The sequence below is a fragment of the Galendromus occidentalis genome, unplaced genomic scaffold (assembly GCF_000255335.2).
Source record: "Galendromus occidentalis unplaced genomic scaffold, Mocc_1.1 scf7180000077471, whole genome shotgun sequence".
Lineage (NCBI taxonomy): Eukaryota > Metazoa > Arthropoda > Arachnida > Mesostigmata > Phytoseiidae > Galendromus > Galendromus occidentalis.
The window spans coordinates 622,749-691,270 of NW_003805459.1; the positions used below are offsets into that span (position 1 = coordinate 622,749).

The following is a 68,522-nucleotide window of genomic DNA, read 5'->3' on the forward strand; positions in this document are numbered from 1 at the left end:
GAACCTTAAATGAGGACCGTGAAATCTCTATTGGCTCGAGCGATGCGATTCTACAAACGTTTTGAAATAGACGACTGATTCAAGAGAGGATGCACACAAGTACACCGCTGGGCGGCGTGGGGTCCTCAGCTCAACGAGCAGCGGGCGGAACTGAAAACGACCTCCTGTCCGGAATTGATCTGAGTGCAGCGCTGGATCGACCACATTCCGCAGCGTATGAATGAGGCGGTCGGTGCTAATAAACTTCCGTCCGTCAAGGAGCTTGCCTCGGAGTCGGAATCCCGCGATCTCCGGGATCGAGGAAGCGATCCGGAGTCGACGTCCGGAATCGGTACAGCAACGATCGTACCCGAAGCGTTCCAAAGAGTGGAATCCCCCAGATTTTCCTCCCGAAATCTTCGATCGTAACTGTGCAGTCGCGCCGCAATGATAAATAGCTGATAAAGATTCGCTGCGAACACCTTTCGACACTCAATCAGACGCACTCTGAAATTGTGGCTAGTTTTCGGTTACGGCGACGAAGAGAAAAGAGGCATTATTTGTGACCGCAGTCTAACCAATGACTAGTGGCTGAAGTTTCGGTCTCGTTTCTAGGCTTTCTTATTATTTTTTTTGTTGGTGCTCAGCTCGAGAGCTCTCCCTTTCGACGTGAGGCCCGAGAGTAAAAGAGTGAGGTGGCCAACCGACCAAGAAGCCATTCAGACCGGGTGAACCTCAAATTACGGCTTCTGGTTTCCTATGGTTAGCGACATTTGATTTATTCGACTCCGGTATCGAATCTTTCCCAAGAAGCTACCGGGGCCGTGAGATAGGAGGCATCGGGCCGGAAACCATTTCATTGATCGCCTTCTTTGTGCGCTTGCGCGTCGAGGAGACGAGCCGGTCCCGTCTCCCGTCAGACGATGAACTCGAAAGACCGCATCCGAATGATGACGTCTCCGAAGTCATGTCCCATACTGGACCGGAGCTTTTCGGTCGTTCCTGATATCGAGTCGAATTTGACGATTTTACACCGGGCAACAGAGAAACTCGTGAGCTGCTGCTACTACTACAGCTTCAACTACTCGTGAGCGGAGTGCCATCCCGAGAGCAATCCTCGCCAGGGACAAGTTCAGCGATGTACCCGAGTATAGGGCAACAAAGTAGCCATCGAATCGAGTCAAGAATTAACTCAGTCGCCGAGTCTGGTCGGACGAGTGTTTCACTGACAAAGTCCAAGTTAGCACCCACGTCTTATCCCGCTAAGTCGATCTTAGTGCTGTAGTGACCGCTATCTCTTTCAGTACCGGCGGAGTTGAGCGGCCGCTCGGCCCACTGGCTTGGATGCCGAGCAAGCAGGCAGGCAGGAACGATGTTTAATTCATGAGGGTTAAGTGTCTCCTTAGCGGAGCAAACAGCTCTGAGTGGGCGCGGGACGCGGATATCGAGGATCAGCATCACAAACAATACACGCTCACATATACACTTATCTCTTAGTTGAGGGGTTACAGTACATCTTGCCGCCCTCGCGACTAGGTAGTCTCTGGCTGCACCCACCTTGTATCCTCCGACACTCATCATCGCCATCATAAACTGGTGGTAGGTAATTGCTATCGACCCACCGCCAGCGTCCGGAACAGAGAATAATAGGGATAAAAACGATACGAGGATGACATCCGCTCGTATTTCAAAACTTTGGTTTCCTAGGAGGGAATCGTCTCGAACAAACCGAATGGGCGCTCCGATCAATGTCCGAACGCATTGTTTGAACGCTCGGGACGCTTTTCTCCAACCTTGGCTCGCTCCCGTCGACGGGGCAGCGGCTCCTTCCGAAAATTGAGATCAGTTGGTTCGATTTACGAGATTATCCCCTGAATATCTAATGGAGCCAAAGCGAGACTTCGTTAATCGGCCAAGAGACGGCAGGCTGCGTCAGCGGCGGACCTTTTGCTCTCGAACAGTTGCGGTTTTTCGTTGGAGCTCTAAAACTTCATCTAGTATATGCTCTGGTACGTCGCTATGTGCAATCGTTAGATTGCGTCGAAAAGCGAGTCATCCATTAATGAGCCAGACTATGACTCAGGAACTAAACTAAATGATCGCATCGATGAGCGACGAACCGCACCGGCATCGACCAGAGGGCGTTCCGAGCTTCCGACTGTCTTGATGAATTTCCGGAACTTTCGGACGAGTTTCATCCAGATCCATCTTATCCGCAGCCTGAGGAAGTTCGAGACGGATATTCAGCGAGAAGTCGGAGCCTGAGCTGGCGCAATCGTTAAAGACACTGTTTGAGAATTAGCTCGGTTTCGGGGCCAGATCCCATTGAAGGGCGTCAGCGAAGGCTTTGAATTTACCTTCGAGCAAACACTTGCTCCCCTTCTCTCCTTTCTCCACCTCCCGGCCCTACGCGAAGGGTTCCGCATAAATCACAGAATTGAATGGCGCGGAGGAAAAATAGCGGGACGGAGCCAACAAGACGGGGACTGGTGAATATTCATGGGGACTCGGCAAAAAAAATCGCGGAGGCCTCCAGCTTCTGCTCAGCACTCGGAACAAGCGTTTTTTCTCCTCACAAGACTCGAGAGAGAGAGAATCAAATTCGCGTACTTGGGAATCAACAATGATGAACCTACAAGCGTCCGACTTGTGTGTACGTACGACGTTCCCATACGTCGTTAGATAGATGATCGAGCCCGAGTCGAGAACGGAATCCTTCCTCTCCGTTTCATCGTGCACCGAGCCCTCCACGGCTCTCGTTCCCGACGATCGAGCAGGTCGCGAGAGCGCCTACCGGACCGGTGTTTTTTTAAGCAAGCGAGCAGCGATCCTGCAGATCATTCCGCTCCTAACGAAGCTCTGTGGTTTTTCGACAAACTTCAGCCGTCTCACGATTCCCTGCAATACCATCGAGCATCGAAATATAACAAGGATGATTGAGGACAGAAACAAAAGGAGAGGAACGATCGTACGCGGGACCAGAGGGCGAAACTCTTGCCTCTTCGCGCCCGCAGCCGTTCCGCTGTCTTTTCTTCATCATAAGGAGGGGAACCCGATCGGCCCTTTCTCGGCGATTTCGAAAAAGCTCCTCGTGTAAAACATTTCCAGTGCCTTAATTGGTATCTGTTGACGCGGCCAGAGGGAATTTCCTGCCGCTGTCGACGTCTTCGTTCACATTGTCTGTTCTCTCTAGTGGTCTTCGATTGTCATAGAGGGAACATCGGTCGAACTCGACGACGACGTTCGGGAGATCAGAGGGAACGCAAACTGTCTCGAGTCGACTCGTCGGAGCAAGCGCGCAGAGGGCTTGTGGGTTTTGGACGCGAGAGGAAGGAGACGAGCCGCGCGAAATTCTACCAGGTCTCCCGGTCTTGCTGGCTCCCATGATGAAATCATCTTCTGAGGTTCCTCCTCGACCGTCCAGCGGTATCGAATCCCACGGAGGATTGTTCCGCAAGATTACCGCTGCTTCCTGATCCGAACGATGCTTATCGTGCGAGTCTCGATTCGGAATTAGAAAACAGCGTGACGTTCTTCTGCTCGAGCGCCACTAGTCGACTCGCGGGGGAGCGAAAACATGTACCGAGATTCGGCCGAATTATGACACGCGAGAAGTATGCGACGAATCGGCAGAATCCAAGGCGTCGCCGTTGTCATCGACATCATCGGTAGAGACTCGTTTTGCGAGGGAAATTTTCACGGTGGCGTCAATCTGCCAACGCTCTCATCGGACTCTGCCGTACGATTAAGTAAGTACTGGCAAGCCTATGCGTGGGTCCTGTCAGCGGCTCCTCCATCGGCCGAGATCTGGGCAGTGGGCTGCCTCGGCTCACTGGAGGCCATTAGACTAGTGAAGTGAGCATCAGGCTGTTAACCGGGCCAAACCGAATCCTCAAGCATCCCGACTGGAGCGCTGCCTGGGCCGAGGCGCGTAATTCGACGCTGCATGGGAACCCTAGGGAAAACCCTATAACTTGTCCCCGCGGAATTTCGTAGCCTCCCGCAGAAATCGCAAAAAAAACTCGACCGTGGTAGAGCACGATACTTTCCAATCGCACATTGCGACGCGCACGACAAGCGTAACGAGGGATCGTTCCATCGATATTCCTCGCGGAATAGAGTTGGCTAGAATCATTTAATTTAATCGCATAATTTTGTGCGACCACCAGGGATCAAGAATGAGAATTCCGTTTCTTTCCCTGCATGAGATCCTCCGGAGTGCAGTGGAGGAATATTTGAGGATTGATGAATCCTTGAATCTCGGGCTCTAAGAGAGTTGATCTCAAGACACCAGAATCGGAAGTGATGCACAGGGTTCTAGCAATCGGCCTAGAGAATCCTCTATCGGCTGCCGGCTCGCTGCCCACAAAGGTACCGCAAAGGTTCCGAGGAAGCGTGCGAGCGCTGGAAGGCCGCAACCCAGACCACAATGAAGACCGAGCTAGCGGTTTGCCGTCAATGGAAGGAAGATAACCGAACGAATGACTTACCCGCATAGCAACCAAGAACAGAATTAGACAGCCAGGATGTCAATTGGAGGCGAAAGCTCAGAGTTCGAGGAGCATGTTTACGCTTTCACTCGAAACACGCGAAGTGTCCTTTCGCGGCTCTGGCATTTATGTCCTCTCGGCCGGAGTCCCTAAGGCTATAGGACATTTACGAGCTGTCGGCCCGGGTAAACATACATGATATTTGCCCGCGAACGACCTCCCAAACAGCTCCCAGATGCATTTTTCGTCGGGCTGCTGATCTTCAGTTCCATCAGAGGAAATCTTGAACTTTCGACCGATTGGAATAGCAATTTCCAACCCGGATCTCCAAAAGACGCTCTATAAAAGGAAACTCACTGGTGAACTCCACGAGTTAGTCCCGGAGAGGATTCGAGTCACCTTCTCTTATTGCGGACTGTACCCCCGGAAAAACTTTCGTCCCCGGAATAATACACGGGACCTGGGTACTCGGTGTCGTGGCGGTCGGGACTCCCGCGGTTCGTTGCTCCGATGGACACGGTCGAGGGCAAGCCTGTTTGCTCAAGTATTAGGCAGAGGCGGAAATACCACAGGCCCTTTGCTTATCGTAAACGTGTCAGGAGGAGCTGAACGGAGAGTTTTTCAGCCAGAATTTTTTATCGTCCGGCGTGCTTCAACCATCTGGACCCAAATCCCTCGGTAGCGTCGGAGAAATCAGACAACGAGACTCAAAGGACCTGTCGACTGAAGTTCCCGATAGCCGTTCGGAAGGCTACTCTTCATAAGAGTCGCACTCCGGCAATCGCAAACTCCGATCAAACATGAAAGAGTTATCGCGCGCGACGATGTGGGAGGTGAAGCCACCAGACATCGATCGGTGCACCGAGCGACTCGGGGGCGACGACAGCACAGTTCGCCTTGAGATCAAACATCTCTCAGAGCCCCTTTTCACCCACGGCTTTAATTGGCCGTTTGACGGCTATTTATTCCCTTTCGCGAACAATGTCCGACAAGAGAACGACTTTTTTGATGTTCACCGCCTATCTACAACCCCTCTAGGTGGAAATTCGGGTGAAGCCCAGACTGCCGCATATGCAGATCGTCGCTGAGGAAGAGTTACTGTAGCTCTCTAGAAGCTCCTCTGCCGCTTCGATTGCTTTGACTGGCGTGGAATACAGGAGGCCTCTGGCGGTGTCGGTGTTTGCGCTTCGATCACCTTCTACCTCCGTCCGAAGGATCCGAGTTTCATCCCGACCTGATTGAGCGGCGGCGCGGGCGCGGCGTCGGGTTCCGGCTCCGGCACAGTGACGCTGGTGGAGGAGTGGTCAGCGCGCCTTTTGCTCCTCGTCCCAATGACCGTTCAACGTCGTGACTTCGCTCCCGAAGACGAGCATGGCCGCCGATAGAGTCGAATTTCCGGAGGAAGAATGCAGCGTTCGAGCCGACCCCCTCTAGCCGATGAGGTAATCCGCGATTCGTCTGAGGTTCAGAAATCTCACGTATCCACTCTCTTCGGCAGGTACTGCGTGTTGCATGAGCCGGAAGAGGATGAGTACATTCCTTGTTTCCCGTGGGAGGCTCTCACAGATTACTCAGTTTTTCTCTCTTGATTCCAGTTCCAGCTCTAGGACTCGTCTCCTGTGCTTCGCACCGAAATCCTAAGGATATAGTAGATTGAGTTTAACGAGAGATGTCCGCTTTCTCTGATTGCGCCTCCAATGAGGAAGAAACTCGCGACAATCGCAGCATCTGATCCCATGCTCGGTTCCGATGAGATTTTACGAGCGGATATGACATTTCGCAGGTGGACTTCCGCTTCCGCTTCGGAGACAGTGGCTCACGGGATTAGGCCCCAGAACCAGTTCCGCACCCAACGAGAGCGAATGGGCAGTGACTAGGTGGCCGCATGGATTAGCTTCAAAATCCAGTTCTCGGACGATTGCATAACAAAGTCATCAATCGGGATTAGCAGCCTACAAGGGGCGTTGCAACGTCCGTTGGCTTCGATGTTCAACAACAGAAACTGCGATCGATAGATTCAGTAATTACGACACGAATGATGATCGAGCTGTTTTTGCCCGGACACGACACGCTCTCACCGGCTCCGACCAGGCTGGAGCGCATGGTTCTTCAACGAGAAACATCCCGATCGGTCGAGCGGGTCTTCGCTAGCATTCATCAGCAGACCGTCCTCAAACTAGACCCGTGCCTTCGCCACGAGGCGAAATTGAGTTGAACGCGTTTCGGCGTCAGGTGGCCATGGAGTGAAGGCGGCTAGAGAGCGATTCCCGGGCTTTAACATCTCCAAATTGGACGTGCAGAATCACGACCGCAGGACCTACCTTTTTTTGCGGTCACGCAGAGCCCGAGAAAACGAAGACCGTTTTCACGAATGAATTCTTTTGCTTTTGGCCATAGTTTTTTTTCAGATTCGTTTCTGTGAGATTCAAAAACCTCCCATCTGACTTCGAGCTTTCTTCGAACCACGCTGAGAAGATGTGAGTGAGAGAGAAAAGCAAATGAACGACCGTGGAATGAGACATTGCACTAAAAAGACTGTATGCCGAGACTAACCACTGGCGGAGCAGAAAATGACTATTCATATGAATCCACAGTTCTTTCTCGATGTTTCGAACCCGATGAGGCAGCGAGAGTAATGAGTTCGAGACTCGAAGAAGTCCGCGTAAGCCTGCGATTTCTCTGCAGAAAATTCCGTGAGGGTCGCGATTTACGATGCTCGAAACGAATATCTTCCAAGCGACGCCTCACTACGATGAAATCGTCCTCGACGATCCATTGCGCAATGCGAGTATGGCGATGCTCGCTCCGAAAATAGTTTTTTGAGCCGAATTCGATGAGGCTCCTCGCGTCGAGCTAGAGTCTCTCGCTGATGTTGTACCTGTACAGTGAGACGCACCACGCCGATCGACCGCGAGGACCTACGGAACGACTCACAATGAACCATGGAGAAACGAGTTTACAGCAGTTTTTGGAATCGCTGGTCCTCGCGTCCCGAGAGACTTCGATTAAATTCCCACATCGATTACGAGCTCACGACGAGTCTCAATTATCGTTTCAGCGACTTCATCATTCCGATCGATTCAGCGGTCCCAGGGGTCCAAACACACCATGGGAGGATACCCCCTTGAAATCCGATTTTTCGGTCACAATCGAAGATTGTGCGTACTTATGCTGCGAGGGGCAATCTCCTGCATTCAATACGTCGCATATGATTCGGAGGTTGGCAGGGCTTCGGGCTTCGTTCACAGAACGATAGATGTGACGAATGTTTCGAAGTGTCCAAATTGTAACTTGTTTCTCCATTCCTCGGGCATAGTTGTATCCCCCTCTCCACCGAGGCTCTTGTCCTCAATTTTTGGGGAAAGTGTCGCGTGAAATGGACATTTGCGAAGACGATGTTGCCGCTGAAGCCACTCAGGCCAACCGCTTGTTTAACGCTTCCCGGTTTTCTCGCTGACTGATTCGCTGGCGCTTCCGCCGGGTCTTGTTCCTCTCGAGCTGTCGAACGCAATATATGCATATGTCGCTAGCTGTAGCAACGGGAAAAACCCCATAAAAATGCTCAGGCGGACTTTACCACCACCGATGGAACAAGTGTTGAACCTCGAAAGCTCCGCCTGTCCACAGAGCCAGGCGAAGCTCGCGAAGGGAGTCACGTGACTCAAGCTCACTCTCTCCGATTCAATGTCCCGTGCTGTGACGACCGATCGGAGTCGCGGATGCGTCGCGACGCAAGTTCCTGGTGGCATCTGATATCCTGATAGGTAGGGTAGCTAAGTCACTTCAGAGACGATTCTCTGTCCTAGAATTCCAACGTTGGGCCCATGCCCTGATCTAAGGCTCCGATGCCAGGGGTCTATGCCGATCGGAAATCAAGATCTCCAGTTCTCGAACGCAGTCTCAATATTAATCCAATGAGGAGCGCTTGAATTCCAGTGGGAGTCATCCTACATCACACCTAGCTCGACTGTCGGCGCGAGCGGCGCTAAGGAGGAAGCGTACTCGATGTTTAATTCATGGACTCGAGTGCTGCGCCTGTTCTTCCTGCCGTTGCCACTGCTGCTGCGTCTGCTCCTCGGTGTCGCCGATGCTCGCCGGCTATCTCTAAAGTGGAGCGTACACAAGTTCGAGCGTCACAAAAGGAAGACACAGCCTCAGGAGATGGAGAACCGAAAAATACCTCGATGCGAGATAGGTAGAGAGACGTGCTGCCACTAGAATCAGCGTGGCCACTGACGTGTCCTCCCGTGTCTCGCTCGAGAAAGGCTAACGAATCGTTGCATGGTAGAATTCGACCATGAGATGAATTTCCATGCTGATTGTTAGTCCATTTCTGACCGAATCGACTCTGAATCCGACTGAGGTAAACCTTCATCTTAAGGGAGTAGTCGTTTCAGTATCCTGGTCCTTGAGTCAATTCTTCTCTCGCCTGTATCCGTCGAACGAACTGTGATGCGAATTTAATAAGCGCCAGCCAGTCAGACAAGCGGTTCGAAGTGGTTCGAAACATTTTGACAACTTTTCCATGAAGGGTGTAGCACTTTCCTCGTCACCCCAGTGCACTTAAACGGTCCGCAAGAAACTGCGATTTCATATGGGCAGCTCGCCCTACCGCTCAGGACAATGTCGCAACTAGCGGCTTGGGATTGCCGGGAAGGATGAAGCCGTCCTCCGAAATTCCGAGACGAGAGCATGAATCGCATTGGAACCGTCAGGCTTGCGAGACGGGTAATTGAGACTACCGTTGCAAGATCATTTCTTTGCGTTCGGTCGACAGAACGCCACGAATTGTGGAGCGAGAGCGAGTGGGCTCCGGGCGGCGAAATTCGCTGGCGCCATATGTTAAGATATTTTCAATACCGAGCAAAGCAATGGCAAGTCTAGCCAACCCCTTGCTTAGTTAGTTCATATCCCCGATGCCGCAGTACCGATATTAGTAGCCGTAATAAACGCATTAATTGGGCTCTGGGCTCGCTGGTCGGTTGACCAGTTGGCCAAGTCGCCGAGTCCCTGCGAGCCAAAAGGCGACATCTGGGACGGGGATAAACTCGTTCGAGTCGACAGAAATTCTACCGGGAATCGGAAGCTTGCACCGAATATAGTGGCATCCGATCCGAGCGGAGTTCCGCTGTGATCTGAAGATTCGCTCCCCGTTTGACGAGACAATTTGCTCAATCGATCGATTCCGAACCAGCTTTCGGGCAAGTAGCAGCTCTCGCAGCTGCCATGCGGCAACAATGCAAGGGAGAATCGTTTTTTTTCTCGAGTGCCCCCATAGCAGCTCGTTGAAGATTTTCACGCCATTAGATTCAAAGGCTGCTCCGGGTTCGGCGGTGGTGGAAGGGGTTGCGGGGAGCGATGCCATTCTTCAGTGCAAGGTTGACACGTTGACAACAAGAATTTATTTCAGGGTGATAGAGGGAAAGCCCTCGATGTAAACAGACAGTATCAATAGCCGCGACTCGCACCGGCCACCCGACGCTGAAGGGATCGGGGATTTTCCTCGAGCTGAGAATTCCAAAGGAGAAATCGCCGCGAAGGAAAATTCTCCAGTTTTTCCTCATGAGCAAGCAGGAGCCTCATTGCGAGTGATCCTCGATCTTTTCGACCTCACGGTATAGAATCATCGCATCAGAACCAGATCCGCTCATTATGAATGCATCATGCGGGAATCTAGCGTTTCCAGTCGATATCGAACGCGAGAACGAATTCACGTGGGCGAATTTGAGCGGATACTAATGTCTTCGTTCATGAGCGCGCTTCGAGGACCTACTACCTGTCAGAGAAAATCTGTCGAGAAGACCGTCGAGAGCGGCATCTGCACAAATTAAGCGTTCCATCCTGTCGCCGACGGGAGCAGGAAGAGGCTTCGATGCTGAATGCGTTACCTGACTGAGAGCGAGCCCGTGGTTTGTCTCCGAGCGGTGGGAGTGGTCGTGGTGGTGGAGTCGGTGGTCGTGGTGTAGGTGAAAAGGCGACAATGATGGTGGCGATGATAGTGGTGTTCGCGTCCTCGGTATAGGTGTGATGTAATTCATTGGCTTCTGGTGTTTGGTATGCGTTCACCATTAATTGCCTATGGCTATGGATGCGTGTAATCCGTCGTCTCCCGGTGTAGGTTGTTCTCCGTGTGGCGGCGCCTTCCCGCCTTCCCACGATTCCCCCTGTCTCCACCCGATCCCTCGCTCGCATTGCAATGGTCGCTTCTGCGAGTTTCCGCTTGGTCTGCTCGACACCCTACGCCGCCCTTGTGGTTCGATTTGTCTGCCTGCGATGTGGCCCTTCGATATCCCTTATCCCTGTGCCACTCCAACCCTTTGCCTCTGACGACGAGAGGTTCAGACGGCTCTCGCTTTCGTCCGAGCTGCCGAGTCCAGGACCCGGACTTCAGCGATCTATCGACTGGGGTTCCGGACTCTTCCACGAAAAACATCCAACATTCATATTGTACGTCTCCTCCGGATAAAAATCTATGGAAGAATCTCGAATTCTCGCTTCTCTCGGAAGAGCCTCTTGCAAGTCGGACTCGAGCTTTGACCCTTCGATAGCATTAGGAGTAAGACAGGACTGGCAATGATTTTTGTCCTCGAACCCGCGCGCATCGCGACCGCGTCACAATTGATCTCTCGTCTCCTGAGACTCCCGAACGACGCACGAATCGTTCTCCAGAACACAAAAAAAATCCCTCATGCGAACGACATGCAATGCGAGCGATTGTGACACGGATACACAAAAGAGAGAGAAGGAGAACACGGGTCGGCGAGGAGATCGGCTCCGACGGTTCGCGATTTTTATGTGATTCAGCTGAGGACCACGAACATCCGCGGCAACCAACAAGGGCGGCCTCGGCGCCGCCAACAACGACACTGTAGCCAGGCAAGAGGAAATCCTTAATGGCACGCTGGTCAAACTCGACTTGGCCCGTCAAAGGAATGCGGCTCCAGCCACTCCCCGGCCGGGTGGGCGGGCGGCGTTCTGACCAGTTTCCTCCTCCGTTCAACGGGCCGATGGTCTTTGAGCAAACTTTTGCCATTGGCTAAATTTGCTCTGGATCACGTTTCGCCTTTTTCTCTCTTGTTAGGCTACACAGGCACACGACGTCCGTGGCGATAGCAGCCGCGGCGGTGACGACGACGACGACCAGACTCTCTGCCGACTCACTTCACAGTCGATTTCTCCACGAGGTTCTCGGCCGCAGCAGGTACGACGGTCGCCAGCTGACAAACGTGAGTTGCCATACGATGTATGAATAGTCTCGCCACTGCAGAGGAACATCGGGGTGGCTGGCCGAGGTAGTTAGACAATGTGTTGAAGCCGCGCTGATTGAGCGATCCCTCGCTCCGACGATGAGCGATTCCTCGTTATATGTAGAAGCAATCGCACCGCTCCTCATCACCGAGAGGTAGACGTTGTCCGATTCGATCACAGTGTTCGGTCCCGCAACTCCAAGCTCCGACTCCTTAGCTCGATTCCGTCATTCCAGCCGAGAAGAGTAGGTATCCATCGATTCTCATTTGTATTTTCGATGCCCGAATGTGCGACGACTGCGAACGAGAAACAGAGAGACAGGGAGTCCAAGAAACTCCTTCTAATGAGACCAAACTGCAACAGCTGGCTCCCTCCTCATGGTCGGCTATCGGCAGATCGGCAATTTTTCGATGAAGGATAAGAATGATAACTGCTGTGCAGGGCTGAATTATTTATAGACGACACTTAGTGTATATCGACTACAGATCGACTGCTTTCCAAGGAAATCCTCCATTCGCTAAGACAGCTCTCGTGAGGAGGTCGTGGTCTCTACTTATTCCCCCGACTTTTCCGAGGAACGGACGCAAGACGTAAGAAGCATGTGCCTATGTTGGGTGAACTGAGGTCGGCTTGTGGGTTTGTTCGTGAACTTTGGCGCCCCCCCGCGTCCGGAGATTTGCTTCCGTTCCCCATCGGATCAATAAGCCTTGCACCCGACAAAGCTCGCTATGATCCTTTCGCCCAGTTGAGAGAGGGATGGGGAATCGCATATTGACCACATTCCCGCGGAGTTGAGGGCTCTATATCATCATGATGGATACGAAAGGATCATTGGAACTTGCCTGTCCCAACAATAACGCGTCCCGACTAGATGGAACACTGATTCGATTAAAATAGCTTGTTCGGCTTCGGGGACGATAGTCGAGCTAGTCATTCTATCGGAATCACGGGGCACTCGGAGGCGTTTGACCGGTAATCAGCTCATGTGTCACTCAGATACCGTCTAGTTCGAGCCTCAGCTCAGACTCCGGAAACGCGACGGTCAAAGGGAATCCAACAAGAAGAAGGCCTATTCTGGACCAATATTCGTGGAAGCTCGAAGAGCTCAATTTGTTTGATTTCGGTCCGATGCGATGCCTACTCCCAAGGGTCGGAGGGATTCACCCCGGTCGACTGTGATGTGGAAACGCACACGATGAGACGGGACAGCGACGGCGAGATTCCCAGACGGAGGTTCGGCGTGTCGTCCTTTAGTGGATACAGCGAAACAGCATCAATAATAACTTGTGTCTTGAGCTTCTGAAAGTGTTCTGAATCGTACAGCTTGGCCCTATCCAACATACGACGGTCAACGTCACTTCCTCGACATCGTAATCGGAGGTCGCTGCCTTGTAGCTTGATAACTCGAGGTTCTTGCTCCTCTCCTGCTCGATTTGAGCGCTGTTTCACCGAGATACCGATTTTGGATCGATTGGGAAGTCTGCGTGAAAGAGCGATCGATCATCGCCGCACTTGCGCGGCGCCTTCTGAAATGCGTTCATCCACGGCGGGCAACGAAGACAATGTTCGATTCACGAGTTGGGGTTGGGGGAATAGTATCCGAGTTGTACTATGGAGTATTCGTGGGTGACCACTCGTAACGAGACTCGGGCGACGAATGAGAAAAGTCCATCTCTCCCTGGTTCGATATCGAACATCTCTCAGGCAAGCCAGGAAGCTCCTCACACGGGTAAACGGTTAAAAGCTCCGCTCGATGTTGTCCAGGTTAGTCGACTCATTCATCGACTCATTCCTTCCTCTCTGAGGCTCTCAGGGAGTCCGGAGATGGTGATGCTCTTTCCCTGAGATTCTATTAGAGTTCCTCGCATGCGACTACCGAGAAAAGAATGAATCACCTGTGCGGGGATCGAGCCAAATAATGTTCCTGATCAATGGAGTGCCTAACGAGGAACGTATTCACTTTAAGTTGATCAAAGCGAACTATGGAATCAGCCTGACGAAGCAATGCGAAACGCGTCTCCGGGAAGCAGTGTTCATGACAAATGAAGATTTCGAAGCAGAGATGCAGCAGCTGCGAAACCGCGACAATCTCAAACGAGGTGATTCAACCTCTTTCCTCCATGGAAAGGCCACGGAAATTGGAACTAGATACTATGAAAAGGCGACCTTTAGAAAGGACGGGGTCGAAAGAATAAAATATCTTCCCGCCGCAGGAGAGGGGGACGTGCAGCTCGATGCGGATGTTGTCGAACAACTATACCATCTGACGAAGTTCCGGCATGAATTGACTCTAGATGTCAAGCCTACTCCCCAATGGACCGAGGAACAATTTGTAGAAGCGTCTGAAATATTCAGGAGGGTATCGGAGAAATCGTCCCGGGCTAATCATACTTTGAACACTGTCACTGAGCTAGCCGAGGATCTCGCCCTCGTTGATCCGAGCCGTGTCAATGTGTGAGGCGATGGGATGAGACTCCCAATCAAATAGGATCTTCAACCGGAATACGGAGGCCCTCCGCTCTCGCGGAATCAGCGAACCTCCCAATGGTCTGGAGCTCCTGGAAACTGGGCGCCGAATCGAACCAGTACCTAAATCTCGCCAGGACCCAGGATAAGCCGAACGGGCCCGAGGGGAGGGGGGGGGTGGCGCTAGACAGCGGCTGAGTGATATTGGTCGACAGACAGCTCAATTCGGTCAAGAGCCCCGAGTAGTTTTGATAGTTTGTCTGTTCGCACTCGTCGTGATTTGCGGAACGCTTCTCAACTTGACAACCTTCATGCATAATAAATACAATCGAGGTAGGAATATCGTCCCCGTGAGGATAAATCATTCTCCGCTCTATGTCCAGCGTTCGTGGATCGATTCCTCTTACGTCCCAGGGGACGTCGATCCCGATAATCTCCGCGGGACGCGAAACTATTGGTATGCCAGAATCGTCGTACTCCATGAGGAAACCGCATGATGAAGAACAGGAGGAGCTCCGCCTCCACGAGAATCGTCAAAGGAAATATGAATTGAAAATAATCCTAGAATAAGAGGGGGTTTCTATCCTAAAAAAATACTAGCAGAGCGTGGTTTCGATCCACGGACCTCTGGGTTATGGGCCCAGCACGCTTCCACTGCGCCACTCTGCTTCGAGTGCTAAGAGGTTAGCCGGGTAGCCTGACCTTGAGCGTGAGACGTCGAGAGGGCTTTCCTCACCAAGTTTTGGATTTCAGCTATCATTTACGCATCAGACATATCCCCGGTCCGACTATCGTCGATTCCCGCCCACATCGACAGTATTGCATCTTCATGCAATCGCGAGTCGAAGTACGCTTCGAGTTTGACTGATTTTGAGGGATTTTTCCCGGGGGGACGGATTCGCTGATGATCGCTCCTATGCAGTGAATGAATCCACAATTCGCACAATTATATCTTTCATTATTCCGATTGTTTAGCGAATCGAGTCCGGAGAGCAATCGAGTCCCCCCGAACACGCTGGAGAGCAAATTCAAAATGTCGGTTGGCGGTGAGCGCCAAAACTTGCGAGAAACCGGTCCCTGAACTTCCTGAATATTCAGAGAGCGGGGCCGGTTCCGAGTTTAAATAGGCATCTCGCTCGAGCAGGAAGTGCGACGATTCGTTGATTTTTTTTCCCCATTCGGAGATGTCGAAAGTGTCGCTCGCGCTTTCAGTCGACCAGAAAACCCAGCATGTGCCGGAGCCGACTCTCGTCCGGCTTTTTGCAAAGTGGGAGTTCCTTGACGCACAAGTGCGACTGACTCGCTAGCGTCGCCGTCTTCGAAAACGTGTAGTTCAACCCTTTCTCGCAACCTTGTCTGGGGCGGCGAATGACCGACCGCGCGTCTGAAGCGACGTCTGGCGAGACAGGATCCATCGATACGTACACTGGACGCCGGTGTTGAACCAGAGTGCGTGTGTGCACCAATTCAGCGTGTTCCCCCCAATACGCTCGTGCTCTGAGTTCGTTGAGGGTCGGATGCTCGTCCGGTTTCCCGGCGCTCGAGACAGAAAATGACCAACGCTCTAAAACGGCTAACAACCAACAAAACTACGACTGGTGAGTGATGGCCCCCCATCGAACCCCTCCGGGTTCGCTGACGCCTCGTGGTATGCCCAATTCCAGCTCAACGCGGGGACGAGTTGCTCTCGACTCAAGGGGGCTCGCAATGGTCCAAAGATATAGGGAGTCCGCATATCTCCTCGAGAAAAAGCGAAGCGCGTCTGTGTTCTCCTGTGTTCTCCGGGGACAAAAAAAGCCGCCAAAGGTCGTAAACGGTATATCTGATCGATTTCCAGCCCGTTGCGATGATCACCGCAGGCTGGAGCAACTGCACTCCATGTTCCTACAGACTGGACAACTGGCTTTCTACTTAGGCCTCAGTCAGCTCATGTGCAACGACCCTGGACCTGCGAGGCATCTCCAGAACGTGCTCGACAACTGCCATCTGCTCATGAACAACATTCGGTTATCAATGAGCGTCACCGAAGAAATTATCGCCTGTCGGACTTCGAAAACGGGAGCGCTCTCTTGTGAGCTCCTCTGAACTTTCTCATCAGTGATGAGCTCCGGATGCGGAGCCGGTGGCTCTTTGGTCGCGGAAGAATTTTCATCTAGGGCATTACTGAAATGTGCGGACACCTCGGTCACCATCACAAGTGCGGGAATCATGAGAGTGCCGAAAATCCACCTCGCCGCGGTCGTATCAGAAGAGAATACGGTGCATAAGGCAGCGGCATGACGGAACGTACTGATTATATTGGAGTGACATTGAACGAGCTTTAGGTCCCCCACCGCCAACATTGAAGAGGAACGATCTCTTGGAGAGCTGAGAGCTCCAATAGGATTTAATAAAGATTTTCGTCTGAAACCGATGCTTGTCCTTGTCATGTATTCCAATTCCTTCCGCCACCCATGAACTTCTGTGCGGAGCCGCAGACATTCACCGAAAAAGCCGCGCAGTGTTTTCGGTACGTTCGTAGCGGGCATCGACAGGTCGAGTCGCTCGTTAACCATAGGGCATGAAAGCTTTTTCGTTGAATCCATGGGAAGGATCCAGGAAGGCAATACTTATTCATGGCAGAACAACATGGAGAAAAACCGAGACGCTGCCTGATGTGTTCAGCGAAGAATCTGTCGGTGGCAGACACTCCGCAGACGTCCGTTGACCTTGGAGCGGAATACTGACGCCAGTGAATGGAAGGGTTGACGACGGTACTGCTGCGCGGTCTCTCCGTGCCCCACAAATCAAGCTTGAAGCCAACGCACCAAAGCCAAGAGACGGCAGAAGTCTCGGGGCAGTTTTTTTCTGCGTCTAACCAATGGAAGATTCGTCATGGAGCGTCATTGGTGCCTACGGCTCAAGACTCGGCTGCCGACTGGAGACGCAGGATTGAACACTCTTGTCTTGTCGGTTTTCTTCTCGCTTCGAATAATTATAATTATTATGAGCTCCGAAAAATCGTCATCGTATGATCCCCTTCTGTGTTTAATGATGAAATTTACCGTCCGCGATCATCGAATCGGAGCAGGAGACGCTCGCGCAAGTTTTTCCTGCATCGTGACTCGTGATTTCTAACTCAGATGCTGGAAGTCAAAGCTCCCGATCGACTTCGCTGTGAAGTTCCCGCCATAGTCCGTCGCTCCAAACGACAGCGAAAAGCCACCATCTCCTCAAATTATTATTCATCAGGCCAGAGTGATAACGATATTTTCCCGCCTGTAGTCTCCGGGATTCGTCGAAGTACATATCCGACTCGAAGATGGATCCGATTCAACAAATTTGGCCTGCACTGAACACGTGCGACGCGGACATTCCTTCCTACACGGTCACACAAGCTAGGATGATCCCGATCTATCAACTTGTACGATCGGCGCCGCCGCCAGAGAATCCCGTCCATATTGTATTCCACCAAGACCCAGCCCCGGAGCCCTCCAGAGGGGGAGCAGCGCCCGAGGAAACGAATGGACATATGGAGCCCCAGATAATGTGCCAGTATAAATTCTACCTGCCGCCTTCCAGCACTGGATGGTGTGTTCTGGCTTTGCCCGCATCATCCGATCCCCAAGATGTGCTTGGCGAAACATTTGGAACGGCCGCATCCGTAGACCAATCGACTTACGACGAACCTGTGGTACCCGTCCCGCTCGCGATACCCAGAGCCGAACTTGGAGCGCCAGGTCAGGCACCGGGAGCTCCGGGGAGCAAGGATGCTCGGGCTCCGGGCGCTGTGGCCCCGAAAGCAAGCGAAGTCAAATCCGAGGATTATGACTCGGAGGACGATGATTCCATTGACTCTGAACTGGCCATCGATGCCTCGTCTTGGTGATTGATGCTCAGATGAGAAATAAAGACTGGATTGCTCCTTTTCTCTCGAGAGCCCGTGCATGCTCGCTTTCCTTCCTCATTCCTCAAATCCAATCAGGCCGGCAAAAAGGATCGAACCTCGAGATGGGGGCATCTCCGACGGAGCTCGGGTCTGGCTCTTGCCACGGAGTTTCCAATGAGGAGATCTTTTTGGTCGAAATACATCATTTATTCCCGGCAACCGCTCCACAGCTTTTACTTGAAAGGCGTTATGAAACTCTGTTGTGGAAAATTAATTTAACTACATTATCATTCGTTGGTTTTCCTAGGGGCAAGGGAAATGGCGTCGAGAGCTTAACTGCAGGACAAATGGACTCTCCTCACCAACTGCTTCTACATCAGGGCTCATCAGCGCGGCCCCGAGGCAACCGCCCCTGTGCGGCGTGGCAGATGATCGACGACAAGGCACTGGTAATCAGATGATGATACACTCATTTCGATCGATCCTTGAGAACTTTCTCCTTGCCGAGCAGCTGGCCTGCAGACTCTCCGTGAGCATTCTCCGTCCACCAATCACGCGTCCATTTGCAAAAATTCATACTCGTGCGACATTCTTCCCTGTCCGGAATTATACACACTAGTTCTCGCTAAAAAATTGTATTTTTTCCTAATATATCTCATAGATGTGTTCATGCGAACGTATTAACTACGATAAATCCGTCCATCCATTCTCTCTTTGATCCGAAAACAGTTCGCATGAGCCCCACGCGCGATTCCTCCCTGTCGGTCAAGCACAGTCACGCTTATGTTCATGATTCATATACTAGGCTCGTTGAGGAGCTTTCTCCTCCTATATTCTTTGCACAAAAACAACATTAACGACGGTAGATCATCGTTTACACCTTCGAAATCATAGGTAATATCATCCTCATCATTTTTTCCACCGCGTTCCGTAGTCGAAACGCTTTTAGGGTCTCCGAAAATTGGGCCTATATTCTCCAAGCTTTGTACCGCTTATCTTCTCCGACAAAGTTCCGTCCGACGATCGCTCGATATGATCCCGCGAATAAGAGGAAACGAATCGTCGCTCAAAGTTCCAGCTGAAAATTCCGAGAGCGATGTCTTCGGCTCCCGGACTCCCCTTTGACTACACATGCGCGTCGTTACTTCTCCGGAGATGGAGGCGAGGTCGGCCTTCAAGTGAAAGATTCAATTGCCAACAAAGTTGCCAAGTTTCCATGAGAGTTGATAACTGCTTCGCCGGGACCTCCGACAGGGCCTCAATATATGTTTTCTACAGTCGAGATGGCAAGGAAAGCCCCGCTCAATGTCCCTGGTGAATATTTTCGCCAGGAAAGCTTTTTGGTGTAAAATAAAAGAGGCCAACCTCTATAGTCTAATCCCGTATTCCCCGCCCACTAGCGCATAATCCGAGCATGGTTTGGGTCCGCGGCGTGGCGGGACCTTCGAAGTTTTTGGGACGCAGCCGACGCGAGTTGACTCCTTCAGTTCTTCCGCCTTGTGTACAGTGAAACGGTCATGTCTTGAGTAGCTGTAGCTAGACTCATCTGAAAGAATTCAGAAACTTCAGTTCCTTTCTCGCGTGTCGTCGGCTCAACATGCATCTCCCTCGACGAGGTTCCTATTCCCTACCGACTGCAAAGATCTAACGAACCTTGTATGGATGGAACGCGATCGCGTTCACCGACGCCAGTCTTTGGCCTGAGAACCAGTCTTGATGCGGCTTCACTACTTGAGGGGCGGCGTCTTCCTCTATAACCACGATATTCTGGCTCTGAGTTCCACAAGCGATCGCTCCGGGGAAGAAGGGATGGACCGCCATACAAGTGAGATCCTGTTGGGAGAGCTGTGTCATACGCTTCTCCGAGTGATTGCTGCCCGCGGCCAGGTGTCGGTATCGGATATCGCCTGCGACCGATGCCGAAGTCAACATTTGCTTGTTGGCATCGAGATGAACTCCGACCACCTGACCGTGATGGTCGCGCGCATTCAGGACCGGCCGGCAACCTTTCGAGGGCATTCTCCTATCGAAGAGCTTCACCGAACCGTCGCGCATTCCGACCGCGAGCAAGAAGCCGCCGACATTCCTATCGACCGACACGCAGCGCACCGACTCATCGGCGTCGACGGACATGTCCAAAATGCGACGTTCCTGGTTCATGTCCCAGAGACGGACCACCCGCATGTCTCCGCAGGTGATCAGCTGACACTGGGTCTGGTCCCAGTCGAGGAGTACGCCGCTGCACTTCAAGGACGTCTGGATTTCCGGAGCGTCTAACATGCAGTTGAAGGCCGTCACGAGCTCTACCGGTTCGGGCTTTCGAGGATTGTAAAACGACGAGTAGGTGTTCGCCCACGCGCGTACGGCACCGTCTGTCGTCGCCGTCAACAGCAGACATCGATCGTGGTGAGCATTGACGAGCACGGTCGACGATATTCGAGGATAATTTCTGATTGGGGACCGACTCGAGAAGCGCATATTGTGCTTATCGAGAACGTCTAGTTCGACCATTCGTTCCGTGTCGAACACAACAACCTGCTGAGAGTCGGATACAAAGAGTAGCGGTTCAAAAGGATGAAACACCGCACTGCTTGGCGATGAAGACAATCTCTTCACGAACTGCTGCTCCTCAAGTTTGGCGAGTACTTTGTAGGATTCGGTTCGTAAAGCTTGAGCGGCCTGTCTTCGAACGGTAGCGTTGCGCATGAACCGAAATTCAGCTTTTGAATAAGAGAGCGCATCGCGATCTTCGGGCTCTTCGTCCGCCTTCTGGAAAGGAACGATTCCCTCTTAAGTTCGTGAACCTGATCCCACCAACGAACCTTTCCGAGCGGGTCGGAAACCATTGTACCGAGAAGATACGATGCGTTCCTTCATAGATACAATCCCGCTGCAGTCTCCGTCGGAGCAGAGATGCATTTCAATGGGGTAACGATTCGGCACTTACATCGTTCAGACTTGGTCTCTGGATCTGTCTTGTAAGAATATCCAGGAAATTCGTCCTGACCACAGGATTAGCCACTAGCTGGTAACTGGATTCTTGAACTTCCCCGTTCGCTTGAGGGGCGTTGTGCTCTTGAAGGGTGACTGAGGGCCGATTTTCTTTGACGAGCGGTAGAGTATTGTCGAAATTCCGTCTGGGCCTAATTCATCGGATAATTGTTTAGAACAATCAACCCAGCTGCATTCTCGAATAAGGTACATTGACTGCTCCGGCTCGATACATAAACTCTGTTGGGTCTGTCACTCGATGTTCTCCTCCAAGGACACGACCATCGGTATCAGAATGGTCACAGAAGCGAGCATCCAAACAAAGCAATGTCAGAATGTCTTTCCCTTTCCGCGGGACCCTTCGTCGTGGATTCGATCGTTATCCAGAATTAGGCGGTACCAAAAACTCAGGGGAAAGCAGAGATGCACAGCGAGCACATTCGTGGAGGAGACGGAAATTACGCAATTATAGGCAAAGAGAAGAATGGAAGAATAGCGAAGGAGCCCTGATGCATACCTCACCACCCTTGAATGAGAAAACGCTGGACTAAGACTCCGCAAAGAGTCACTCATCCTCACTCCGTGGTACATGCTTGAAGACCTTGAAAGAGCGGTTGGAAGAGCCCTGTCTACCTCGTCTTGACCATTTGCACTGCAACCAAGCATTCCGCAGACTGAGTCAATGGCCTCGAGACAGCATTCGACAGCTCTATGATTAATTTCCATTTCAGCTATGGAGAAACTTCAAAGCCGCATTCGCCGTGTTAACACTCTGGAGCCAAATTAGTTACAGACGAACCATTCAATCACTCGGTAAGCTTTTCTATCTTTCATCGGTCGGTCACTCGATAGATCACCTCATCGAGTTGATTATTATCGAGCGCCCGAACGTGACCTATCGATGCATCATCCGACCTATCGAGATACCTAGGTATATCCAGCTAACGGCTCAATGTTGGATTAGAGGATGGAAAGGTAGCCAAATCATCAGCTCATGATCGTGCATCTTGCCGCCACCATCTAGAATCTAGAGAAAGATTGTTCCTCGTCACATTCGAGGTCTGCGCTGGAATCGCGATCCGAATACTCACAGATACGAGTTAGCTCCCGATGGGGACGATGGTTCCGAATGGGATGTGTTCGTCGAGTTTGCTATCGTCGTCGCACCCGACGTCGAGGGATTATTGCGTAGATGATCTCGGGAAGGTCGCCGGAACGCGATCATCGTCTCAGCTTTATCTCTATACATCCGAACCAGCGTGTTCGTCATATCGCTCACCTGTATAGGGAATATATCGCTGACCGAGTGTTCGCTGTCATATAGAGGTCGAGTTCTTTTCCAAAAATGAGAGTTCGGCGATTGGCTGACCCGAAAGCGATATCCCTCATGGGCACTAACTTTTTCATGGGGGTCCGCAGTCGCTAGAGAGTTCAGGAACTTCCATGTCTTCGCATGCTGCGGATGGACCGTATTCTGGAGGAGAACCGACCCACTCGACTGCGACGGTAGGGAATTTCCGGAAGATATTCTCCGCATCCTCGTTTGTTCGATCGCCATGACACCCGTACACGGAGCCGTGCTCGGCGGAGTCCGCACCCCGTCGACAATGGTGGGGACGACTGGAACGAGCAGGATAGGTAGGATGAAGATTGGTTCGCTCGCTGGGAATCCTGTGTAGCTCTCCGCATCACCGACCGGATAGCGTTCAGGAGTCGATAAGCGTTAGGAGGATACTCACAGAAGTTTGATGCGCTCTTTACTCGGACCTGCTTCGAAGCCGCTGGACTGGTGGGCGCATCCGAACAGGTCGAGCAACCTTTTCGCTCATCCTGTAGCGTTTGGTAAGCCGCCGTCACGTATTGCGTGTCGAAAACGCAGAGGAGCCATTGCAGGGCCACCACGAGCTCTTGACGGACCAGAGGACTCGCATCCCACTGCATATTCGTAACGAGGATATTCCCTAGTTGACTATCGGTGTTATCCGCATGGGACGTCCGCTCCGTTTGAGAATTCAGCATGGTGCCCAAGGCGAAAACAGCGGCGGCGCGGACCTCAGCTGAGGGATCTTGAAGTAGAGGCACGAGTCGCTCGTGGGTCGATGAGCGGATACCGAGCCATTTCGCTTCGCAGTAACCGTCCCACAGACGACCGAGTAAGATGCAGAGCCATTTTTTCAGACCTTCCGGAAGGTTGTCCGATAGCAGCTCGGTGCATGCCGCGACGACCGGCCGCTGCAGACAGACTTTCTGACCCTTGTGGTGACCATCAGCACAAAGACACGATAGGATAAATGCCGCCATGGTGCGATACTTCATTGGCAGTGTGGCGTCCTGGAGCGAATCCAGGAAGTACTTGTGAGAGTTCTCGCGTACTAAATCCACTTGGTAGGTGCAATCTACTGCGAGAATCTTCGCCCAGATGAATACGAGCAGCGGGCGGAGTTCACGGGCTTGACTTAGCAACAACTTGAGGATGTACGGGAAGATTCCGACTGATAGGGCTAGAGACACTGCCCACGGTCCGAGGTCTAGAAATTTTCCTAACAGCTCGAGGGCCCGAGTTCTGTGAACCTGACTCAACAACACCTGAAGGAAATATTCAGCCCTCAGATATCGGTCCCATCTTGATGCTCGATCCTATTCCTAATGCATATATGATCATTAATCACAACATTATATTGTTTATATTGTTGTCATATTTACACCGGAGGTGCGAAAAATTTTCGAAATCGACGCGGAGCGAGACCACATTACCTGCAGAACTATGGGGAGTTGCTCCGGCGGCGACGGCTGCGCATCCAAGGAACTAAACCTCAACCAGACCTCGAAGGCCGTCAACTGATCGGCGAAAAATTGTGAATGAGAGAACGGGGTGTCGTTCTTCAACATGCCCGGTAGTTGACGTAAACAGCTGTCTAGAGCCAGATCCCAGGCCTGCCACATAGGGTGTTGGAACGTTTTTGGCAGAGCAGGACTCGATTGTGGATTGCAATCGTAGACTCTCATCACTCTCTCGGCCAACAGAAAATTTCGAAATAGTGAGGCGACAAGCAAATCCTGTCGGAATAACTTTTGAAATAGTGTCTTTGGGAGAACGTTCCACGCGATTGTATCAGTGATTGCGGTAAATATCCAATTCAATTCTCCGAGCATTGTCTTCCGGTCTGTCAGTAGGCCGGGAATGCTGAAATGATTTTTGAATATCTTCAACTCGTCTATTTCGGACAGGGTTCAGGTTCGACATCCTGACTCCAGATGATCCGTTGGACTCGAATCGGGGGGAACGTGAGGGAACTCACTTGTCGATGTCCTCTGGCGTGAGATCGGGAACAAGTTTAAATGAATTATTCAACACGTAACATTTCAAAGCCATTTGGATAGGTGTGGTCAGACACGCCGTGAACATGTCCGCGGGTAGCGAGGGATCCATGGGCAGGATTTCGTCCTGACGACATGCTGCGAGCTGGATGCAGTTCCTGCAGAGAAGAGATCGTCAAGTCCAGATCGGAGCACCGAGCACAGAGCGGCAATCATGTGAGAGGAGTAACCCAAGACGGGAGTACTTACTCGTACGAGGCCGTACACGTCTGACCGTTTTGTAGAGTACTCGTCATACAAGCCGTATGCTGGTCGTTCCGTTGACCCTCTATCGTCCAAGTTTGTAATTTCGAGAGCAGGATTCCCGCCGCTGAACAATCGTACACGTAAATGGACGGTGATCCCATCCATTGGTGAAGATCGTATAAGGACAGCGGTATGTATTGAGTATATTGCTGAAAGGCGAAAAATAGTCGACTGAGTTTTTCTGCCCTCTCCGATTCCGTACGATGCCACGGATCTGTCTCCGACAGAGACGAACACAACCAGCGTCGCTGACCGGTCATGGTTGATTGGCGGTTGGTATTGAACGAGACCAGATATCTCAATCATGAACCTACCCTATTGAAAACCCAAATTTCTCCATTGTGCGTAGGTTTGGGCACTCCGTGTCCATTGTAATGAAACAGAACTCGTTCATCCTTGGCGCTTTTTCTCAGACTTGTGCAGAGCTTCTTGACGTCATCGAACGTAGGATCGAGCGCCTGCTTGTATCTCGCTCTCGTTTGCCATCTGATAAGCATAATTAGTATACACGAATTAATATCGAAGGAGTATTTTCAGTAATACGAATTAGCGGGATCGTTTTCTCGTTAGCAACCCGAGTCTCATCTCCCGGTGGAAGAGAGACCGCGGTTGACATTCTGAGGATTCCGGGACCAGCAGGCCTTCGCCTGAACTGATAGGGACTCCGGTGCCGATCCGACTTACTTCTCGTATTGCTTTTGGAGAGCTTGACCGATCTGATCCAGCACCTTGGTTGAAGGTGTTTTCGCCATATTGGCAATCGGATCGATCCAGCATTCCATTCTGGCGCAGGGATTGATCTTGACGACGTCGGGCGGATCCACCCCGATATTTAGACACATTACCAACGCCACGCTGTTGGTCCGCATCTGGAAGGATCCAATGGAGCTCCTTCAGGCTCGCTCCAACAGCCTACAGGACATCGAAAACACTGTAACGACGGCGCGGGACTCACCCGCTCTTTTGGTCGGAACGTCTGAGGTAGCAGGGCAGGGTCTTCTGCAGGGTAATGCTTGCCCTTCTTCGGCTGATAGATGGGCAGCTCACGCTCTTCGCAGAGCTTCTTGAGTTCTTGCTTCGAAAGCTGTTCGAAGCGCAGCAGTCCCTTCGGGGAGATGACGGCCAAGGAGGGAGAACCCCGGCCCCCCATGGCCACCCCGACTGGCATGTGATAGCGAGGAGACTGATTTCTCACGACTGGAAACGAATTCAGACTTTATTGTTTCGGCCGCTTCTATCGAGGACGATTGGTCCCTGTACAGTGCTTTTCCTCTCGGAGGGCTTTCCTCGGCACTCTAGCTCTACCTGGCCGTTCCGAAAATTCAATGTGTGGAGATCTTAAAGTCGAAATCGTAGCGTTCCCAGACAACCGTAAAGCTTTGGCGGCGATAAGCGCTAATTCCCCCGCTGACCGATCGAGTACCGAAACGCAGACAAATATCGCTTACATCTGACCGACCAAATCTGCCTTTCTGTGCACTGGGATAGCGAGTTCGCCCACGAGCAGTATCTATCTCCGAGAAACTCGAGAAAGGAATGCGGAAAATCATAACGTCTCACCACCTACATCAGTGACGTCTGAACGATGTCGAAGACTCAGGCTCCCGAGGACATTAGACCGGCACTCGATTCGGAAGCTTGTATCAAAGGGCTCGGAACCTGACAAGGATCGTTATACCGGTTTAGCGAAACTCTGGATCGCAAGGGGTTCTCAGAATGAGACTATCCTTCGTCAGTTCCCTTAATTCTCGCGCGGAAGACTGGAGCATCCGTTCGATCGAAGTGTGGTTGCTCACGGATATGGAATGGATATGGCACGGAGCAACTGAGGTCCCACGCACAAGCACGAAGGGGTGAGCGGGTAGGTGACATCGAACTTGACAACACCGGGAGCGTCGAATAGACTTTGGACCTACTGCAGGAGAGCAAGGTCACACACCGGCAGATCAAGGTAGAGGAGCGCGACCAACATGTAGTAAAACGTGAAGACGTCTTCTCGACGGCGAACACTTGTTAGCCATTGACCCATAGTAATCATCGATTCCGACAGTTGAGACTGGAAGCCATGTGGACGGACGACCAAATAGACTAGCGCGCCGTTGGGCAGACACGCGGAACTGGCCAAACGACTGAAACGAGAAAAGTCGGCGACGTTTCTCGTTGCGTTCGTCGTACGAAACGGTGGGCGACCTGACTTCGTCGCTTGCTTGAAAGCATTGCGGAACGGTGCGCGCCGAGCGGATCGAGCGCTAATCGGCATCTCAACGGACTTCCGGCATTTACTTAACGCCGAGAGATCCAGATTGAAGATCAGTGCATGATTTTTCGCAGACGATTTGATCGGGAGTTTCAGGAATCGGTCTTCGCATGACATCGAGATATACAAACAAACGAACAAACAAACGAACGGTACACAAAAGTATTAAACACAAACGACGAGGACCTGTTGATCTTCCTCCAGCATAGATGAATGTAGGAATTGGATGGGAGTACATGGCTGGGAGAGTCGCTTCGGTCTACTGACCTGGCTGAAAATTCCATAACCACATGCCCCGTTTTATCAGGAGACTGTTCAGAGTTCGGAGCAGCTCACGCGATGTGAATCTGCGCCCATGAGCGACATGCGCGTCATCTCGTGACGTTGCACTTGTGCCGCTGTGGCTCGGAGCGCGACCTATTCGTCGCATGTGACGTACGGGACTCCTTCACGTCACGTAATGTCTGACTGACGTCCGTTGTCAGCAGCATTCCGGTCGCAGGAGGGACAGCAGACGCGACGGCGAGAATACTCAAGATTACATCCGAAGAGGCAATATCAATAACGATACAGAACGCTACGATCATTTGATCTGATCGGACCGGAAGCGATGATGCACTCAGCTGGTCCACACTTCATTTAGGCCTCACGTCAGTCGATGCCTCCACGCGTCTACGTAGCATGTACAAAGGGCTGTCAGCTAGAGAGAGGGAACGGAACTGAACAACGGCCCGTCTTGGAGCGACGAGCAAGGCAGTGACGTAGGTTCGAGTCGCCCGATATGGTTCTGATGGCTACCTATCAGAGCACTACGCGACGCGATTCGAGTAGATGACATCCACGAGAAAAAAACGACGGACGTGGCTTCGGTGACGCGATTCGATCCCGGAACTCATGAATAGAGTTGGCGGAGACGCGCAGAGCGAGAAAAGCGCGAAAACAGCGCGTCGACTGCCGAATCGGGAATTCCCGACAGATAAACCTCTGAGAGAGAAAGACAAGTCACATCGTGGGGAGGAGAAGAGACTTCGACGAGCACCGGGAGCTATTCAGCGACCTGAAGCCGACCGGATGATTCTCGCATCCATAAGGGGCGAAGCCTACGAAATTCGGGAGAAGGCGAACAACGTGTGGCCCGAGTATTCCCGATCGTCGGAAGGCGCTAGCACCCACCCGCGCTACCATCCCGCGTGGTCCGTCAATCAGCCTAACCCAACGACCCTTTCGCGGAGTTTCCAGAGAAGCACGCACGCGAGGGCTTTCGCTCAAATGAGAGAAATCCTTGTTTCACCCTACTACGACTCTCGCCGCTCTCGTACCGAGCAGTCAATTTTTTCATCAATTATCCGAGCAGTCGACTTGCGTTAGCCAACCCGGCAATAACCGCTGACCACGACAGCCGTCTGCCCGATTGAGATCGCGGCAGCGAGCTTTGGAAGCATTCGAAGAGATGATTTCCGAGGCAATTCGCAGCGATTTCTAGATCCGTGACAACGCGACGAACACCCGCTATGGTCACAAGGCGTGATCGTCCAAAGCATCACCTAACGACGCAAAATGCCACTCATCGCCGTCGCTGCCTCCCTCAATGGATGAAGGCGATAGTGAAGAACTTCACGATCTCTAAAAGCGATTTGGACATGGTCAACCCGCCCTACAGGAACCGAAACGGGGCTCTCATGCTGCCATTTATTGACACTGCTCTCGCCGAATGCGCGACCGATATCTTCACGCTAGGGGTAGTAAAGGTAGTAGTAGTTCACGACGCGCGACGCACGAGGTGTCGATTCGGGAGAATCGATCCGATACGCATTCGAGGGGAGTTTATGGGTCGGCAACAATAAATCTGACGCGATGCACCTTGATTGTTTTTATTCCGATCGTGTTGTGCCGGGGCGTGCGTGTGTTTGTGTGTGAATGAGTGAGTGTTGAAACATCATCACAGAGCACCACATGGGCGGCTAGTGGCGGTCACCAGTAACGGAACTCATTAATGCGCAATTGCTCGAGGCTGCCACCCCGAGATCCGCATCAGGGCGACCAGGGCTGGCTAGTTTCTCCGTTTCGCAGAGGAACTTGGTCTCTCTGGCGGAAAAAAACTTACCAAAACAAACAAGAGTCCGAACTCAGCTGAAAACCATGTGTCGTTGATGGAATACCGTCGCACGGTCGAATTCGCGGTCGAGGTTTGCGAATGATCCCGCAGGCGCGAATGTTCTCTCATCGGAACTCCGTCGACAGAAGCCGACGTAACAGTTTGCACAGTTTGCTTATTACAGGAGATGATCACAAGGTCCGAAATCCTTAACGGACTTGGTCTGTGTACATTTTCTGCTACTACGCAAAATGCTCGTTAGTAGACTTCAAAATGCGCAGGGAAGCAGCGACACCCGAACGTTGTTCCTCTAGAACGCTGGAACGATATATCCGATCAAGAGTCCATCCAGAACACGAAGAAACGCAGTAGGAATGATCGCTATAAGGTGTCCTAAAGCGAAGTTGGGACGTCTACGATCGCAGACGACTCGACGGTGATCGATGATGATGATGATCGCTGCCTGGGGGTCTCCAAACCAAGACAGCCGTGTTCTCCTCCTCCACCTCCTCCGGGTCTTCCGTCGTAGCAGAGGGGTGATATTCACGAACAAATGCTGAGCATTCTAGAACGGCGCGCTTGTTCGGAGGAATATTCCCTTGAGCTTCCCCCGCAGGGCGTGAAAACCAGGTAAAGGCCACAGCCACGGTCCGTCGCGCTCGACATCCTGCCGACTGAAATCCTTTCTCTGACTATCATCTTTCGAGCCGAGAGCGGAGAACGCTCTGGGATGACATATTTCTACGCGGGCGTGATCGCGAGATCGCATATGACTTCATGACAGGGACTAGAGACATTTGCGCAGGACAATCGACAAGTCCGATCCGGGAGGTCGAGAATCTTCACTTGATATACAAAAATATTCGATGTAGGGAAAGATGGCAGCGTAACGGGACGCCGTCCCCGGAACAGTCTGACGCATTAGCCGGAGCGAATGATGCTGAGAGACAGCGAACAAGAACTCGCAGAGCGCAGCGCGACATACTAGAACGTTGTGCTGACGATGATCTTTGCTCGCAGGCGAGAATGCTCTTCTACATAGAATGGCCCGAGCTTCGACCGCCTCGCACCGGAATGAAGTAGAGTAAGGGCCGAAATCGAGCGGAAAATCCGTTTCGTTTTCTATCCGTCCAAGGGAACCTATGGCAGCGTGCAAAAAGTCAGAGCCAAGCTCTCAGCGGTGAAGGTATCGCTCATCAGGTGTCGCGCCATACGCCGGGGCCGCGCCGCGGCGGCCGTCACTCCACGCATGCGGACCGTGGAAGACTTATCGAGAATACGAGCACAGGTCCGTAGAAGTTATTAGCTCCTCGACGATGAACCGAGTTCACAGGAGCTACTCCCAACGTTCCAGTTCCATCGCCCGAGCGCAAGAGCCACCACACGCTCCCTTCCGCATTTACCGGTTATCGCGCTCACGGCGTCTGATCGCTTGACGTCGATAAGCATGACTCCGGAGTGTTTGCCTTACAACTCGAGGTCCGATTCGCTCCCTATGAAATCCCATCGCTTCGCCTCTCAGTCTTACGTGATCATGGAGGATGAGCGAAGCGAGGCGATCCTATGATCCTGAATACAACGTACAGCTGAACTTTTCGACACCGAAGATGAATCGTCCACACGAGTTCCATCTCATTTCTTCTTGGCTTAGCTCTCCTCGTTCGATATCGATGAGGGGTGTCCCATCGCAAGTTTTCTATTCCGAGACCCACTGCAAGTTTTCTATTCCGAGACCCACTGCAAGTTCTCGGAAAAATCACAGATCCGATACGCATCACAGCTTATCGCGCTCTTCGTCACGAGAAACTGATCCTTATTACCAATCTAGCCACCTTATCGGTCACTGAGCGGAGCCAGCCTCTGATTGCGGGCCCCCGGAGAGCAGAGACTTGTCGGAGTGATTCGGCGATTCACCCGTTTCTCTAGTCTCACCCCGACCCAATCAAGATTCGACTCCCCGGGAAAATCAATAATTTTTCCTAATTGGCGTGAGCCGCGTGATGCAGTACTGGGGAGGAACTCGACCTGGGAAACCAGACTGATCCGGCTGCATGTGCGTAGGTATAAGAAGCCCACCATGTACATATATCTCCGCACTCTCCGATTCTCACGGAGTTTCCGAATTCATGACGTGCGCGCGCACGAGGCACTGGCTTTCGATCACCCCGTACACCTCCTCAAATTTCTGATCGATGGAAGACAGTGGTGTGTTTTATCCTTTCGAACACTTCATTCGTTTGCCTCTTCCTCCTCGCCCTCGTCTTCGTTGGGCACTTTGTGGTACACGAGCTCGAAGGCGTCTTTGGTGGTCGAAACAACTTCTTGGTGAGATACTTCAGATACGTGGAATGAGAACGGGGGCAATTCAAAGTCTGGATCTATCCTCAGCGCGATGCGTGACTCCCTAAGAACGAATGTCGTTGAGTTTTCGGCACCGGCCTTGCCATTTGAGGCAGGCGGGCTTCCTAGATAGCTCCGAGTTGCAACCGTAGTGCGGCAGCGTCCTGGACTTATCCAGCCTTGTGACCGTGGCAAAAGGGGGTTTCCAGGTTCACTTTCGAAATTGTTGCTCGAGTATTCGGCACCGAACTGAGGTAGAGCGCTAAGATAGGCTTCTTAAGTCTGCACTCCCGTATTCAACTCGAATGGCAGTCTCCAGGCCTGAGGGGACCGCGGCGTAGGAGATTCGTCGTTTCGCGCACCGCAGACCCGATTCTCCGTCGAAGCGATTCGGGATCGCTTCGTCAATCAATTTCATGTCAAGGAAACCGAATCTCACCTTTTGGAGAACGCGATGTTGGAGGTGATGAGGATCTTGTTTTTTTCGCGGGACACGACGATCTCCTTCCCGAGGTTGTTGGTCTTGTTGTTGGCCTTGATCCTGCTGTTCAAGAAGGCCTCCTGTAACGTTCAGGGCGATTGGGAAAATCGTCAGACGGTGACACAAAAAGTCTGCCTGGAGTAGAGGGGGAACCAGCAAGCAAGCCTAACGTCAACAAAGCATGAAACCAAATACTCGAGCCCAAATCGGCGATTAATCGATAACTTTCTTAGGGGCGTGTTGATTCGAATCGGAGAAGATCCAATCCAGGAATAGGACCCTCCAGCCGAAAGCCCAATCAGAGCTGGAGAATTCAGCAGCGAACGGCAGCGTTGGTTGCGATGAATTCGTTACTCGAAGTTCAGAAACCTACGCATGTTGGCATGGGGAGTTCTACCATCCGGGTCGTAGCATTTCGTTACGGACTCGGTCCACTCGGCCAGCATTCTCAGCTTACGCGGGAATGGCCTCGAAGAGCCTGAGCTACTGGTCTTCGGAGCGAACCACTTACGAACTCGCTGACTTTCATGATGCCATCTTCGACGGGGTTGGCACAGTCGACGAATAATTCCAGTTGACCTTTCTCGCCTCCGACCTTCTTGACGCTGCTGGACAGGCTGTAGTGGGCCGCCCGCGGCGGCCAACGGACTCGATTCATTCCCGGAGAACGACGATGTGTAATAAACATTCGGCTATCCGCCATTCACTCTGCTAGACGTATTCTCAGTGTCGTAGTGTGGTGATCTCCCACAAGGCGCCTGCTCATTTGAGCAGAGGCGCGCACAGGGGGGGGAGCCAAGGGGGCCATGGCCCCCACCAAAATTCTTCGGTTTCAATGCTGAAGTATGGACCCCGAGGAGGCGCGTCATCATTTTTGGTCGTCTGGCCCCCTCCAAAACTCTAGTTTCCCCCCCCAAAAAAAATTCTGTTCGCGCCCCTGCATTTGAGCGCAGTTCAATTCGAGCGCGATCAACTTGCGCGCGTGTCCGATTTGCGCGCGTGTCCGACTTGCGCGCAGGTCAAGTGGAGTCTCAGGAGCTTGAATCGATATGCAAGGGCAGAACGAACGGGATTTTAGCGATCAGACAAAGCGACGCTTGATTTATTCCATGCAGTTGTCCTAATTCTTATCGTTAAACTATTCCTTACAAATGCTATATCACAAGCGTATATTATGTGCAACCGCCTTCAGATAGTGCAAGACTTGGCGTCGGTCATATGACATTACAATGTCTTTCAACCGCTCCGCTCTGTCTCTAGAGACTATCTTCGGTCTCGTAGATCTGTTTTGTGCGAGTGAGTTCGTAAGCGTGAACTCGGTTCCTCCTTGTTCTACCTTCAGACATCGGATAAGCCGGGAAAAGCTTGGATGATGGGCTCCCAAACGATTCGAAAAGTTTGAGTGCCAGCCTTCAACCTCATTGCTGGTGCGGCTCATAGAATTTCCGGCGACGGTGTGAAGATCCCACCAATCGTGTTCCATGGTGGGCGGGTGACGATCCCGGCCGACCCAGGTGTTTTCGAAGTAATCGATGAAATCTGTCAGGATCCTCAGATGCTCTTCAACAAACTCCGACTTCAGGAGGATCTCGAATGTTCCGCGAACGTTTTCAACTGGAACGTATGCTATTGCAGCGAACATTCGAACGTTCAGAGCAAAGTCAGTAGAGCTCTAGTACTCCTCGCGGAGCTCCGCTATGCCTTGTATGTGCCGCCATAGACACTGGTTAAACTGGAAACAGCAACCGATTATCCCCGCCGCGGGGGAAGCCGCTTCCAGCTGTTTAATCATTGCTAGCTCGAAGTCGACGTGGATAGTTTGTGGATGGCAACCATCCAAGGCATCCTCAATGATGGTGACCAATCTCCGATGGGTGCTTGCCTTCTTGTCCGGGAGCAAAGCATGAAGACAGGGGGACACCCCCTCCTTTGGCTTCTTGCAGGGCTTCCGAACGGGTTTCTGGAAAAGAAATTCTTCTCAGACGGAGGATTTCGCGACGACCACGGGTATCTGGAGAGCCCGTCACGCACGGAACCATCGCTGTGGTTTCAACTCCATGTGCCATGTGGAGATGAGCGGAAGTCCGCGAACTACGCTCCAGATCGGAACGATTGAAGAAACCCCAGAAATTCTTCCCATGCGCATGGACATTGAGTTGGCGCAACTTGTCGAGCTCGGGGTACTTGCGGGCGAAACCCTCGGGTGACTGCGAAAACCATGTCCATGCCTATGTGATCTCTTCCGACTGTGGAGGCGAAATTCAAACTTAAGCCGAACAGGGTTCTCTCTCTGCTTTCATGACAAATCTGACTATGCGGACGAAACATCTGGATTTACTCGGAATCATCAGCATCGAATAAGTGAGGAAACCAATGTCAGCTACGGAGTATCTCCGGAATCTTCCCAAAAGGGAATCTTGCTCAAGCCAGTGTCCCCATGGCTGTTCGACCATTGTGTTACCCAGATCCGAGCAATCAGCCGCGAGTAGAGTAGAATTAATGAACTGGTCGACCTTAGCACGGCTCCCAATGAGTTCCAAGCAAAGCTAAGTGAGAATGATCATTTCGAAAATGTCTGTGTATGGCTCGATTATGAGGTTCTTATCGGACGTATCAGCGGGAGTGCCTCTATGTGTACCTCGCCTTCGTAACCTAAGATTTCTCCCGAACGGCGATCTACTATACTGACCGTCAAATGGGGAGAGCTCGCCGAGCTCGGGAGGGAAGAACCCTCCCTCCTGTTCTTCTTGCTGTAGTTTTTGTTGCTGTTGCTCTTGCTGTAGTTTTTGTTGCTGTTGCTCTTGCTGTAGTTGTTGTTGTTGTTACGGCGGCTGCTGTTGTTGCTCCAGCAAGCTCCGCACCACCCGCGGGAAAGCTGCTCCTGGGTGCAGGCGTGCAGCTCCTGGGAGCGGGCAAGCCGCTCCTGGGAGCGGGCAAGCCGCTCCTGGGAGCGGGCATGCAGCTCCTGGGAGCGGGCAAGCTGCTCATGGAAGCGGACAAGCTGCTCCTGTAGCCATCGCTTGTCGGCCTCGAGCTCCTCGATTCGTCTCTGCAAGGGTGGAAATCACCGTTTCAGAAAAGGCTGAGATCGCAACCTATCATTTCGTTCTTGAGGAACTACATCTCAGTGTGGGGCAAATTTTCGCCGTGATTATGATTATGATTTTACCGTAATCATACGCATGCGTATGATTATGACCTTAATCATACGCTTGAGTATGATTATGACCGTAATCACAATCACACGTGTGATTTTGATTATAATCATAGTCATAATCACGGAAATCACCGTAATCACACGCTTTCGTATGATTATAATCATAATCATACGTGTGATTATGATTACAATCATACGCACTCGTGTGATTACGGCCGAAATCATACGCATGTCTGTGATTATAATCATAATCATACGTGTGATTATGATTATAATCATACGCACTCGTGTGATTACGGCCATAATCATACGCATGTCTGTGACGCATGTCTGTGTGTCAGGTGTACTACACCTGGCAAATTGACAAGCTCCGATTGCCATGGACGTAGATGCCCCAAATAATGTGCAATAATCTCTGGAATATTTCCATCTCAATGTATCAATGAGGTTATAGAACTCGCACGAGAGGCGGAGGGAAGACTGGACACCCGGCTTCACCGAGGGAGGGCTTTGAATTTCCTTAGTTCCTACTTGTCTTCGAACGGATTCTCGAAGTCGAATAGGTTCAGATTAAGTTCCATAAAGAGGAGGCTTCAGATAAGTCGGGGCAGGAGCGAATTCGGCGCGCAGGACAGTAAGACGCTGGTCGCTTTTCGATCGAAATGAATACATACAACAGGGAGGCATGAATGAACCCTTGTCCAAGCATGAATCGAAAACTGACTGATACCTACTCAAGAAGTGTTTTTCAAAGGAGTCATCAGACGCATAGAGTTCCTCACGGAGAATTACCCACCGCCGGAAAACTTAGGGTTCAGACATCGGAACCCTGGACGCCATTCATGTGGTCATGTCTGAGATCGAACGCAACTTGAGCAGCCCCGGAGAACACACGTACGCGGCGCTGATCGATTGTCAAAAAGCGTTCGATTCGGCTCCTCGTCAAAAATTGATAAGAACATTCAGAAGAGCCGGGACTAATGGACAAATGCCCAGGGTGATAGAAAGTTTCTACAATCAAGACTCTCTAAACGTGGATGTCGGCGGAGGGGTGACGATTGACATCATGAAGAACACAGGCATTCCGCAGGGGGATCCATTGAGCTGCACGGGATTAATCTTGCTGCTCGCAGACCTTCCGTCGAAGATAGAGGATGGATTCAGCACGGCACCAATCGCTATGTTCACTGATGATATCCTCATTATGCATAAGAACCGACACCAGCTGCAGAAGATGTTGGAGATCATCGGAGGCCACCTCGGGGGGGAGGAGCTCCGACTGAATCCAGAAAAAAACATGGTCATGGATATAAGAAGAGGGGGCCTCTGAGCAAGCGAGATCATATCTTATGGAAAGAAAGAACGCTCGGATTCGTGTCCAGTGCCAAGTATCGAGGTATCCGACAAGAAAAGACGGGCACCTGCTTCACCAACCATATTGAAGAAGTTTTCTGTAAGACCGTCGCTGCTATGCACGCCGAAATAGGAGACCCTTACGTCCTATCGGTCGACACAGCAGTGAATCTGGTCATCATCAAAGCAATGCCCGAGCTTGCCAGCGGGATGGGAAGACTACGGCATCATCTTATCCCGAGGACCTTCAACACGCTGGAGAAATGTTACTGCTCATACATGGAGAGGGTCCTCAAAATCTCCAAAAGCAGTCCCAACATCGACTCACCATTCGTCGAAATCTTGAGACTCTACTTAAAAGCGACCCCTACAGCAGCACAGTATGTTTCCATGGACGAGTGGAAGCGAAAACTAGCGGAGACGAAGGAGATCCTGGAGGGCGACCCCATCGTGGAATGCAGGGAGTGGTGGAGCAAGCCGATGTTCCCAAAGAGGCACGTATTCACACGCCACCTGGTGCACGGCTACCACCACAAGCCCTGCATCACTTCCGGACGTTACATACCAAACGACGAATGTATCTGTACATTTTGTAGAGAAGGATGTCCCCGCTACCATGCTCTGTTATGTGAATCGAGGCCGAGACTCGACGAGCTCGGATGAACCCAGTTCTATTATGTAGTATACATGCAATAAATCTTTTCTCAAGAAGTGGAACACGCAACCATGCTTTCAGCTCCCGAGTATAAGCCATCAGGTATTGCGCCTGGAAGCGAACCTATGAGTGGAGCCTCTCAGATAGATCGAGGTCTAGACTCTAGAGCCTGCGCTCCCATTTAGAAATTTGGCCAGCTACAAGAATGAAGGCTACCTACTGCGAGAGCGCCATTCTTTTTGGTGGGGGTATTCACCATCTTTGGGGCGTAGGACAACTTTCGCTCCTATAGAAGCCTATGAGGGGTGAAGCGTGGCTTAATAACATTGAGGTGGGAATGGGAAAAAAAGTTCGGGGAACACTGCTCTGAGCGCCCGTCAGGCTCCGTAACCCACGCATATCCGCTGAACACATGGTTAAGATCGAGCGTGAGAAGTTATCTTGTGATTTCCAAATATGAGAGCATAGCTCTTTCCCGCGCTCCCCAATACCGCGACTTCAGGTCGATATTCCCTCTCATCAGGCATAAATTCATTCGGGACAAAAAAAACAAGGACACAGTAAATTCTCGATTCAGTAAACAAGCCAGAGACCCTGCCGACTTTGTCTACTATTGCGAGCGCTCTACTGGATCGGGCGTCTTCAGCGTTCCCTCGCTATCGGTTGGGAACTAGGATTTCGTCTACTGAAACGTTACTTTCACTAGGTGGTTACAAAATCGAGACGAAACCGTATCTGGCTTGACGGGTTCAGTCCTCACGAGGCTGAGCAGCCACGTTCTTGAAGTAATCCAGATACGGAGCAGCTCCCCGAACGTCGACTACCTTGGCTGCTACGTTCGAGGATTTGCCTCCGACCACGTTTCCGGAACTTTTCCGCCAACCTAGACCTTGATTATGACTCAAGAAGATACAGAAGGTTCCGTCGAACTCACCCCCATGTTGCCTTCGCTCTATTTGTATTTGTATTTTGTTGGCCTTCTCATAGAGACGTGCTCGAGCTTCAAGACGTCTGCGGCTTCTCTCGTCGAAAAAGAGGGACGGGGAGAAACACGAGGGATCTCATGCTACAGTTTCAGCTCGGGTTCCATTCGTCAGAAGCAGAGGACATATAGGCACATTAGAATCGATGTGCATGGGAGACGTAGCGGACGTGCACCTAGATAGAGTCTTGTTCTGGCTGGCTGGCTAGTGGTGGGCCCTCGATCGGTCGTGACACCAGGCAGTAGGCTGCGAAGTGAATGAACTAGAGAGTGGACCAGAACGACTTTTCCCCTCTCCGAGTATCCCCACAATACCCCCGGACCATTCTGTTCGATAAAAAGAGAGCAGATCTCTGCAGGGTACTCGGGGGCAGATCTCGAGAGGTGCCCTCGAGCACTTTTAACATTCAGTACTTCTCCATTCTTCTGTCTCTATTGGCGTTCGGTCGCTGGCTCGAATGCAGGCCAGCTCAACGCGTATGGAGTATAAAGCTGCTGTCTCTATCCGTCCGTCGACACCTTCTACATGGACGATATCCCTCTGGGAAGTGAGAACCTCTAACTGTCTAATTAACAACAGATCTACTGTATCGACAGTCGAGGTCCTAGGAGCTCTGCAAAAGCTCATTAACCGGTTTTCCTCCGTGAGGACGATAACCTCAGACAATGGACTCTCCTTCCGAAGAGCCTCCAAAGGACTAAAGCTAATATACGAGAACGTCAAGAACGGAGAAATAAAAAAAAGACATCTCAGACTTGATGATCAGCTGGAAATTCATCGTGCCACTGGCACCGAACTTCGGAGCCTTCTACGAAAGACAGGTCCAGACCATCAAGAGACCGCTTCGAAAGATCCTAGGATCCGCAGTTCTTCACTTCAGAGACTTGGAGATAATCCTCAGCGGAATCGAAGCAATGACAGCCGACCAATAACCACGGTGGCTTGATGAGGAGTAAGTGAAACGCGGAGCGCGCGGAGACATCGAAGTCAACCGGCCACCAGAGGGCGTGGCGGAATTTGGAGTGATGCGCGGGAATGTTTCTAGAATTGTCAGACCCCACTCTGACAATTCGGCGGGGAACTGCCACGAACAGAACCAGGTTCGTTGCGTCATCACCACTTATTTATTTGTCTAACAACACTAATCCGTTTACACCATACCTCGTTCCACGCTCCCAGAGAGAGACCAAGTAGTCATCGAGGGGTGATCTAACCATATACTCAATCCAAGGGATTGCTCCTCCTTCTCCCCTCGGTACACTTGATAACCAGTATTCATTATGTTATTAGTTATTATTATTTCCTGAGTTGGATAATCTCAATCAGAGATTTATGATTTCTTCTTTCCGAACAATGATGTGCACTGAATGCCATCAATGAAGCCTAATGTACTTCATCTATATGAAATTTAGAGAATAACGGTGAAAACGAGCAAGGTTTATATACCTCACTATACTGAAGAATATCACACGTATTCAATACTGCCTGGTAACTGCCTATAAACAATGTATTTTAGAAAAGTATACTGACAGAGATGGTCGGAGAGTTTTTAAGAAGGTGTGGAGTTGTTTAGGAGCACGTTGGAAAAAGTCAAGATATGAAATATCCTGATCGGTTTTATATTTCGTTAGAATGGTCTTGCAGTAGAGGAGGATATTCGCGCTCGTCACTGGAGTCAGCTCTTTGCTTGTTAGGGCGAAATCTCGGGTTTTCAGGACTTTGGCGCGATACGCGATCAATTCTTCGCGAACCCTAGATCAGCGCGATACGCGATCGACTCCTTTTCGGATCCTAGGTCTCGCATTCTCATGGCCCCTTCAGCAGGAGCGTCCGGCGATTCGCGATGCTCCCCTTCCAGGACCGCGCTGTGATGACAATCGGCGCGGGGCGCCGGCGCGGCCCGGCGTCGTGGTCGGCCCGCTGATTTAGCGGCCGAAGCAGACGTCCGTCATCTGGCCTCACGGCCAATCCGCCTGGCAATATTGTTCGGCTCGTTGACTACTGCTTGCGAACGATGTGTTATTGGTAGAACTGGTGGAGTGAGAGTGGCAATTTCCTTCCGTAGTCTCCTCGGCGAACGATCCGGCCACCAGTTCGAATTGCTGCTTATCTTTCCGCTGGGCCGTCTACGTGGGGAATTCGATGTTGCGCCCGGTACAGCCGTGATGGTTCCCCAAGCAAGACACAGGAGCGATAAAATGAACAACTGAGCGCAGTGATAGGAGCACAAGTGTCAGCAACGATATACTCCTCCTAGACTCGTTCAGGATTTGATCGTCAGCCCCTCCGGAACGTGAGCGACTGCGAGAATCCGCGGCGGGATCCTCGGAGGCCCTGTGGTCTGTCGTTCTCTGAGTGTCTTCGAAAGACCGAGAGGGGGAGAACGGTGTCGTGGGGAGTCTGTTTCGGAGTATCTCAGGATTCGTACACGGCTCAGGGGTCTACGCAGAAATGTGCAATCGACGTCGTAGGTGTCGTCGCTGTCCCAGCCGTCGACTCCGCTAGTCGGGTGAAGTGGAGGAACTTCATTCGGACAGCCATGCTCGGCCGACGACATTGATCTGATACGTCGGAGACTCATGTGAAAAAAAGTTTCCCGCAGCAACTGTCCCCCGAAGTGACCCGTAGACCGACGGCATGGGAGATTCTAATTATGCGTTCGTCGAGAGAGTGTTCTCGCCTTTCGTTGCCGTGTCGGCCAGCGAAGACGCTGAAGAGCTCTGCCTGAAGAATGAACTAACCTTCAGCGAGCTCATCCGACCCTTCTCCGAGAACATTGAAGGTGAGACGTTGTTTCCCTTCGCCCGAGTCATCGTGGACCCGGCCCAAAATGTGTAGACTGGGAGTTCTCACCGTCGATGCGAGAAACAAATATTGTCCGATTTCGCACATAATCTGTCTTTCCCCGGAGTTCGAACTCTCGATGGATGTTTCAAGCCTCTGTGTGTCGATGAGCTCTTCTCGAAGTGGCTGCCCATCTCTGGACTTCGAGTCCCATGGGGGATTAATCCGAATATGGACATCATCTCTCCTCCCCTAGGGACCAGAGATGATTCTGCTGTCACCTCAATCTTTACTCACCGTATATGGCATATTTCTAATGTGTGGTTCCGTTCGATTTCAGTCTCTCTGAGGGACTCAACTGGGAACTATGTTCCCCCCGTCAAAATCAGAATAAATTTCCGAGACTTGACCACAGCGACGCCACAAGCGTCGGTCGCGAAGCGTCTTCTCTCCGAAGCAGTGCAGAAAAATCAGCCAGATATCGACGGAGGACCTCGAAGCACGCCGATCACTCAAGGCCTCTACGAGGTTGACGTTTGCTGTGAGTATCTCACCGGGCTGGAGCTCCAGTCGAGCGATTCACATCCCGAGGCCTGATCCCAAAGATGACCTTGTGCTTCGAGAAGTTCCGGAAACGATCGGAGTGAATTTCGATATTCAAAGTTCACAATCAGCTCTCCTTGCAGCGACTACCCCGTGGTACGATGCGTACCGAGACGCCTTCTTCCAGGGCTTGCCTGCGCTGGAGCATGATTTCACCCGACATTACCTAGCTTGTGTATTCGTCGTGAGCTCCTCGCACCAGGCACCGCAACAGCAACTCCAACAACTCATTCATAACTTCAATCAAATACAGCTGAACCTCTCGCACCATTCGAAATGGTTTTTCAGCGACGTGGCCCACTACTATGTCCTGATTCACGATGGAAGTACAGGAGATAATCCGATGTGAGTTTGAGTTTCCTCCTCGTCTCGGGTCCTATGAATTCTCGAGCTGGATGTGTTCGAATATTCTAGTAGAGAAGCATAGATGGATGATTTACTTGGTATGGATTCCGTGTAGGTATGCTTTTCCCCGGGAGGACAGAATTCGAGATCTAAATGAAATTATTACATCTGTACCTACAGGGCCGAAGCAACGTTCTTATCGATGAAGAACCTCTACGGACAAACGAACTGCCATATGCTCACAATAAATTCGGTTACTCCGAGTCACCCGTCCCAGGACAACGATATCTGGACTCCTCTGATCGATTGCGGCTCAACCATCGATAATGGGATGCTCCCCGCGAAGATCGAGTCGAACGGCGTCAAGATCATCGGGGATCATCCCTTAGACCCCTTGAGTCCGATCGCAGCCCCGATAGAGGAGCCGATAACCCACCCCGGTGTAAAGAAACGCGGCACTTGGTTGACCACGACCGACCGCGAAAACATCAAAACTTTCGTCAGTGATTTCGCCTCGCAGTGCCTCGGTCCCTTCGCCGAACAGCAATTGAAGAATCTTAGTGAACAAGTAGCAAACAAGAAGGGGATTCATCGCTCGCTCGCCAATGCAGCGAAAAGTCTTTTCGCTGGCCGGGGCAAGGCGAACAGTAACAATCCAAATGCTGCGAATTCCGTCATTTACAGTCAACAAGCACCGGAGCTCCTCGTCCGTAAACTCGGTGGGTTCCGATCAGATCCCCATCGACACCCAGTGCCGCCCCAATTGTTCATGTCGTCATGAACGGAATTCGCTCCTCTGAACATTGTTGTGTTTTCCTCAGGGGACTTGGCTTTCCTTTTCCATCAATACGAGAGCGCATACAACGCGTACCATGCCGCCAAGCGCGACTTCCACGGCGACCAGGCCTGGCTATACTGCGCCGGCGCGGAGGAAATGGCAGCCCTCAGTGTATTCATGCTCGGGAAAGACGGTCCCCGGCCCTATCCCACGCATTACTTCGAGAATGCCATAAACGCGTACATGAACGTTTGCAAGTAGGTCTTGTGAAGTTGAATTTTGCCAGCGCGAGAGGTTGTTTTTTGTCGTTGTCGACGACTGATTTTATTCGTCTTCCAGGCTTTCTCAGCTCGCAACACGCGCCACCCTTCTCCATGCTGAATGTCTCCGTTCGCTGGAGCAATACCAATCGTTGGCGACGCAGTTGATCAAAATGATATCGGAAGATTCTGATCTTCGGTCGGCGCTGCTATTGGAACAGGCGGCATACTGCTACCTTAAGACAGAGCCTCTGCAACTGAGGAAATATGCGTTCCATATGGTGTTGGCGGGTCATCGCTACAGTAAAGCTGGAATGCGTAAGCACAGTCTGAGAGCTTACCGTGAAGCAGAACAAGTCTATAGAGGTCGGACTTGGAGCGTCGCCGAAGACCACATACTTTTCATCATCGGAAGACAGTGTGCAGCTCTCGGGCGGATCGACGAGGCTTTCCAAGCGTTCTATGGTCTCCTCAACAAACCGAGCCAGCAGAGTGCGCATCAGCAGAGCTTATTCGTCAAAGAGTTCCTGACAACGGTTCGAAGTGAGTTGAAGTTTGACTTCCGGGGGCTTTCGATATTTCCTCCAATCATTTCTTACTTCCAAAGTTTTCTGCGGGTAGAGCCGCGATTGGATACAATAGGATTCGCTGCTGCCGTAGGCTTCCCTGCTCAGAAAGCCGGAGCTTTATTGACCTTTTTTTTACTCTAGCTCTCAGCACCAAGGAGTTCGAGATGCCTCTCCCAAATATCGATATGAATTCCGTGAGGACAACCCTCGGTCACGTGACTCCGAGGGACGAATCACAAGCTACTGTGGACGACTGGCAGAAACTAGAGCAATGCTGTTATCTGAGAGCCACGGGTCAGAAATCTCTTCCTTTCAAGTATCGGAACGCGGTCGACGTACTCGACAGCAGCACGCTTAACGATCGACACCCGGTGGCGGTACAGAACGGTAAGCTGACGGAAAATCATCCCCTCGAATGCTGATGTGTGACCGCTCACCATGAGTCCAGATCCCTGACAGATGCCTCGCATTTGAATTAATTCCGTCTCTATCATGTTCTCAGAACCTATCGCCGTGGACTTATCCGTCACGAACCCCTTGCAAATAAACCTGTGTCTTTCACAAATCCATCTCTGCTGGGAGCTGACGGTCGATGGCGCGAGAATCACTAATTGCGAAGCTATCGGTGAGCTACAGCAAGAGCATAACGCGGAAGACTTCATGGAAACCTGTCAACTGGAGTTCATCACCCTCGAAGCCAAACAGACCATTGTGGTGAGTCTGCCGCTTCGATGCTCTCTTCCACTTTTTGGTTCCGATGACGTTGCCGAAACTGTCCGACCGTTCCCTCACTCCTTCTGTGGGATCGATTCTCGTTGCGTGCTGAAAACGTGTAAATTCCCTCCTCAGATAAAACTGACGCTCGTTCCAAAATGTGAGGGCCAGCTCGAGATACTCGGGGTTTCGTACCGGCTGTCTCTTCCCTCGCTTTCCCCCTGCCCCTCGTTGAACTCGCTGAACTCTGACATCATCGGCCTGACGCCGACGACGCCTTCGAGCGACTGTCAAGGCAGCCCCGTCAAGGGTTACCAGACTCTGATCGTGAAGGGTCCTAAAGAAAAGAATGCCAAAAAAGTTAGGAACAATCAGTGGTACGCCGAGGACTACAGACTTCGGCCGATTGTGGGACCGTGTATGCCCAGCTTGAAGGTGAGCTCCGAGAGAGGGATCCATTCAACAAAGATTCTGCATTCGTTCTCGAAGGTGCGGCGTTGTTCGAATCGGCTCCCATGGTGCTTCTGATTCCAGGTCGAGTTCGACTCTTTTCCGACTCAAATGCTCTGCGGGGAGGTGCAGCGGTTGACTTTACGATTGACAAACCCCGCCTCTCAAGGGCTTACGAACCTTTTTGTCGGCGTGAGGAACCCCAAGGAACTCTCTTTCGGATCCGGCGAGTCCCGCAGCTTACCGCCGAGTCACGCGACCTACAAGGAAATGTCTGCGAAAGGTGAGCTCTCCGCGGTAATGTTCAATTTCCGAATTAGCGATCGTCTCCCCCCATCTGGGACTCCTTGACGTATCCTTCGCATGAACCGAAAGACATCCGGACAGAGGGCGGCTCCGCTGGTCTGAATTCAAATTCGAAGAGCTTTTGTTTCTAGGCGCTGAAGGACCCTCTGTGACTGCGTTAGAGCGAATCGACACGAGTTACGTCACGCGAATTCCCGGACTCAATTCTATCGAATCCGGAGCTTCGGCCTCGGTTCCCGTCTGGATCCGAGGACCCGACGTCACCGGCGAACACGAGATCATTCTGCTGTTCTACTACGAGCACGCCGAGAATCCACCTGAGAGCAAAATGCAGTGAGTTGATGCGGAATTCCCAGTGATTCTACAAGATTGTACGGCCAACTCTCAAGATTCTCTATTTTCAAACGTTCAGGAGAAGCCGTCGATTTGTCCGACTCTCTCGGCGCTTCTTGAGCTCTTATGATATCCCGCCATTTACCGCTTTGCAGTCTGAATCGAGAATGGAGGTCATAATATTAAAATCTAATTGTCGATGATCGTCATTTTAGACATCGCGTGTGTAAATTCAGTGCCAAGATCACCACGATATCTTCGCTGGTGGTCCATGCGAACGCCGAGTCGAGCATCAAGGGAGACGATGTGGGCTCGCTGCTCGTTTCCGTCCACGCGAAGAACTCCAGTGAGGTGGGTGCCCTGGCGGAGCTAGTGTTTACGTTTCGATAACCTGACCTGTTGGACGACGACAACAACCCTACTGAACGCAATGGTTCCGATTCCATTGCAGCTCGAAGGCTCGAAATCAGTCGACCTGTCCCTGCTTCAAGTCACCCTGATGTCGGAACTTTTCACGATCGCCAGACATCTAGACATGCCGCCGAGGACGCCTACTCACTCTCCAGTGACAACCATTCGGCCCAGAGAAGTTAAAGACATCGCACTGAAACTCAAAAACGATAAACTCAGTTTCGTGGCGCGTGAGAACGAATCCGCGAAACATCTCAAGAAAATCAGTCAATGGCCTCTGTCCATCGTGAAGGTGGAAAGTTCCAGCACACCGTGCGCCGACTTCATGATGGCCAGTGCTTGTAGACTGGGCGAACTAAAAGACGAAAACGCTCCTTTGACATCGAAAGAAATTCTCGACATCGAAGTCGCAAAAATCAGAGGCACTTCGAAGAAGGAAACCCGTGACCCGTTGGACCTGACTGTGTCGATCATCTGGAAGGCCGCCGTAGAGCGGGACGGAGCGATGCAAGTAGTGATGGGACAGCATCAAGTGAACCTGCGTCAATTGCATGTTACCTACACCTCGTTCCCTCACGCGCGGAACAAGAAGAACCTGCCGCCTATCGGCGGACCTCTCCTCCTTCTCAGCAACCAGGCTCATCTTGCGATGCAAGCCGATACTTCGAAGCTAGTCTCAGTATCTCTCCTACATTCCGATTATATCCAGCACAGTTTCAAGGACAATCCGTGAGTATCGACAGGCTTTTCCTTTCGATCTTTGGGTCTGTTCAGACTCCGCCCTCGATACTCGAGTCGTTCTCTCCTCTAAAATTTCTCTCCGATGCCAGAATGCTGATCGTCGAGGTGACGCTCGTGTTGCACAATCCTTCGGTGGAATCCGAGGTCGAACTGATGATCTCCTGTATGGATTCGTTGGCTCCGAAGACTGCTCCTGCTCCTCCTCTCGGTGTGTCTTCCGGCTTGTCTTTCAACGTATCGCCCCAGAACCAAGATCAAAGCACAGACGACATCGGCGGTTTCGTTTGGACCACCAAGTCACGGATGACCACGAAACTATCGCCGGCTCAGACGAAGAACATCATCCTCAGAGCGGTGAGTGGTTTCTTGGACAGGTTCGCGATCCGATTCCTCTAGCTGGGCGTATCTAATCTAAAGTAATTCTTCCAGCTGTTCACTTCGACCGGGACGTTCAATGTTGCGTCTGGTCTCTGTATAATCGTTAAAACCGGAGACCAAGACAAGTTGTTATCGCCATTCCAGAGTATCCTGATAGTGGACGCGACAGATGAAATAAGGAAGTGATCGATGTTGGCCTGGTAGCGTATCTATTTTCCGGAGATCATTAGCAACAAATCGATTTCATAGCAATACCAACGCAGTTTAGGATTATCTAGATGAGGGTCGAATTGAGATTTTCCTCCGTTGCCAGTGTTGAATCGAGGAGGTTGTACAGGAGGGTGAAGGGAAGAATCATCTATGTCGAAAGCGAAAAACGCTATGCAAAACCTTCATCGCTCCCGATCAGCGTCGACAGAATATACGGTCGCTTTCTGAAGAGCTTCGGATCTGAATGCCGTGGCGGTGCAATGATTACTCTCTCAATTTTATGGATCTAGATTATCTTCTGATTGAATAGGGTTTATCTAGTCGTTTCTCACTGTTCGCGGTTTCTTGTTTCATTCCTACAATTTCCGTCATCATTTTTTTTTCTAGAATATTCAGAGTCTATCATGAGTGGGAAAAATAAAAGCATTTGTCAGTTGAAGTGGAGTGGATCAGAACCGTGCTTTTCCGCAGCGACGGAAGTTCTCTCGACCACGGAATTTTACATCACTGTCTCCCTCGGATGAGCTCGCTCAATAGCGAGATCGTCTTGTCCTGTCGAAAAAAAGCGCCTTGAGTACTTTTCTCTTCGGGGGATGAAATCGAAAGAAGCAATCCAGGGATCAAAACTACCGATCAAAAAAACCTTTTCTTCGAGGCGAACTTTTAGTTCGACGACCTCCTGGTCTCTTTCTTTGAGTTGTTTTTCGAGCTCTCTTATCCGTTGGAGGAGCTCAAGCTTGTGCGAAGACCGCTTACGGCGCTGGAAAAGACGAACATTTCGGGAAAACTGAATATTTGAGATCTGCCGGAGCCTGGGGGTTGATTGAGTGAAATGCTCATGTGAGCATTCAAGCTCCGAATACCGCATACCGTGCGCTTCCACGGGAATTTGTGGAAGCAATCGTCCGAGGAGTCCGCGGTGGTCTCGGCCTGGAAAATCACACAAAAACTTGGGACACCGGACAAAACAAAACGAGAAAATCGGTAAGCCGTGTAACTCACCTCCGGTGGCGGGGGTCTCGCGAAGTCTTTGCGCGAGTGGGAGCTTCCGGGCTCTTCAGCAGAGCTCGTTAGGTCGTCGGAGATTATCGAATCGATTGAAAAAGACCTCTTCTGCGTCAGGAGCCTTTGCTGCTTCGCGGTCAGCCATGGAGACAGAAAGTTCGCACTGGAACTCGGCGTGATCGTTTGTTCAACGGAGCTGTCGGTCCGCCGATCGGCTACTGTCACTCACGGGGGAACGAGTACTTTAAAGTGTTACAGCGCGGACACAAAGCTGACAATGTCGATGTTGTCTACAACGATTTCGCCACTTCAATAGTGTACGAGGGAGATGTGGGCGTTGTTCGACGCGCCTGCTAACTGGTAATTTTGACAAAGTACCGCGACGACAATCGTGTGAGTTCGGTGCACTGGTGTAAAGTTTCCATCTGCGTGGCCATCCGCGAGCCTTTCGGGCTGATCCGCGAACTTTTTCGGGCTGATCCACACAGCCAAGGTTTAACGTCCCAGGTACTGTTATTCACATTGCTTCCGAGGACGGATCCATAGAGCAAATGTACCCAGGAGGATCAAGGCCGAGTACCTGCATATTTTTCCGGCAGCAGGGATCGAACCCACACCGCCTCCCGCGCGAGCGGCGTCGTTGCGGCTATGCACGTTTGCACGAGAAGTGACAAACGCGCTAACCACTCGATCACCCGTCGGTTCTGGCTTCGAGAACCTACTGCGTGAGATCCGTGCCGGGATTCAGAAGGCATGTTCTCCTTCACAGTAAAACATAGGGAGACGCATAAAGCCTTTTCCTTTCCTGTTGAATGATTTCTGTTTTTTTTTCGTACGATTAGAGAGAGAAGTTATTTTTGATTGAAAATTTTGACTTTATTGTGGCCGATGATGTTAAACCGAATGGATTTGACGAATAAATTTCTTAACTGTCTAACAGACTAAAACTTCTCATAATTTAACATGTCGGGTTTTTCCATGTCTCGATGAAGCTCATGCGAAGGAGACCCGTAAGCTCTGCAAGGGTTCGGAAAGACTCCAAACACGGACTCGAAGACCCGAACCCCTGACCGACAGAGGTTTCATGTCACATTTTAGCGAACTGAATGAAATATTAAATCTTCCTAAGCTGAACGTTTCCGTGTATCAAGCCCCGGAACAGAATGACTCTGTGGCCGAGCTGCAGACACTTCGAGGTTCGTTATGAGCACGATTTTGACTTCGGGAACGCGGGTTCCCGATCCCACGCCGGATGGAGCTACAGTTCCAATGAAATTCTCTAAATTTGCGTGAAACGAACCCGGAAGCGTATGGCGGATCATAGTTACAACTTTTCCTAGGGTATTTTTCTCTTTACATTCCGGAGTCGGCCAACCATGTACAACGTTGACTCCCGTTCCTCTAGTTGACTCGGACTCCTCGATCACATGTTACCTAACTCTGTATGTACCCTCAACGCAAACGATAGACAAATCCTACATGAGGTCTAAGCGCTTGTCCCGGCATTTCGCCATGCGTTTCGTGTGGATTTTCCCCCGCAGAATGTTTCCTACGTTACGTTCAAACTTCGAGGGTTTCTCGGGCTCGTCGGAATCTTTGTTGACGACTAGAGGGGCTCCGAGACCGAACAGAGAGCGAACCTCGGGGTTGTATTGGAGGTGGTGTGACATGCCGGAACCCAAGATGCCACAGACAATATCGTACAGGCGCTTTTCCTCCCAAGTGATCACCTGTAGAGTCTCCACCCCGATCTGAATGCGAAAGTCCGGTCCTTCGCCATCCCGAACGGCTTTGACGATGTCTCTGAAGGACGATCTCTGCACTTTTCGGTCTTTTTTCGCGCGGAACTTCTGGGAGTCTGTAGCAAGCATCTGGAGATCCTCGCAAAGCCCGTCGAGGTCATCTCCTTCGAAACCACTGTCGTGCTCACGAGCGATTTCGTACATGGTGGCCAAAACCTCACCGGAAGCAATTCTCACGTCAACATCGGAGGCGTGCAGAAGACAAGATAGAACCGACAGGTTTCTGGAAGAGGGAGAAAGAACATCCTTTAGGCCTGAGATAATGCACTGAAATTATGCATTCTGAGCTGAGTTCCGAAATGCAAGCCAGACATCCATCGAACTTACTTGTCGATCAAGGCGAGAGAATGGTCTTCTGCGACCGTGAGGAGGAGACCCCACGCCTGTATGGCTGCTTGATGCACGGCGGACTCTGCTGCTGGAACGTTGGGCATGATCCCATCTGATTTCGGGCACGAGCCGACGAAGACCGCCTTCAGTTGTTCCATAGCCTGAAGAATGTTGAAAGGATCGTCTTCAGAGATGTACGTGGTGACGCCAAGAGCGGTGGCCATCTTCGTCCGTGCGGCGGCCGGTATGCTGGCATTGTGCATTCCTGTGATGAGAAGCTTGTGGACGGTTCGTAGGAGCTCGGTGCCTTCGGGGGAAACGCCGAATTGGAGTGCGAGGACCGAGGTGAGATGGGCGGCAGCGCCCTGCTCCTCGCTTTTGCCTTTCTTGAGACTCTTTTCCACGAGGTCGGTCATGGTAGCGGGTCTGTTAATGAGGAAATCCGGACAGTATTTATCAGCCAGATCCCGACTGAGCGCGATCAGATGTTGGAAGCGTTTTGGGGAGCTCTTCGACTCGGTGGCCCCGTCGAGATTTTCTTTGAGTCTGTCTTCGTAATCGGCATCGTCGAGAGATTCATCATCTGGAAATTCAAAGAGGGAAGGGCTCCTTTAGCGTGGGGATCGACGAACGAAGGCAAAAAAGCTCAAAAGGAATCAGGTGTGGATCTGGACAACTAAGCGAGCAACGAGTGAGAGAAGTTATCAGATTTAGCTCTTCCGTCGCTTTCTCTGTCTCTCCAGCAGCCTGTTCCGCCGTCTCCAACGCACTCACTCCAGAGAGGGAGAGGCGATGCTAGACTTTGCTCAGGAACGATAATTGTTTTTTTTCTCGCGCTCAAGGCCCAAAAAGTTTATCTGATCGGTTGTGTTCTGACGGCTGATCGCTGTAGCTGGAAGGGAGTGATCCTACGAATGCAGCAGAGCTGATCCGCGCAAGCGAAATTCCGAAGCTGAAGCAAACCAACCGACGCCTAACTACACCGAACCCTTGACCCGATTCGCGCTCACGGTAGTCCACGAACACCACTTCAACGAAAGTATGAAGATTTCTATAGGTTTGCTCATGATCTGAACAGAAGGTCACCAAATTTCAATCTCGTCGACGCGCACCAGTAGAAGATATTTCCATGGAATTGAGAACGCAACTTACCGTCTTCATGGAGGAAGTCATCCATGGAGCATATAGAGTTGCTTTCGTCGATACGCCGTCTTGGGTCCTCGTTGTATCCATCCTCATCGAGTCGACCTGTAAAGAGTAATGAGTTGAGGTGACGTGTTAAGAAAATCACCGGAGAGCGATTCCGATTCTAGCTTCATTCATCCGGAATGATCCCGAGATGCTAGGATCGGGAGATCAGCTGAGCGCTCGAATGGCGCGCGGTCGAGACCAACAAAACCGGGAGCGTTCCGGGAACAGAGAACATTGGAATAAAGGCTCGCCCAGGAGCTGCAGTGGTTCCAGGATACCTCAGGCGACATTCCGGGAAGAAAGACGACTCCGGAGCCGGGATGACTCCGGGAACACCGGAACTCAAGCTGGAAGAGCCCGCGGATAGCGATCGATCCCGATATCGATCCCGTGCAGCGAGCACGAACCCGTTGAGTGGTCGAGATTAGCTCCAGGATTCAGATCAAGACTCCGCTCGTGATGGAGAAAGTATGTCAACATCAGCGACTCTTCCGAGGGAATTATATCCGCTGCGAGACATCGGACGCTCAATAGAATTCTGAGTGAGGGGAGAAGAATCTTGCCAAGAATGTCGATCACAGACAAATTAGCTCTGACAGCCGGTCAAACAACTCGCGTCGATGACATTCGCGCCTCGATGGCCATTCGGTCACGATTCGTCTACTGCGAACTTACGCTTGCTCATCGTCATTACGACAGCGAGAAGTCACGATTCACAGCAGAACTTCTCTAAGTTTATCAGCTGCCGGCACAGAGTTCTCCCAAGCACGTATTGGCTCGTTCGGGAGGTCCGCACTCACCGCGGCTCCGGCAGTTCACGCGAAACCCTCCCCCTCGAGCTTCCCTCGCACAAAGACGTCACCGTGACGTCATTGCTACGCACTCTCGACGGACTCCATGAATTCTTCCATGCTGTCCTCTCGGACTTACCCAGCCAATGACAGCAGGTATCAAACAAGGCTGAAGTCTCCGAGAGCAAGAACAATCCGTTCTGCGATTCTCGCTATGATGGCGCTTGGAAAAAGAGAAGTGATACGGGGCGACGGAAATCGGGCGCAGAATAAACGATGCTCTTCCGGAGAAAGCGCAGGAATTCCCCAACGAGGAAAATCGAAGCGAGACCCGATGACGACACAGCGACAATAATCGCGGAACCAACCGAGGAAACAGAAAAAAGATTTAACTTCGTGTAGACCGACTTCGTTGAGTGCCCGCTATCCCTCACTCCCGACGAGGTATAGACTTCTCCCGAGACGTTCCCGCTCCCTAGAAACTTCCACGAGGCTACCCACGCTTCTGCCCGCGTGTTTTCTCCCGTTCCACCTCTCTCCACCTAATAGCCTCCGATGACGTCAGCGAAGCTTGAATCGGAATGGAGCACCGGAATGACTCAGCTGATCTAACGCTTTTTCGACCAATCGTTTCAAGAACGGTCTCAATTCTTCCTACTATGCCTCACGGCGCGATTAGCGAGAATATAGGCGATGCCAAGCACAAGGCTCAAAAACAAAAGAAATCCCTCAGAAGCAAGGTTTCTAATCCGACGGCGAACCTGGTGAAGTTCATTGACAGCCACTTGTCTGTTGTGAGTCACCGCGAGTTCTCCTCGTACACCGAACGGCGGTCGCTGACTCATGACTGGGGCGCATGAATTCACTGATGTGATTCCGTATGCAGATCAGGAGCGTCGAGCTCCATCTGAGAAATTCTCTCTCATGCTCATTCCGTTGCCTCGAACTACCATCGTCGAGAAAGCATTGAAGCGGAGGTCGCCGTCTACGGGAAACGCAAGCTCTCCGTGATGAATACTCGAAGCCGTGAAGGCAATCAAATACATACATCTCACTCATGGGACAGGAACGGTGCTGCCGAGGATAGACTCGTAGAGAAAGGAGTCCGCTGAGACTTTATTGGTATATGCCCCTTATGACGTCGGTCGTTCCCCGACATGATGACGCGAACGCACCGATATCCTTGACTGGCCGGCTGTCGATGGCGACGAACGGGGAACTAGAAACCGTCCCAATTGGGAACTCCGCAAATTGTTGGGGGACTCGAAGAACAGAATCAGGTGGATTCACTCCAAGACGAGGAAACGATGGCGATTCTTATGTCACAATAGACAGCTCCCTTGACCGGTCCATCCATCGGAGGCGACAGGAATAGATTTCCAAAAGCGTCGTATCTCAGCCAACCGAACGGAGGATGTTTAGATTTAATCTGGGAAGTACAGCCACATCGCCGACCCTGAGCAGCCCTGCACCCGGATGGTCGATCCGTCAGCTCTTCTGCTACCGAAAGATCTACACTCTCGTTCTTGTTCTACGTTAAGACTGCGGGCTGACCGCGCGAAAACCGACGCCGGATAATACCCGGAGGGGACCATGAACTCAAGACGTCCGCGCCGTCTATTCTATGTACTGCGGTGTTTATACCGCTACTCTAGTTTTGCGACGTTCTAGACAACGAAGACGACGGCTGCTGGGACATGTCACGTGATCTTGACGGCTTCCCTCCGATAGTGAGCCTCTCTTTTAGCATCTCCCCGTCCGACCGACAGGAAAAAACAGCTGCGAGATAATTGTCCCGGAGTCGGACCGATTTCCGGGACTCGATCAGAAGATCAGCAAAGGAGAGAGGGAGTCCGTGGCGAAAATTTCAGCCTCATCAAGGCTCGAGGAGCTTATTCCGCGCGACGAGACTCCTCGATTGAAGTCTTCCCATATCCCAGTTTCCCATTCTGGCAGAGCGACACACGAAGACATGTACAGAGCGGAGATTAGTCACCTGAGACCGACGCGTGGTCACTCATTCAGCGGCTACGCTCGCAACTGCGGAGTTTTTCGTGGAGAGCGCGACCCAAATCAGTTTATCGGTTTCGCTCGTTACCGAGCCCACTGCGACTATACTCGACGCACATCGAGAAAGACTTAACGAAATCGTGAAGCTCGTTCAGAAACCGATTCAAAGAAATATCCCGAAACACGGGAAATGTCGCCGGCATTGTCATAGGACGGTGCTTGTGCTTCTTGTCGTCGTCGTCGCAAGTCATGAGGGCAAGTTGCACGAAGCCCCGCTCTATAGTTCGACTGTTAGAGACCACTTGAGGCGCTACAAAGGCCTTGCGGTCCCGTGTCTCACCCTCAGCTACGTCAGAGAGGCCAATGCTGTCGGCCAGACCTTTCGCCGTTGGCATCTGACCGAAGCCTTTCGTTTCGTAATGAGCCAAGAGTGTCTCAACAGTCATCGAGCCGATCGGCGGATTCCGTCCGGCCGACATCGGGATGACGAGGATTCGAAATACCTAGACCGACAGAGAAAGACGGGCGGACCGATTCTTCTAAGATTCTAAGGAATCTCGTGGCACAATCGCTCCTCGCTCACAAGCGGGTCTCGAGAGCATCGCGGAAACTTTGTGCATGGGAGCGAGCTCAATGAAAGGAATGCGCTACTTCCGAAATCGAAAGATTACTCCGGCGCCAAACGAGCGGCGCCCGCTGAACGGCCGAGGCAACGTCAAGGCCAGCCGTTAGCCATATGGATGGAGCTGAAAGAATCCATCGCTGTCGTGGAATGTCTCACACAGAACTTATCAATGAAGTCGTCTTAGACCAATGTTCGGATCTCATGACGCGATCGATAATTGCTCCGCATAGCGTATCGCAGCGATTCTTCCGCGATTAACACTAACGAGAAAACTTGCATGGAACGTCAAATAATTCCGGCGCTCAAGCATCGAGACCGGAGACCCTAATCGAGAATCGTTCGAACGTCAGCTTCTGGCGAAAGAGTTGAACGGCCGTTCTGAGGGTCCGGAGGGATACGAAGAGCGGGCTCTCTGGCTCCCACGTGTTGGGAAAGCTTCTATCGAGCTTCAGGAGCGGAATCGAACGTCTTGAGCAGCAGATTCCGGGGGGCGATTCGGAAGGTCGACGAATCGCTTGCGAGACTCCGCTACTCGTGGATTCCGAGCCCTGCCCTGCGATTTCGGTGGTCGAACCAGGATTCGAACATCGCTAGGGCGAGAGAACCACTCAGCTGGACCGGAGGATTCGGAACACCAAAACGCCCATGGAATGGAATCGAACCTACCTTTTCCCTTCTTATTCTTCTTATCCAGTCTCGCCTTATGCTTCTTGAAAGCACGGCGGGGCAAGACGATCTCCATCTTAAAGTTGGGCACGAACGCTTGGTAAGATGAAAACTTTTAGCGGATTGCTAACGTGAAGCAATCCTCGATGCAGTCCCAGCTGGTGGTCCGCTGAAGAGTTTATCAAGAACAAGTCCTGTAGCCGATTACGGTAGAATGGCTACTCCCACTGATTGTACAGCACACTAACTTCAACTGGACTGCAACTGAGGACACTACTACAACGATCGACTGTGAGCAGGCAGAATACCACATGGCTGGAGAGCGAACTGATTTTAATATGGCCGACCGAACGAAGCAGCAAGGGCCAGAGGGGCGTACCACGAGAGAGTATCACGTGGCACCAATGGAGAGAGTGAAACGGTCACGTGACTTGCTAAATGGCGGTTTTTGCGACGCGCCCAGTTCGAAAGGGCATGCCACACGTGCCCCACTATATGTTCGGAGGACAGACAGAGACGAAACCTGTATTTTTCCAGGGCTCGGGACACGTTACGGCACGGCTTCCGTGTACGCCGCCTCACTCTCTCTCGCTCCGCCCATTGATGACGGAGGCTTCTTCGCTGCGAGGATTCCCCGGAACCTTTCGAGAACGACGAGAAACCCCCGATCGCCTCGCTCTAATTGAACCAATTATCAGTACTCGGGGTCCCAAAAAATGGTCTCTCCTAATCTCTTCGCGATCGGTATTCTCGGGGGGTTTCTCCGAAGGGGTCCGCGGCCCGCTCGATTTGAACCCTTCACGCTTTACGGATGAGACATTCCTCAGTTTGCCGATCATTCTCTCATCGAGACGAGAATCTTACGGACTCATGCTAATTGAGCCGACTCGAGAAAACGACAGTGGTCTCTTAGTTGATGACTTCATCGCGAGCCTCAATTTCCGAGCGCAAAGCCTCCGCGCATCATCCCCCCGGTGCCAGGCAGCATCGGCTCTGCTCTTGATTAACTCCATGCCCGTGAGAATGATTCAAGCGCCTTAACCGTGAAGCGGTGCACTCAATGGGTTTCTATTCGCGAGAGAAGCGAGCTCCGGAATTTCATGCTGCCATAATCCACTTTGGATGGCCCGTACCGATCTGTTGCTCAGGGCTCAGGCTCTGGCGCCTCCAGAGGAGGCATAGCGAGTCGGTGAGGCGCCCGTGCGAGTTCGTATGGGAAATGACGTTGCGTTTGCTGCCTACTGAGGCAACGATTTCGGCGCCCGGCGCGATCCGTCCGGCAGTTCAAGCATCGCGTCGAACCCGAGTCCCCCGCGCCAATGAGGAGTTAGAAGATACGGGCTCCGAGATTCATTGCTGTGACCTGGGTTCTCAAAGGGAAGACGGAGAAATGGGAACCTGCAGAGTTTCTGTTAACCCTTTGAGCTGACAGTGTTTCCATTGGCTTTCCGGGATCCTCCTCGAACAGGCCTGAACACATTTTTCGAGCAAGGAGCATAGAAAAGCATCAGAGACCACCGTGGCTCGATCGAGGATCTCTTTTCATTTCGTTCATCTCCAGTTGGATCAATATGTAGTTCGTGGTGGAAACTATGCGAGAATTGAGAGCGTCCATGTCCATAACATCTTCCAGGGTGCTCCTGGTTGAGCTCGAGTCCCGCAGGCCTCCGGGGTAAACAATATTGGGATAGTATTTTTCCCTGCCTCAATACGGGCTCCCTGGGTTTTCTAAATGGAGTATCTCATATCAGGAAAAGTCCCATATTGGGACACTCACCCCCACAGCTCCCCCAGTTAGATTCACGGGCGGATTTACGGATCTGCCGACCCCAGGCTTAATTAGGACTGCCGCCTGGATACCACCCATCCGAGAGTAGATCCCGATTCGTCGCTCGCACCGAGTGTTAAGATTCCTTGCCTATTCTACAAAGAGCCAGTGGGATCCGTAGACTTGGAAATCGTCACCTCTCTTCCTGTCGTTCCCAGATGGGGAGAAAGAAGAATCCCTTCTCTCGACCGGGTGTCAGAGAAATCGAATATCGCTGCTCGTTTAGGGATGGCTCCCCGCAATAATTCTGACGGCTCCAAGCTCATGGACACAGTTGACGTCCTCGTCTTGGTCTCGAATGATTTCTCTGAATAGTCAAGAATCACGGAAGCTCCAACTAGGAGCTCGCCGCCCCCCGAAATCTGCGGCCCAGTCCGAGCCTGCTATGCCTATTGGGTAAATCCGCCACTGGTCAGACTCCTCAGCCCCGGCTCAGTTGACTGATTCAGCGACCTCGCTCGGCAGGAAGAGCTCCATACGAGGATTGAATTGATCGGTACCGCCACGCCAGCTGACTGAGATATTCACGTGCCGAGGAAAATGCACACAAGTCTAGGATTAGACCACGGAGAGACAAAGAGACCTACCAGCCGAGAAAGTCCCTTCTGCAACTGAATATCCGAGAGCGAAACAGAGAGTTCTGGAGGAGCCCACGCTCATTGTCTCTCGAAAGGGCTATCCAAATCCCCCGACGGAAAACATGCGATTTACGGATAAAAATACGATGCTCTGGAACAGTGATTCCTGAACTCTACAGGCCCGTGGACTCATTACTTCATTACGAGCCTTGGGTATCACATACATGGATCTCCATGACCTTCCCTCTGGGATCATCTCGAGGTCCAAGAATCGTCGTGGCGCAGAGGGCTCATGGAGGACCTCATGGCTCCTTTTCGAAAACACTGACCGTAGCTGTAGCATGCCCAGCTTAGCTCTGGACTGGAGTGGAACTTCTTCCTCCTGACTACAGATTTCATACTCAGTCTCAAACTTACGGGCTCCATCCCTCAGAAAAGGCTGCCCGCCGTGAAACTTGTTTCCGACGAACTTTGATCAACTTTCATGTTTGGATTTTGTCGAAGACGGACCGAGTTTCCGTGAAGACAGCTATGATCCACCCTCTGAGAATCGGAGTAAGCCCTCTACAGGGAGCCGGGCGAGGTAAGAAAACACCAAGGATCTGCTGAAAAAAGCCAGGAGCTTGAAGCGGCTCACTTGAGGAAACCGGAGAATCGGGATTCTCAAGAGTGCGCCGAACGAGGCGACTGAAGCATCCTTGCCCCGGCGCCACCGCGAGCGTGAAGGAGAGTGTCACCTAGTTCTCGTAGCCGTGACTTGGAGACTTCTCTATGGAGAAGGCGGGCGGGCGAAACCCTTTTACCGGCTCATATTCACAGCCGATTTCTGTGAGATGGAGGAGGGCCGTGATGTCAACGATCGAGTAGCATCGTGAACTATGATAAGGATCAAAGAACACTGCAATCGTTCGATTGGGGTCTGCTCTCAAACCACAGAGAGCTGTTCCGAAGTGCTCCGCCTGTAATGGAACGATCGGGTGTTTCATTCAGGATTTCGGACTCAACATGCCGCCCACGGTTTCTTGATTTCGATGCACTTCCGCGATGGCTTCCTCTTCGGGAGGCTTGGAGACGAGCGCGGTCGGTCCCAGAGCCATTCAGGATGAAATTCGCTCGTTTCAGAAGTATCCTTGCTCCCAGGCGCGTCCGCAGAGGGGGGGCTAGGGGGCTATAGCCCCCTCCCAGATTGAGAGTTCGTAATGCTAAGATATAGGAGCGGGTCGCCATGTTGGAAATCAGCCCCATGCGAGGACCCGATCTAGCCCCCCCCAAGAAGAATCCTGTGGACGCCACTGCTTGCTCCGGGGAGAATTCTGAATTGAGATGAAGAAGGTCGCTACGGTCATATATTTTCCGCTCCACCTTCGTGAAATCGACATGGGGAGCAGTCTCTTGAGGCTCTCCAACGGACAACGCCAAGTAGTAATATTAGGGAAAAGTCAGTGCTCAGAAAAAGTATCCGAAGTGCCCAGCAGGCACGCATCGTGATGAGGCTCGCGATGCTTGAACTCCGTTGCATAGCATTGCCTTACAGCGATAAGGGTAGCGCACGAGAACGTAGGCGAGTTCGGGGAATGGACTTTTCATCTTGTAACGATCCTGGATGCCTGGAAAACTCGTGTCGTCAGGCGGCTACTCTACCTTAATCTTTTCGCTCCTCGTATGAGGAAAGCCTTCTCGTGTGCAACTTCCTCAAAAGTTCCGACCAAAAGTCTCGGATACTGATGCAACGGCTTCACCGGGAGCATTCGACGGTCCGACCCGGCGGACGAATTCTCACCCGGAGCGAGTCTAATGGGCTCTCGAAGCACTTTAGTCAATTACTCTAGATCAGCCGGTCGCCGAGGTGGGGTGACGGGATTGCACTCGATGCAACGGCTCCCCGGTAATCAAGAAGGAGCGCTCAATCGATCGAACGATGAGGCTCACGGGTGCTTTCATGATGCTTGATTGGGAGAAGCAAACGGAAGAAGCTCCCCTCAAGAAGCACCGTCCAGATTGGGGTGCTTCAGAGCAGGCAGAATTGCATCGCTGAGATCTTTCGACATACGCGCAGAGGCTTGTGTCTTGTCTCATCCCTCCGTTCTCGGTGCGATGGCCCTTAGCTCCAGAAGACAGGGGGAAGAATGACTCGCATATGTTGGGAGCGCCAAGAGGATCCTCATTGGGAAGATTTGGCACCAGGAGACTCGAAGTGGTGAATGATGCCGATTCCTAAGAGTTGTTCGCTGCCGGAATCGGTATCGACCGTGACCCGCGGCGATTCCAGGATCTATCGCTCTCCTGGAAGGTATGTTCAAACCTCTCGTCCTGATAGATCCACTCTCAGGCTCTCTAGACCAGCGGTCCTCAAATTTCTACCTCCTACCTCTCCCTCCGGCCTCATGGGGAGCGCTTGGGTCTGCGCAGAATATCATCGAGTATCTGAGAACCTGGAGTTTAGACCAAAACTTGGAGCAGTGCCGTTTTCGCCATGAAATACGGCTTCCTCGTTTGATTAAAATGACAAAAAACTCACGGAGCGGTCGCGATGTGAATGCTCCGCGTCACCCTCAGATTCTTCCGGCGTCTCCTCTGGGAGACGCGTCTTCCTGGTTTGAGGAACGCTGCTCCAGACTCTAGACCATCCGAGCTCTCCTGTTCCCATGAGTCTCTAGAGGTCTAGAGAATCCTAGCTCACGCTCATGAACTTCAAGAACTCCGGGTATAATGGGAGTCAGCCGTCTTCAGAAGAAGCATCCCGTATAGTTCTTGAATTTATTGATGAAGGCATGCTCCAGTTTAAGGAAATCTCCGGGCTACGGAGAAGCTCCGAATTCTAAGGGAGAAAAGGGTATTCTCATTCGTTCACTCCATGACTCTGTCCTCAATCGTCTCGGAACATGTTCTTGTTTGCATGGACTTAAAGAATATCTTCGCTTTCCGGCCGCCCGACTTCCGACCGGTTGATCGAACGAAAGCAGGGCGAGGATGTCGATTAGGATTGAAACAGTATCCGATGTGAGCAGGTAGCTATTTCCCCCCCCTTGATCGACTCGAGATATGAGTTTCGCTCATTGCTCCGGAAGCCCTCCGAATGCTGCGAAGCTTCTCCATACGATCGCGCGAAGGTTGTGACTCGTGACTATATGTTGAGCCGGTCGGAAGATTGTCATGGTTTGTGCGAGCCCGGATCGGACTTTGAATGATCATCCCCGGCGTCGCTCAATAACTTCCAATTCTATGATCGCATGCTCCTACTCTTTTCGATCGTGGCGCGCGCGTAGCTTCTCTGACGGAGGTCACGGATTTCTCACTGTGACAATAGCCATCTGGCCTACGTTGAACACTAGGAAATTCGGGTCCAGTCTGAGTGAGTGCTTGGGATACGCAGGCAGCTCTTGGTGACGTCAGTTGGGGCGTGGGCGTCCGCGCGGGTTCGTGGGCGAGGAACAACCACAAGGAGTGCGGGCCTCTTGGAGCACCCTCATTGACTTCAGAGAGCAGAAAACGCTTGTGTGCTCAATGGTCAAATTCAGAGCCCGGGCTCACCGTCGCAAATCATCTTGCCTGGTTTCCTCCCCGAGGGTATCTGCTGGAAGGGTAATTGGTTGCCCTGTCGGTCCGAATGAACATTATTGAGCAGGGATCACCCGGGTTTTCACTTTGGAGAGGCGAATCGACGGCGGTATTCGTGAACCCATGGAGCTTGAAGAAAAATCAATCTCTCCCCGAATAATGTCGCGCCATCCGATTCGGGAAAGCTCATGATGGGGTCAGCGTTCCTGGACGCTACCGTCCCGAACAGAGCGTGACTCCGGTGAGACTTGAAATTTCTCAATCTATCGCCGCTCCTCGGGATCGTACCCAAGGTCCTAGACCCAGTACTGAACTTGAATGAGCTCGTCGATCGGACTCATTCTTGGAATATCATGACTAGTGGCTTGCTCCCGTCAATGGTAGCGTGGACTGCGTCGACTTCTATGTGGATGGCTAATGGAAGTTTCACGTTACGATGATGTCTCCACATTCCGTGCTCGCCTCTGATAGAGCGCGACCGGTCAATGCTCAGCAACAAGGACTGATGAAAGCTTCCCGGAGCTTTACGCGGAGAGTTGATCCTCGACGCGAAACGTTCCACCTCGCATTCGTCATGAGAACGGATCGATTGAGAAAGTGCGATTGCTTCGAACATAATGAATGTCTCGCACCGTGATCACCACCAGCGATTATGCCCAAACAGATTATTCGGCCGGGTAATGATCTCCATGTATCGGATGACTGTCATCCGAAACCTTTTTGTGCAAGCCTCGGTTTGATCGCCATGTAGACATATGAAATGCTCGAACAGCGCTATTCATTCTCCAAGCGTTGCTCATCGAAAATGATTCGCGCGGATAAATAGCGGAGAACTTCACTCAGCACACAGCGTTTCCAAGGCCAGAGAGTTTTCCGCACCGTCGCGAGGAAGGAGTTCGAATGGCAGGTCCCGCGTGTAGATCGTACGAGCAAATGATTGAATCTAGTACGCGCATCGGGGAATATTCCTCAACCCGATCCCGGTCGAGCTTGTATGATCTTGACCCCACTCGGAAGGTGATACGGTCGCGAGGTACGCATGTCGATCACGAAAATCCAGCAAGATTCCGAAAATTCTAATATTGGTATCGCACTCGCGCCGGAGACCAGATTTTCTTGGCGTAGCTGGCATCGTATAAGAGATGCGGTGGTCCAAGAGATCCCAGTCAGCTGTGCTTCAAGAGGTAAAAGTCTCCCGGAGAGAAAGCAAAAACTGCAGCTGCAGTTTTGAGAGAAGGGGCAAGCTCCCGCTTTTTCGCTGCCGTATGGAATGATCCGGAGCCGTCGACGCGCACGCGAGAGTGGCGTGCTCGAGGTCCACATGTCGCCGATTGGGTCTCGCGTTCGGGAAATGAAAGCCATAGACTTATACTCGGTCAGAAGATCAAGCCAGAGAAGGCGGACATCGTACAAGTCTTGTGACGGACGGTCGATGAGCGGGGAAGATATTCCCCGGCTTGCGAGCGTATCGAGGAGGCCTGACGTTCCCTCTGCCTCCGCAAGCTTGCCTTGAGACCTCACCCGCGAGGGGACAGACAAAGACCCGGCAATGCTGGTGAACCAGAGCGGGGAAAACCTTTTGTGGAGCGTGCGGCAGAGCAGTGTAGAGGCCGACGCTGCCTCTGATGAAGGTTGGTACGCAGTTTTCACCAGCTGATGCGGGCGACCAGAGGCTTGCACCATCCAGATGACAGCTGGACCACTCGGCTATCCGTCGGTGTATTTTCAGGGGGAAAAGAGCCGAAAAGAATGACGCGCCACCTCGCGACCCATTCTTTTGTATGGGGACCGAAGATTCTTGGGGGGGATCCGCCACTGACCCGACATATGTAATTTCGACGATTTCTCATGGTCCGAGAACCGGTTTTTGTCGCAATGCGTGCGGGGTAAGAATGTCCAGCTACAGTCCGCTTCCTTCATCTATCATACTCGAGTGTACACGACTCATTCGATGGGGCCCAGTCCCTTTTTCCGATTCGTGCTGTCGACGTTTCAAACTGCGCGCGGATTCCTCCCCTCCACCGTCTGCTTCCTTCGGACAACTCCACAGCGGAAAGCGTCACCGCGTGTGAGAGAAGCGCGCGGGAATCTATCGGTCCCGTTCTTGAGCATCCCAACTCGCCGCGACCAGCTGACCGCGACCCAACTCGCCGCAGGTTCCAGCTCGCCACAGGGTCCAACTTGCCGCCGGAGGCGAACGTCTTAGAGCGACTCCCGCTGTCCTGGAGTGAAGGCCCTGCGCGGTCGAGTCTTTTAATGGTTCTGGATCACTCATCAGAACTACGTGAGTAACATGAAAAAGCTTCCTCAGAGGTGATATTCTCTCCGGAAACCCCAGTCTTTTCGGGCAAATGACGGACTTGTTCCTTAGGCCACGGCTCATCGCTAGACTTCGGTCGCGGCACGTCAGCGGTTCCACGGCGGAGTCACGGCTTTCTTAAGGAATATTTGCGGACACAGATGAGCTACTGCTAGGATGGTCGTCATTTTCTCTGGGAGCCTATGGGAGACGAATGGCGTAATTCACGGCCTCACGCTCTCGAGCGGCGAAATCACGGCTCTTGTCGCGATCCTGAATGCCGCGACCAAGGTCTCGCTCCTATCGCTGACAATGGGGATGATCTCGAGTCAACCCCCATAGCAAAGGAAAAACGTCAGGCGACTAAAAATTCAGAAAACCTGGAGTTAATTTCTTCAGAAGAGTCTCCCCTCGAGCTGAAGAGTATGCTTTCTGCTGTAAACGGGTTTGGAACTCGGGGTTCCCTGCTCTTCCTCGTGCCTCACTGTCATGCTCCAGCCAACGGACTCATTCCGAACGCTGCCAGAATTGGTCCAAATAAGAGGTCATGATCGTTCTACATCTTTAATTAGTGCGAGATCATGCATGTTCCATTGTTGAACAGCTCTTCTCTCGAAGTGTGCTGGATATGGCTCATCAAGCGGGCGTGGGCAGATTATCGATTTTCTGAACGAGTCTCTCGAACGTCATTACCAGATCGGAGGCTCGAACTGAAATCTGAGGAGATTCATCCGGCCTCGAGTTGTCTCGGCATCGAATTGTTCAGCCTCGGGCTGTCTCGGCGTCGAGTTGTCGGTGTCCGAGATATTCGAATCTCCGCTCGAAACAAATACGCATTCAAATTTCCGTCTGTGGGCTTCACCAACAAAATCAGTCATTGAATATGGATGGAGTATCCGGAACTAATTGCCTCGAGTCAAGTGATAATTTCGGAATAGAATGACTATCTTCTGTTCCTTATTCGAAATGCCCCGTTGGTTTCATCGTTTTTTTCCTTTCATCTCTCACCTATCACTCTGGGATTCTACAGAGTATTTCTCGGTCCGATTCACGCTGAAAGACTCTCGATTGATATCATCCAACCTCCCGACCTGATCTTAAATCTTGGAAATCGAACGCTAAATCATGCTTTGCTTGTTTGCAGCCTTCCGGGAAGGAAAAAAGCGAAAGACAGAACAAAATCGCGACGAGCTCCACGACCTCATTCTCCTCCTCAAAGCAACCGAAGAGAAAACGCACAGCATGGATGCCCGGCAAAGATCTATGCACGATCAGCTCGAGCTGCTCAAGGAAGGCGCACAGGAGGACGTGTGTATCAATATCGCAAGCCATTCTTCTGTTCATCGAAGCTTGCTGACTAACCTGGCGGACAATGTGACTGAGGCGCTACGCGCCAGTCTAGCATACGAAAACGAAATGACCGAATCAGCATCTCGAACCCTGGCGTTTGCAAAGACGGAGATTACCGCTATCGAGCTCGTGGCCACGCGGCTCATCACCTCGATGTGTGCGCTAGATATTACCCGCCATCATGCCCAAGACATCATGGGTAGGGATGTAAATTTTTCGCGGACCACCATTTTTCCGCGAATATTATTCGCGGAAATTTCCGGCTACTCCCCATAGAGTTTCAATGGAGGCCGCGAATTTGGCGGAAATTTTCCGCGAAAAATTTACATCCCTAATCATGGGCGATGCCGCAGACGACAGTGGACCCGAAGTGAGGTCGTTTCTCCGTGAAGCCACGGAGCTTCACACTGGGATGCTCCGCATCCGAAATGAGATCTTCGAAGCAGCCGACCAAGCCCGTCGGCTACGCACCGATGCATCCCGTCTCGAGAGGCTTGATCAAGCGCAGAGGCAGACCTCTCTCGCCCACTGCCTCGAGCTTGCGATGACAAAGGTTGATCGAATCGACAACCTACTAATTAGAATGCGAGCGAAAGAAAAGAGGTTGCGGGCCGAGGACTTCGTGGGCCGAATGAAAGACATTCTCGGCTTTTTGGACCATCTCTCAGCCTTACTGCCTCGTGCTCGAAGTCAGGGCGCAGAGGGGTCGATCGGGGGCCGGAGACGGCCATTTGCGTGAACTGTATGCGGATGTGCCAGGGCGAATGCCGAGCGTGAATGCTCCTGGCTGCGCAATGACGCTATCCAGGCCTCGCTGTAATGCATTTCTCATATTTGTGCCAAGTGCATCGATAGCGGTTTTCGCAGTAGGGATCCTCGGCTACACAGTGCTCATTCCCCGATTCGTTGGCTACAATGTCAATCAAGTAAGGCTATAGCGATTTCTACGCAACGAATACGACTCGTTCTTTCCTGACTGTCTCGAGTCGGGATTGAGACTCCGATGATAAATAAATATAATATAATGATAATAATAATTTAGGGATTGCGGTTCTGTTCCGAAGCTAACTAGATTCTCTTCCGCAGAAAATGCGTCTAATCCGCGAGAACGAGGCTCTCGAAAGATGGGCGAGCTACTCTGACCCCATAAATCTATCGATACATCTCTTCAATATGACGAACAGCGATGAGTTCAGGAGCTTAGGACCTACCAGAGTTGAGGAAGCCTATGTCTACCTTGAGAAAAGAACAAAACGGGTTGATTACATGGATGAGAATGTGGTGAGTATCCTCTACGAAAACTTATTTGGATTCCGGCATATCCGAATAGGAGCTCCCATCAGAGCTGAACGACCTCCTCATCAGTTCATCAGTCGTCGAATCGACTCGCGCGCTCAAAGGACATGCCTTTTCCAGATTTCCTACTCTGAGTACAACTATTATCGATTCCTGCGAGAATTTTCGTCTGGCGATCCGAAGGAAGACATTGTACACGCGCTCAATGTTCCACTGGTTTCCGTTGCTGACTTCATCGAGAAAACCTTCCACAATTTTCCGTGGTTGGAGCCAGTTTTCCAGAGTGTCCTCCATGCGCTCCCCTACAAGCATGACGAGGATATCGGTGAGTTCCATCCGCTCGCTCGGGACTATCACCCCTTCGGAGCAGAATAGATATTATGAAAAAGAGTCAACGTTATCGACACGATCTTTCCCCGCAGTCGTACGTCGTTGATGAGATGCTGTTCGCCGGATACGATACTCCGTTTGTGGTCGAAGCTGAGAGGCTCGCGAAGAAAGCCCTGTCGTTGCTAGAATCCGACTCGCATGATCGTTTCGGACTCCTGCTCAACAAGAAAAGATCGATCTCAGACCAGTTCACTGTAGGCACGGGCGCCGGAGATCTGCCCTTCACGAAAATGATCGAATGGAATGGCAAGACAGAACTGCCCTACTGGGGGAGCGAGCAATGCAATCAGATCAATGGCACCGACGGCTCCCAGTTTCCACCGATCAAGGACAAATTTGCTGCTGACCGACTGCGAATTTTCTCGGCTGGATGATGCCGCTCCATTCATTCGGAGCATGAATCCGACTCAGAAGTCAAAAGCATAGGAACGCAACGGTGAGGAGGGAACTCTATTCTACGGCTACTCTCCTTTCGCCAATCCATTCGCATCCCATGCATTGATTATTATTCTCCCGCAGGTACACGGTGCCGGCATCCCTGCATCTCGAACGCTGAAGAGGTGGAATCTAACACTTGCTACTGCGAGTCACCGGACAAATGCGACCTAAGCGGGACAACGAATATCAGCGAATACCACAAGGGCCTCCCACTAATGATGTTGGCTGCCCCCTTCTACATGGGTGAACCGAAATTATCCCAAGATAATATAGGCCTTAAACCCTCGAAAGAGAAACATGAGACTTTCCTGGGTATCACGTCGGTTTGCGATTTTGACGCAGAATTTTCATAATGGCGATTTACTTGGCATACTCGTTGAACTAGTGCATTAGTCATGCTCAAAATCGGGCCTTCACGTTGCAGATGACCGGACTCGTGTTGCGGGCTGCGGAGCGTTTGCGAATCAACATCGAAGTCAAGCCTAGTCTCTACAAGCGGTGAGTTTCTTCAGAGTCTCTGCAAGAATTCCCGAGAGCATTCCGCGCCTGAAGGATCCGCTCAGAATTTTTATCCTCGTTTCAGGACTTTGGAAAATGTGACCACAAGCATAATTCCAGTTGCGTGGATCGAGGAGGTGTGCGAGGTTTCCTTTTATATATTGAGACACAAAAGGAGCTTGATAGCTCACACCGTACGGAATCGGGGCGGAATTCCATGGAAGTCAATTATTTCAGCGCATGGAGGTGACGGTCTCATTCATGGGCTTAATCAAGAAGGAATTGGTTCGTCCGCGGAATTTAGATACCGTTGAATGCTCTCTCGCAGTGCTGATCGGAGGTCTCTCAACAGTGATCGTGATCGCTGTATCCTGCATAAGAGACGCTAAATACTCCAGATCTTTTGCTCTCCAAGCAATCAGCACCAATGACCTTCGGGGAGGTCCCGGGAATGAAGAGGCTAAGCCGGGAGATCTTGAAAAACCTACCCTCTCCCCCAAAACGGCTCCGAAATAGTGACTGTGACTACGAGAAACGGAAATTGAAGGAAAAACTGATGCTTCCGGAGTGTCCCTCTGCGTCTTCTCAGCGTGGTCAAGGCCAAGGCAGCTTGACGAGAGAATACATGAGGGATTCCTCTCTAGGAGCTTTCTTTCACTCTAAGAGAATTGGAATGGCGCACCCATTAAGAAACGAGTCGCTTCAAGTCTTCAAATTAGAATAATATATTCGTGCTGAACTCCCACCGAACAATTACCCAATAAAAACTCATATAGAGAGCTCTGCGCTCATAATCGTGCGTGTGATTTCTCTCGGGTCGCTCAGAAATGACCAAACCTATATTTGCCTGTCCTCATGGAGCGCAGACTGCACCGATGTAATATATATATGTAAGTATGCTTAAGAGCTAGAAAGACTAAAATGGTGCTCCTGACTCTAGATAGGGTCGGACGAAATTCCAGAGCCGGGAGCAAGAGCATTCTGCATTTGCACGTGAT

At 51.7% G+C, this 68,522-nt stretch overlaps 8 protein-coding genes and 1 non-coding gene across 9 annotated transcripts; 5 read left to right on the plus strand and 4 right to left on the minus strand.

The window, feature by feature from the left end:
• Window positions 1–13,279: 13,279 nt before the first annotated feature.
• Window positions 13,280–14,526, plus strand: LOC100897309 (uncharacterized). The gene is made up of 3 exons (XM_003744594.1): window positions 13,280–13,481; window positions 13,684–13,816; window positions 13,931–14,526. Exons 1-3 carry the CDS (start codon window positions 13,329–13,331, stop codon window positions 14,173–14,175), a joined length of 531 nt encoding a protein of 176 aa, XP_003744642.1. The 5' UTR covers window positions 13,280–13,328; the 3' UTR covers window positions 14,176–14,526.
• A 254-nt stretch (window positions 14,527–14,780) lies between these two features.
• Window positions 14,781–14,852, minus strand: TRNAM-CAU (transfer RNA methionine (anticodon CAU)). The gene has a single exon. It is a non-coding gene; the product is annotated as a tRNA-Met (tRNA).
• A 3,930-nt stretch (window positions 14,853–18,782) lies between these two features.
• On the minus strand, window positions 18,783–25,762 carry raptor (regulatory associated protein of MTOR complex 1). The gene is given in 12 exon segments (XM_029111805.1): window positions 18,783–19,597; window positions 19,705–20,807; window positions 20,914–21,194; window positions 22,134–22,321; window positions 22,442–22,662; window positions 22,782–23,628; window positions 23,797–24,226; window positions 24,342–24,518; window positions 24,610–24,815; window positions 24,981–25,152; window positions 25,351–25,535; window positions 25,622–25,762. Coding segments are annotated over 11 exon segments (3,873 nt in total). The 5' UTR covers window positions 25,622–25,762; the 3' UTR covers window positions 18,783–19,534.
• A 5,485-nt stretch (window positions 25,763–31,247) lies between these two features.
• Window positions 31,248–32,497, minus strand: LOC100906745 (60S ribosomal protein L22-like). The gene is made up of 3 exons (XM_018640041.1): window positions 32,351–32,497; window positions 31,798–31,919; window positions 31,248–31,422 (listed from the first exon to the last, which is right to left on the minus strand). The coding sequence occupies exons 1-3, from the start codon at window positions 32,495–32,497 to the stop codon at window positions 31,248–31,250; spliced, it is 444 nt and encodes a 147-aa protein (XP_018495557.1).
• Window positions 32,498–40,624: 8,127 nt separating this feature from the next.
• l(3)76BDm (trafficking protein particle complex subunit 8 homolog l(3)76BDm) lies at window positions 40,625–47,300 on the plus strand. Its single transcript, XM_003744653.3, has 15 exons — window positions 40,625–40,769; window positions 41,112–41,312; window positions 41,458–41,719; window positions 41,900–42,438; window positions 42,541–42,754; window positions 42,837–43,300; window positions 43,468–43,713; window positions 43,829–44,040; window positions 44,176–44,475; window positions 44,575–44,773; window positions 44,928–45,129; window positions 45,345–45,480; window positions 45,581–46,269; window positions 46,371–46,635; window positions 46,711–47,300. Exons 1-15 carry the CDS (start codon window positions 40,625–40,627, stop codon window positions 46,843–46,845), a joined length of 4,209 nt encoding a protein of 1,402 aa, XP_003744701.2. The 3' UTR covers window positions 46,846–47,300.
• A 1,434-nt stretch (window positions 47,301–48,734) lies between these two features.
• On the minus strand, window positions 48,735–55,589 carry Ifrd1 (Interferon-related developmental regulator 1). The gene is made up of 4 exons (XM_003744595.1): window positions 55,290–55,589; window positions 51,159–51,254; window positions 50,004–50,589; window positions 48,735–49,899 (listed from the first exon to the last, which is right to left on the minus strand). The coding sequence occupies exons 1-4, from the start codon at window positions 55,363–55,365 to the stop codon at window positions 49,350–49,352; spliced, it is 1,308 nt and encodes a 435-aa protein (XP_003744643.1). The 5' UTR covers window positions 55,366–55,589; the 3' UTR covers window positions 48,735–49,349.
• Window positions 55,590–63,305: 7,716 nt separating this feature from the next.
• Window positions 63,306–65,323, plus strand: LOC108864434 (uncharacterized). Its single transcript, XM_018640063.1, has 2 exons — window positions 63,306–63,537; window positions 64,697–65,323. The coding sequence occupies exons 1-2, from the start codon at window positions 63,510–63,512 to the stop codon at window positions 65,176–65,178; spliced, it is 510 nt and encodes a 169-aa protein (XP_018495579.1). The 5' UTR covers window positions 63,306–63,509; the 3' UTR covers window positions 65,179–65,323.
• A 373-nt stretch (window positions 65,324–65,696) lies between these two features.
• On the plus strand, window positions 65,697–67,144 carry LOC100907178 (lysosome membrane protein 2). The gene is given in 5 exon segments (XM_029111826.1): window positions 65,697–65,828; window positions 65,989–66,183; window positions 66,319–66,523; window positions 66,679–67,024; window positions 67,108–67,144. Coding segments are annotated over 5 exon segments (915 nt in total).
• A 100-nt stretch (window positions 67,145–67,244) lies between these two features.
• Window positions 67,245–68,040, plus strand: LOC114827981 (sensory neuron membrane protein 1). Its single transcript, XM_029111827.1, has 4 exons — window positions 67,245–67,349; window positions 67,451–67,524; window positions 67,610–67,661; window positions 67,762–68,040. Exons 1-4 carry the CDS (start codon window positions 67,245–67,247, stop codon window positions 68,038–68,040), a joined length of 510 nt encoding a protein of 169 aa, XP_028967660.1.
• The last annotated feature ends 482 nt before the right edge of the window (window positions 68,041–68,522 follow it).

Bases quoted from the DNA above. Each gene is read 5' to 3' on its own strand.
- LOC108864434 (XM_018640063.1), top strand. From the start codon at position 63,510: ATGGTTCTGGATCACTCATCAGAACTAC. The intron at 63,538-64,696 runs GTGAGTAACATG...GCTTGTTTGCAG, and splicing joins GGATCACTCATCAGAACTAC to CCTTCCGGGAAGGAAAAAAG.
- LOC100897309 (XM_003744594.1), top strand. From the start codon at position 13,329: ATGGAGTATTCGTGGGTGACCACTCGTAACGAGACTCGGGCGACGAAT. The intron at 13,482-13,683 runs GTTAGTCGACTC...ATTCACTTTAAG, and splicing joins CTCCGCTCGATGTTGTCCAG to TTGATCAAAGCGAACTATGG. The intron at 13,817-13,930 runs GTGATTCAACCT...TTCCCGCCGCAG, and splicing joins CCGCGACAATCTCAAACGAG to GAGAGGGGGACGTGCAGCTC.
- LOC100906745 (XM_018640041.1), bottom strand. From the start codon at position 32,497: ATGAATCGAGTCCGTTGGCCGCCGCGGGCGGCCCACTACAGCCTGTCC. The intron at 31,920-32,350 runs GTAAGTGGTTCG...TGAACGTTACAG, and splicing joins TCATGAAAGTCAGCGAGTTC to GAGGCCTTCTTGAACAGCAG. The intron at 31,423-31,797 runs GTGAGATTCGGT...ATTCGTTCTTAG, and splicing joins AACATCGCGTTCTCCAAAAG to GGAGTCACGCATCGCGCTGA.
- Ifrd1 (XM_003744595.1), bottom strand. From the start codon at position 55,365: ATGGAGATCGTCTTGCCCCGCCGTGCTTTCAAGAAGCATAAGGCGAGA. The intron at 51,255-55,289 runs GTAGGTTCGATT...TACTCTTTACAG, and splicing joins GAAGAATAAGAAGGGAAAAG to GTCGACTCGATGAGGATGGA. The intron at 50,590-51,158 runs GTAAGTTGCGTT...TTGAATTTCCAG, and splicing joins TGACTTCCTCCATGAAGACG to ATGATGAATCTCTCGACGAT.
- LOC114827981 (XM_029111827.1), top strand. From the start codon at position 67,245: ATGTTGGCTGCCCCCTTCTACATGGGTGAACCGAAATTATCCCAAGAT. The intron at 67,350-67,450 runs GTTTGCGATTTT...TTCACGTTGCAG, and splicing joins CTTTCCTGGGTATCACGTCG to ATGACCGGACTCGTGTTGCG. The intron at 67,662-67,761 runs GTGTGCGAGGTT...CAATTATTTCAG, and splicing joins CAGTTGCGTGGATCGAGGAG to CGCATGGAGGTGACGGTCTC.